This window comes from Gossypium hirsutum, chromosome A11 (assembly GCF_007990345.1).
Source record: "Gossypium hirsutum isolate 1008001.06 chromosome A11, Gossypium_hirsutum_v2.1, whole genome shotgun sequence".
In the NCBI taxonomy this organism is placed as follows: domain Eukaryota; kingdom Viridiplantae; phylum Streptophyta; class Magnoliopsida; order Malvales; family Malvaceae; genus Gossypium; species Gossypium hirsutum.
In genome coordinates, this window is record NC_053434.1 from 9400663 (window position 1) to 9470844 (window position 70182).

A 70182-nucleotide genomic window follows, 5' to 3' on the forward strand; every position below is an offset into this window, starting at 1 on the left:
CCTTAAAGCATAAAACTTATGAATCACTTTACAATTCAATCCTTATTTCATTTCTAACTTGAATTTCTATCAATTTAGCCCTTAATTCATCATTTTACTCAACATGAACAATATTTAGAAATCTAATAACTTTCAAAATATTAACTTAATTTCATCAAAACTTTGTTCTAAAGCTTTTAAAACATCAAAATTAAGTAAAAAGGGCTAAATTGACATACCTATTAAAGTTTAAAGCTTCAAAACCTTGATTTTCCCTTTTCTCCCTTTCTCCCTTTCTTTCCTTTCTTTCTCCCCTGTTCTTCTCTGTTTCGTTTGCTTTGTTTTTCTTTTTCATTTCTTTTATTTCATTTATTTCTTTATTTCATTTCTTTATTTTATTATTAAACTATTATAATATTTATTATTTATACATGTGTATATTTATTAATACACATGTATTAATTTATCACCTTACACTTGTCATAACTTTTATTTATTTAATTAATTAATATAAAATAATATTAATATAATATACTTTATTTATTATTATTTTACTTATATAATAAGTAAATACACATGTATAATACATGTGTACCATTTATATTTGTACACATTTAACTTATTTTAGCCATACATTTGTCACCCCTTTTTGGCTTATTTCCTATTTAGTCCCTTCACTTTTCTTTATTCTATAATTAAACTTTCACACTTAATTCAATTTAATCATTTCCACTAATTACTCTTAATTAAGCTAAATCTACTTAATTAAAGTCTAATTAACCACTCAATTGACTTCGTAAATATTTTTAATAAATATTTACGAATCTATTTTTTAGAAATAGAGACCCGAAAATTTACTTTCCCGATAACCGTAAAATTTGGGTCATTACATCACAGATGTGTTCTCTCCAGTTGTTAAGCATAGTTCGATTCGAGCTTTGCTTGGTATTGTGGCCATGCATTATTTGGAGCTTGAGCAGTTAGATGTAAAAACTGCATTTTTGCATGGAGAACTTGAGGAGGATATTTACATGTAACAACTAGAGGGTTTTATAGTCTCAGAAAAAGAGGACTATGTTTGCTTGCTGAGAAAGTCTCTTTACGATTTGAAACAGTCACCAAGACAGTGGTACAAGAGGTTTGATTCCTTTATGACTTCTCATGATTTCAAAAGAAGTAGTTTAGACAGTTGTGTTTACTTTAAGAAAAACAATGATGGTTTTTTTGTGTATCTACTTCTTTATGTTGATGACATGTTTATAGCAGCAAAAGATAAAGGAGAGATAAGAAAGGTCAAAGCCCAACTAAGTGAAGAATTTGAGATGAAAGATTTAGGACCAGTAAAGAAGATACTTGGTATGGAGATTCTCAGAGATAGAAAAGCCAGTAAATTGTACCTAAGTCAGAAGGGGTACATTGAGAAAGTTCTTTGCAGGTTCAATATGCAGAGTGCTAAGCCTGTTAGTACTCCTTTAGCAGCCCATTTCAGACTTTCATCGGCTTTGTCTCCACAATCAGATGATGAGATTGAGTACATGTCACATGTTCCATACTCTAGTGTAGTGGGATCTCTCATGTATGCTATGATTTGTTCACGTCCAGATTTATCATATGCAGTCAGTGTAGTTAGCAAATATATGGCAAATCCCGGTAAAGAACATCGGAAAACAGTTCAGTGGATTTTAAGATACTTACGAGACACTAATGATGTTTGCTTACTGTTTGGAAGAACTAAAAAATGAGTCATAGGGTATGTTGATGCTGATTTTGCTGGAGACCTTGATAGAAGAAAATCTCTCATAAGTTACGTCTTTACAATCGGAGGTTGTGCAATTAGTTGGAAAGCCACTTTGCAAACTACAGTCGCTTTGTCTACCACTGAAGCTGAGTACATGGCGATTACTGAGGCTTGTAAAGAAGTTATTTGGTTGAAGAGATTATTTAGTGAACTCAATAAAGACCTTCAAATCAGTACAGTATTTTGTGACAGTCAGAGTGCCATCTTGCTTACAAAAGATCAAATGTTTCATGAGAGAACAAAACATATTGATGTTCGGTATCATTTTGTTCGTGATATTATTGCTTGTGGTGATATTGTTGTGAGCAAAATTAGTACTCATGAAAATCCTACAGATATGATGACTAAGTCACTTCCTATAACCAAGTTTGAGCATTGCTTGGACTTGGTTGGTGTTCATTGTTGAAGTTAAACCTTAAGGGGTTTTATGGAAGAGGTGGAGAACTTGTTTACTGAAAGTTCGCGATGAAGAACTTGTTCATTGAAAATTTGTATCAAGGTGGAGATTGTTAGAATTAAGTGACCCAAATTCTTATTTAAATAAAATACGATGGAAAATAAAATAAAAGTAAAATCCATATAAAACTAGACTTCTTTTATTTTATTTTAGAATAAGGTTTTTTAAACCTTATTAAACTCTATCTATTTTATATTGATTAGGATAAGGTGTTTCAATCCTACTAGAATATGGCTTTACAAGCCTATAAATAGACATAGTCTATTCCTCTTGTATTGATTCAAATTTTTCGACATAGTGAATTTTCTTCTCCTCTGCCCGTGGTTTTTTCTCGAAAGGGTTTCCACGTAAAATTTGTGTGTTCTTTATTTTATTTTTTTACAAAGCCAATTGTCAAACTGTCATAATGTTCTATTGATGTTGAGGCTAAAGCCTTTGTTGTGTTAGTGGAGCTTGTCATTCATCATCTATGATAAGCATTTGCTATTTTTTTTCTTTGAATTATATGATTCCATTCATTTAATGAATTAATAAATTTATCTTTTAAAAAAAAACTAAATATTATTATTGTCCTTAGTTATTCACTTTCTAAATTAACAATGATTATATTATTTAGATACTTTTGAAAATATCAATAGTGGTTAAATGTTGATTGGATTGAATTTGTTTAAAATTTAATTCATAAAATTAAAAAGCTTGACCTATTATCTAAATTAATTTTATAAAGATGTAGACGAATGTGAATTTAAAATATCCTATTTCACATTTAAAAAAAATAAAAATATGATTTCAAAGTGAATTATAATCTTAGATAGTTTTAATAAAAATAATATATATTTTAAAAATTAAAAACAATTTTTAAAATGTCATAATAGAACTTGTTGGCAAATATTATTTTATTTCTTAAAATAACACAGCACTAATATTTATTAGTCAAAAGCATTAGCAATAATTTAATAATTTATTAGTCAAAAGCATTAGCAATAATTTAATAATTTATTAGTCAAAAGCATTATGCTGACGTGGCGAGTGGTAAGATTTGCAGTGGAGCTGGTCCTTCCTCTCCCCTCCGGTGACGGAGATCTTCACTCAGTGTGAGAGACACTAATCTCACGAGCTGTGACAATCAGTTAGCTAAACACCGAATCAAATATCATCAATGAGGGTAGGTACCCAATGCGAATATAGCGTGTGCCAGGCATGGATGACTGGAGCGTGAGATAGATTTTATTTTTCCTGGGGACCAAGCTCATTTAGAGGGAGCGGTAGGCCACGTGTCATTAAGGAGAAGATGCGGCGAGTTGTTCCAAATCTCTGTAGACACCGGAATCTCTAATTTTGTTACCATCATTATTCTCTACATTTATAATTATTATTAATTATTTCACAATTTAATTATTATTAGTATTAATAACTTTAGTTTTTTTTTAAATTAAAAAAGGAAAATAAACTTCTTCTAATAAAGTAGTTTTAATCAGGATACTCCTATAAAACAGCGATTCTTGCCATTTTGACTCTTCCTTGCAACTGAAACTCTCCTGTTTATCTCTGGTCTTTCGCTCTTTACTCTCCAACAAGCTTTTAATTTGCTTTGAAAATATCGTTTCTTTTACATATTCCTCTCTATTTTTAAAAAACCCATCTTTGATGATACAGTTTTGGAGATGAATCCAGCGAGTCCCTTCCCAGTGAAATACACAGAACACAGAACTGTTACTAACAAGCTAGTGAAGCCATCCAGCAAGTGGTTTCCAATGGAGTCCAAAGCCAAAGCCCCTAAAGTTGTCAGGGTTTGTATCACCGATGGAGACGCCACCGATTCTTCAAGCGACGAATGTGATCGGGTGAGATACCAGAGAGTGAAAAGGCATGTGAACGAAATCAGGATCCAAGATTGTTCCACTGCCAATTTCTCCAAGCCACCCAACAAGCAAAACAGGCAAGTAAGTAATAAAAGCAACCATGTGAATATCCGATCAAAGAAGCAGCAACAACAACAGCAACAATGTTTGTCCAACGGTGTGAAGTATCGCGGGGTTCGACAAAGGCCGTGGGGGAGATGGGCGGCTGAGATCAGAGACCCCACAAGTCGAACCAGGGTCTGGCTTGGGACTTATGACACGGCGGAAGAAGCGGCCTTGGTGTACGACCGAGCCGCGATTCGAATCAAAGGCCCGGATGCTCTCACAAATTTTTCGAAACCTCCTGTGAGGCCTCCGCCGGAGATTGAACTCGAAATGATTTCCGGGTATGATTCGGGTCAAGAATCTCAGTCTCTCTGTTCACCTACATCTGTTCTCAGGTACCAGTCCAATGAAGAAGCTGAACTTCAAACCGAATCCAACGATGACTCTTTAGACGACATGGAAAGAGGGTGGAGACCTGTTGAAGAACTGACAGGCGAACCAAGTAAGTTATCAGATGAGTATTTATTAACGGATCCGGGAGCTTTATGTGATTACTTCAATTCTGATAACCCTGTCCCTGAGCCAATATTTTTCGATGAAATGAGGTTACCAGAAGACAGCAATTTGGAACTTGATATCTCTGTAAAATTAGACGTTGATTTTGGGTCTTCCACATGGGATGTAGATAACTACTATTAATATCAGTTTAATATCACTTCCCTGGAGTTGCTGCTTGTTCCCACTTCCCATTTGCTGGTAAATACTTTACCCTTCGTAATTTACTTCAATGTCATGGTAAATTTCCGAGTGGAATTTTGGTCACATATTTTCCAGTTTTCTTTCAGTACTTTTTTACTAGAGTGTGTTAACAAATGCCAAGTTAATATGTAAATTCTTGCTTCTTTTCCGTGTATGGCTTTTCCTTTCTTTTGAATTGAATTGGTTCGGTGTGCGTTTCATTTGGCGTGGTCATTGTGTGTGCTTGAAAGTGTGCTTAGCGGTTATGGCTTTTGTTCAAAAGAGAGAGAGAGAGAGAGAAAAAAAAAGATTATGATCTGAATTTTTTTACTTTAGATCTTTTTCTTGTCTGAGTATTTGATGGGAGTCGGTGGGATATTTTTTTTTTGTCATTTTAATCTTTGATGTGGGCATTGTAAAAGGCTGCCAAGTTAAGGGTAAAGTAGCCCCTTCCCATGTTCGACGGTTCGCCACCTTAGCCACTTGTTAGCCATAAATTCTTTTCTGGGTTTTAATTAGAAACATAGAGCCATTCTTTTTAAGCAAGGACTTTCAACCTCATGTCACATGTTCCCTTGTTTGGTTTTCCTTGGGTCAATGTTTTAAAAGCCTAGCAATCAAATAAGGAAAAAATATAATGAAGATGTTGGGAATGTTACAACTTGATACTCTAAAACAGTGCTTGTACTTCAAGTTCTCGTGCTCTCTACTTAAATGTCACGGTTAAAATTATTATGCTACTATAAATGATCTTTTATGAAATTATTGAAGAGTGCAAGCGACACGTTTTGTTCCATATTAAGAGGCATTTTGACTGTTATTGTACCATTTTACTCCCTTGTACAAATGACCTCAATCGGTGACTTCGACATATCTTGAGAAGCGTTATAGGAAAAATCTTAAGCTAATTTTTTCAGGCGGCGTGCTTGAATCTTCGGCAGCCTGAAGGTATCTTTTTTCCAAAACACCCAGTCAAAAGCCTTACTAAGAAAGGTGGTTCGTGATTTATAATATCACAGGCTTTTGGGATATAGCAGCATAAGACGTTCTTGAATCTTGATCTGCAGTTCTTTTCCTTCTGGTTTAAATTAAATGCATTGTGACAGGACAAACCACTTTTTCTAAAACTAGGCAATTTTCTGCGGGGAAATAACAAAAGCATTTGAAAATTGGTCAAACTCCTGAGGCACTCACGCAACGTTCCATTATATGTAATACCAAATTAAGACATATTTTGGCATTTGTAGGCTTCATATTTGTCAGGTATGCTGAATTAGGAGAACTATTCCAATCCAACTCCGTTTATTGTGATGCACATGTTTTGATTATGATCATGACTGGAAAAGGGGTTGTGAACTGAAAACCCAAAAACCACACTGCAAAATGAGGAGGAAACTTATGACATGACACTTTTAATATAAGACACACAGTAAAAGCAAAACATAATTATGAATTCCCACATCACTTCCACATGCAAAGGTTGGGTTTTATCCAGTGATTCGTCACTATTTTGGAATTGTTTCAAAAATCAAAATATAGCCAATACCTTCTATTGCCGCGGAATTAGAGCACATTAGCGGTTAACGTTTAAGCATTCTTTATTATGTAAAGTTGAAGTACTAATTATCATGTTTTGGATTGCAAAGCCAAACGAGCCAAGGAAGCCGAATCCATATATTAAATTGCAAATAAAAAGGAAGCAGAAACAAAAACAAAAAACCCCAAAAGAAAAAGGGTTTGGTCATTGGTCTTATAGGCTACAACAAGTTGTAGCTTTTTGTCGGCTTCAGCTGACCTACCTCTGATATTGTCTGTCTATGTTTCATGCGACGACCCGTAGCATAGCACACGCAGTCGTCAGAATTCAATACGGCAATAACTAACAATAAAGAGATCAGTGAGAATACTGTACTAGGGTGGAGCCAATGCAGGTAACATATAGCTGCATGCAATGATTCAAAGCCAAGGCAAAGCTATAGTTTGGATCCAACTTCTTGGTCATCCCTGTTAAATATGCTCTGGCTTATCCTCAATCTTTAATATATAAATATGTATAATTGGTCTTTTATTTACAACTTAAATTGGGTTCGGTGCAGTAAATTCAGACTTGCTGTTTAAATACATGGTCTTCATGCAACGTACGACGACGCAGTTTTGAGAGGCACTGTCTTTGCATTCAAAAGAAAACAAACAGCTCTCGAAAAAGTAAAAAAAAAGGAAAAAGGTGGGATGGGAACGTAAAATGTAAAAAATAATATTAAAGTGACAAAAATAAAAGAAAAGAAGAAATTGTAGTATATCGAAATTAAAACTTGGAGGAAGAGAGAGACTGAACTGAATGCCTTTTTTGACTCGGCTGATCACGTGAAAGGCACGTGGTGTCAGCCATTTCAGTCTCAAGCTTACTGGGCTTAAGCCCACCTGAACATTTACTGTAATTTAAGGGTACAGTGTTGTTTAGAAAAACAGGATGGCCCACAAAATCTCTGTTGCATCACATGAGGAGGAAGGAAAAAAAGAATGCAGTGAGATATACGGAAATCTAGTCTGATATTATACCCCGTAAAAAGTGGACGTCGGGTTAAATCTCATCCACTCATCACGTTGAAAGTTGAATCCAAACAAGTAGGACCCATTTCATCTACTGTTTTCATTTTTTCAATATCAAATTAGGGCCTTTTAAGCGGAAAGGAACTATCATTGGGTCCTGGAATTATTTTCCCATAAGATTAATTATTAGGAAATTTGATTGGGAAAATTTAAGGTTAAGGGAACTCGAGTGTATTGTAAGCTCTTGATCTTGAGCCCATGTTATGGTTGTGTATTGTGGCCAATGGACCCACATTGCATTCAATTTTCCCCGTCTTCCAAGTACTACTCTTACCTCATTATTTTCCTCTTTAAATGATAGTTGCTTTCCGCTAATTTTGATGGCTGACCAATGAAATCACATATTTTGGTCCAATGTTAAAAAAAGTAAATGAGAAGAAAGAGTCAAGTGTAAATTGGATATGGGATTTCAAAATCTAAGCTGTAACAGGTTTTTAGATTTGTTGATTGTGGATGATGTGCTTTAGGGCCAGTTGAATAGTGAAACTGATGATTATCATATAAAGGCGGCTCCTCCACAGTGATTGCATGTCCTTTTACGTCTACAAAGAGCCAAATTACTTGATGATTTATTTTTGTTAATTTTTAAGCTTGAAAAATCAATTGATTTGCAACAAGTTTTTGGATGGGATTCAAACATTTCCTGGTTGATATGTCTTTATAGAGTTCAAAGATGTATCTCTTAGTTCTGAAATACACTTTAAATCACTTGATTTCGAGTTTAAGAGCTCAAGTTATGATCTTTTTAATGAAGACTGAACGAGTAGAATTTCTGGACGGGATTGTTATGAAAATTACGTTTCAAGGTTTTAATTCGAGTTTAAATCATATTGGGTTTGATGTTTAGGTTTAATTTTTACTATATATTAGCCAAATATTGTATTTGTTAGGTTTTATTATTTTATTATTTATTTATTTCAAATTTTAGATTTTTTAAATATTTTAAATTATTTAGGAATTTTATGTTTCTCAGTTAAAAAGAAAGTTTAGTTTAAGATTACTTATTATTTAAATTAATTAGAGTTTGTATACTTGAGAATTTTATTTGGATAACTGATACACAATAGGTTAATTTCTTTAAAAAACATTTATTTTTTATAACCTTTAGAAATAATTTTCTTCTCATTTTTCTTCAAGGAGTTATGAGAAATCATTCTTCATCCTCCATATCTATCGGGATATTTGATCCATCTTCCACATTTAGTTTTTTTTTTTCTGTTTATTTATTGATTATTTTGAATATTTACTATTTGTTCTTACCGTTCTTATTTTTGTTTTTGTTGTTTTTAAAATTTATTAGATGTTTGTTTTTAAGTCAAATCTAAATCTTTGTTTGTTTTTAGATTAAATCCAAATCTTTCTTTTTTAAATTAAAAAATTTGAACACGATATTGGTGCTCAATATCTTATCTTGTCCAAATCAACAATAGAGTTTCATGGTTTTCCTATTTTGTGGGAGACGAGACGACCCAGTGAAAATGGTTTCCTTCTAACCATGTCTGAGGATTAGTAGTAGCCCACCCATTAGACCCTGGCCCATGATCATCATGTCTCTACTTCAAGAACCACCAAAGGGGCTGGCCCTGACTTTTTGAACCCCACAAATTAAGCTGCTACAACTGATGTGTATGACGGGACCTTGTGATGGATGGTTAACAATTAACATCTTGTATAATGAGTGATAATGGCATGCTATTTCGTGCAATGGAATGCTATTATTGCTCATATACATGGTCCATTGGGGGATTCTGGATCCATGAGAGGGTTGATTTGATGAGATTGAGCAGCATAATGATGCTAATATATGAAATGAAAAGAAGGGCATATATACATGATTGCATGTGATTGCGATGAGAGTGGGGGACTGTGGCGGTACAAACAGCTAAGCTTCTTACTGGTTCCAAACAAAACTTTCCCTTTAAACAATAAACGATGCCCAATAGAAAAAGCAAAATAAAATAATTAGCAATCAAAAATGATTTTGTCCAAACACCTGATGGCAAAAACCATTATAAAGTAGAGCCTCACTAAAGCCCTACCCTTCCATTCTTTAATATTCCTTATTGTTCCTCAAGCTTTCCACCACAGCCAAGGGATAAAAAACGCTGGAGCCTAAAAATGTTAAAATAATTGATAGTAACTTGTTAAAAAAAAGATAAAGCCATGCATGGAGTTTAAAAGTAGTAATACAGTAGTATTTTGATGTGTGGGCTATGTTTTCCATCGATGGAGTGGAATGAAAACGAACTGCAAACTCTCATGGAACGATAAAATCAAAAACAGTATCAGCTTCTGCATGAATTGTTGAGAACAATATGGTCGTCATAGCGGCATTTGAGGAGAGGGAGCCATCAGAAGAGTAATTGATGAGAGTTTGCTTTAGCATTTGTAGGTAAGTCAATGTCGCCACTTCTATTAGCTATTATTCAGTCCTGGAAAATCCTGGGAAACTGCAAGTTTTCCACAAATACAGTATCAGATATGCCATTTACCATAGGTTGAAATGCTGAATCGTCATTGTAGTAGTCACCTAATCCTTTAATCTCTTATATATATATTATTATAATATGGTTCTCAATCTTTGGTTGGTTTCTGTAATCCAAAGATGATAAATAAATCAGATTACATGTTTCAAAGGCTCTCATATTTTTGGCCTATGTTCTTAGTGGACTGAACTAATATTTATGCTAAGAATAACAAATGACTCCCAAGTTATTTATTCATTGTTTTCTTTTTAATGGATGATTAGAAATAGAAGATTAGAGGTATTATTGGTTTTGGCCTTAATTTGGTCTGCTTATGTCGTTTAATCCATGCAGACCAAACTGAGGGTTGTACTAAGCATGGCATTGAAATGAATGAGGAAGAAACTGTGAAGAAAATTGAAGGAGTTTCCAGGTTTCTCGTTTGATGCACTAGAATTTTTTATTCAACCACTTGAAATGGCATAATGCTGTTGGAAAATTATGCAGTAAAATTATTTATGATTTTATCATGCCAAGCAACCTGCTTAGTAATTCACCAAGAAATTCAGTTACGTATTCAAAAGAAGCAGAAAAAGCAAACTCACAGATGCATTTGCATGCCATTTTTCGCTGGTGATGACTCTTATTAATTTTTTATCATACATACGTACATACATATTCAACTCATGCATCATGGAAGTACTTGTTTGATGGGACTACAAATCAAACTCGGCTGTATTTATACTGCAAACAGAAGTAGCTCAACCTCATTTCTCGATACATGCATAGAATCATAATCAATATTCAGCTAATTTATGTGACCATGAACTTTTCATTGTTTCAATATCATACTTTTTTTCAACTTTGGTTATATATTATGATTTTTTAATGTATGCTGTCCATTATATACATACGTGTTTTATTTACGCTAAATAAAAATCATCAATTGTAAGGAGATAACTCAAGTTCGAAAATTAAAAACAAAATTATTAAAAAGAATATTAAACTTTGAAAAAAATTAATCCCTATAAAATAAAAGTAAACATGAAGAATAACTCTATCAAAATAAAATAAAAATCATACAGTACACAGTAATTCAGACTTCTATGGGGCTTAATTTGATGATTAGCCCAATCTTAGAAATCTTTCGATAAAGAAAAATCTGACAGTTTAATAGGGCTAAAGTAGCAGCTCTATATTGGGCCAACGAGAGTTTTGGGTTTCCTGAAATTGGAAGAAAAAGGAAAAAGGAAAGTGGAAGGACCGATTGGCCTTTGCCTATGTAACGCTGAGTCGCTTGGCGCCCTTAATTCCACGCCACGAATCACATTGCTTCGCCTCCTCTACAGTTTTCCCTTCCGCATGCAAAAATCTGCCTCTTTCTGTTATTTTAATAATACTAATAAAAGAAGGAAAGCCCTGGAAGAAACTTTTGTAACTAAATAATCTAAAATCTTCCAATAATTTGTTCAACTTGAACTTCTCGGTTCTCACTCTCCATTTGACGTTTCTCTTTATTTCTTTCGATGAAAATTTGATTTGCTGCAAGAACGAGAGAGAGATGGTAAGCTCGAGGCAGGGGTTTCCTTCATGGATAAGTGCTGCCTCCGCCACCAGAGTTGATTTTGAAGGAAACGCTGATAACATGTTGAAAACTGCCCACGACGATTCTACAACCCAAAAGCCTAAAGCTGTAGCCGACGTCAATTTGAGCTTCGAAGAGAGGGCTTTCTCTGCCGCAGGTGCCGCTTTTATTTCCGCCATCATCGTTAATCCTCTCGATGTCGCCAAGGTATCTAATTTTCCTTTCTTCTAAATAATTAGCCTTTTTTTGTTTTTTCAACGTAAAAAAGAAACCCAATTCCTAGAATTAATCAAAATTCTCTCAGAAAATGTGTTCAAAATCGTAAAATGATTTGTTTTTCAATCCAGACAAGGTTGCAAGCACAGGCTGCTGGAGTTCCTTACAAGACCTGCTTTGAAACAAATACGGTACTTATCAATTTCATTAGTTTCCTTGTTTTCAGCATCTCAATTTACTCCCTTGGTGAATATTTTGGTGTTTTCCTCCGTTGCTCTTCCTTTTTAGATGTTCCCAGATATGAGAAGCTCTCAATCATGTTCGCGTTTGGTTGTTGGCTCTGAACCACTATGTCCCCTGAGTGTCATAGGTACACTGGAACACTTGATGTTTTCTACAAAGTCATTCGTCAGGTTGGTTGTTTTCTGCACTTGCTAATTACTATATTAGGCCTGTTCTTCTAGTGTTTGATGCTGTAATGGCACTTCTGTTTAATAAATAAGTTATTTTCTTTCTTTTCTTTTTTTGTTAAATAAATGGGATGTTGTATTTCTTCGGTATACACAGGTAAAAGAATCTCGGTTAAACACAGCTGATAGCTAACTTAGTGGTAGATGTTTTACACTTTTGTGAAAGCAATTTTTAATACATCTAAGCATAATCATCCAAACATTCATTCTATATGCATTAGAATCTCTTTATATATACACATTTGTATTATCACCTTCATATTTCGATGCACAGATTATTGCTTATTTTTGGAGGTTCACGGGAGTGAATTTTTGCAGGAAGGTTTTGCCAGACTGTGGAGAGGAACAAATGCAAGTTTAGCATTGGCTGTGCCTACTGTAAGTCTTTCATTTTAATGGCTTCCCTCCAGGCCTCCATTGCATGTTTTTATCCCTTGCATTAGTGCGAGGAAGCATTGTTATGTGCTTATATTTTTTTGGCTCCTCGTGGACTCTGTTCTTTTCTTGTCATTCAGGTTGGCATTTACATGCCCTGCTATGACATTTTCCGCGATTCAATGGAGGAATTCACGACTAATAATGCTCCAACCTTGACCCCATATGTCCCATTGGTAGCAGGCGTATTTGCACGTTCTTTAGCCTGCATATCTTGTTATCCTATTGAACTGGCCAGGACCCGCATGCAGGTATAAAATCATCTGTGCTTCATCTAATGTAACCAAGAATTACTATAATAATCCTCAATTTGCTATTCTGCAGAAATGAATGAAGTTCAACTTTATGAATATTTAATTTATTACCAGGCATTTAAAGAAACTAAAAGCGGTATCAAGCCTGCAGGCGTATGGAAGACATTAGTTGGAGTAATCAACCCAGTGACAAGCACAAATTGCATTCAAAACTGTAAGTTAACTATTGGAGTGAGTTACTCTCTGCCTGAAAAAGTATTAACTTTGGCATTGAATGAGAAATTTTATTGCAAATGAGAAAGTTTGATTAAACAAAGCAAGATGGTCATTATTGCTGACATATTCTTCATAACAGTACAAAACTACCGCATCCTATGGACTGGCCTTAGTTCACAACTTGCTCGTGATGTTCCGTTCTCTGCAATCTGTTGGGCAACACTTGAGCCGGTGAGATAAGGCTAAGTGTCCCCCCCTCCGCCCCCCCAAAAAATGTTTAATGCTACCTTATGCATTCAACATAATTCTTGTTTCTTTCGACCTTTTCAGATCAGGAGAAAACTGCTTGTGTCAGTGGGTGATGAAGCTGGCGCAGGTAGCATCCTTGGGGCAAACTTTGCTGCTGGTTTTGTGGCAGGAAGCATTGCAGCAGCTGTTACCTGTCCCCTAGATGTTGCAAAGACCCGACGGCAGATAGAGGTCTTTAGTTTCTTCATATGAATTTCATTTCGGTTTAGATAGGATGAAAGCAGGCACCTACGCACACAGTCACACACACAAACACAGTAAAGTGATCTAACTGATTACCTAAGGATTACATTCAGAGCATCACTTGCTCTACACATATGTGACCATAAGAGAGCAACTATTTCTGAGGAAAAGATTTAACTAGTTTTTTATTCAGATATATGCTATTGATTGGTGCATTTCGTTCTGAAACTTTCTTTCATGATTTTCAGAAAGATCCTGTCAAGTCATTAAAGATGACTACAAGACAAACTCTACGTGAAATTTGGAGGTACGCAATATTCCTTTTCCTTGAGATAATATTGCATCTTTGTTCTAGTTGCAGTCAAGTGCGTAGTAGCAGATCTTCTAGTAAATGACTAAATGAATGCATCTCTTATGTCCTAACTAGAACAACATAGTTTTAAACACTCCAATGGGGTAACACAAAAGACAAGGAGCAGCAATAGAAGGTGAATGCTGACTTTTATTTTATAGAAGTGTGTGTGCTTGAGGCCAATTTTAGGAAATACAATTGCTCTGTCTTGTAGTCAAGCTGCCTAATATATTAGGTTAGCTCATTCAAGGTTATATGCATATTCACTTTAATTAACTTATCGTACCAAGCTGTTATTTGGAGCAGGGATGGAGGGATGAAGGGGCTGCTTGCTGGACTTGGTCCTCGTGTTGGTCGCACTGGTCCGTCCGTGGGGATTGTTGTTTCATTTTATGAAGTTGTCAAGTTCGCTTTACATTACAGACACGAAGATCATGAGTGAAAGACTTGGATTTGTGCCACAACTATGGTTGATTTAATGATTCAAGTATAGTCACCCATAAAAAATTCCATCATGTCGCTTCAAACCACTTTGGCAAAGCTTTTCAGTGGATACCCATGCTCATGACTCAAATGATTCCAGGATCTGGAAATTCCAGGCTGTATCTTTCCTATTCTTTTTTTCTTTTTTCACATAATGCAAGCATAATGTTGCAAGTTGAAACAGAATTATGGAAACCTTTTTTTTTTTTTTTCTGTTAAGAATATATTTGGAATAAAGTTTGTTTTGATGGTTTAATTGTTTCAAGTACTTGAATAGATAGAAAGCGCAAAATGTGCTCAAAACCTGCCCTATTGTTTGAGATTGGAGAGAAACATTAGTCTTCATTTGCAGTTGTTGTTACTTTTTAGTTATCCTCCTTTGGAAAGAAGCAAGCTAAAAGATTAGCAGGGACAAAAGGAGGATTCCAAATGTTATTGAAAGCAAAAGAATCAAGTAGTAGAGGCAACACAGTAGGCTATCATTTCAGGAATCACATTAATCAATCAATCTCTCAAAACCAATGCAAACCATTAACCACTACATCCATCACCCAAAAAGAAAGGGAAAAAGAAAGGAACTTGATAGATTTATCCATATAGTACTCTGTTACCAAAATGAATAATATGATTTAAAAGAAGGTGTAGGAGGATGCGTCTAGAGGGTGGATAAGGTATGTAAGCACCAGTGCCACAAGCATCAGAACGTAAGCAATCCCTTGGTCAATTGAAGTTCCTGCCCAAAATCAAATGGATATAAGTAATTAATTATTTAATGCATTTGATTTTGTGGGAACAAGCCTACTGTATTGATTTTAACTGTGAGAAAAACAATGCCTTTAAGGAAAAATGAGAACCGTTTCAGAGTGAAAAGAAAAAAAGAACAAGAAAAAAGAGAGTAGATTTTGGCAATGCCTGAATAGTGTTATAAGGAAGGCAGTATTGAAAAGAGCTAAAGGTCCAAAAACAGCATGTTAAAGAAATGGATTAGTTACCATCACTTGTAGGAGAAGGAGCAGGTGCAGCAGACTGAGCTTCAACTTTGGGTGAGACAATAGCAAAAATAAGAGCAAAGATGGTCACAACTCTCATAAGAACCCTGAAAGAAATGACTGCCATGTTTTCAAAACTAATAAATTCCTACAGAAACCCTTTCTAAAATTATCAGCAGGGAGCAATATGAGAGAGAGCGCTGAAGAAAAACACAAAGTTGAAAACGTCGAGGACTAATGCAGAAGAGAGAAAACTTGGGTTTAAATAAAGAGGTTGAGATTGTATTATAGGGAGTTAAAAATGAGTTTGTATTTTAATTTTGTAATTTGTAAGCAGTAAAAATGGGGGGAAATGAGACTTGGGGGAATGTAGGTGTGGGTCAAGCCTTTTTTTCTGTATTGTTGTTGAGACAGACTGTTCATGGGTTGTTGCTTAGTTGTTGTTTTCTCTTTTCATACCAAACTCTTGTTTTCCTAGCGTTATTCTCGATATTGGATTAAACCGTTATTAGTTCCTTTACTATGTTGACAATTAAGTGTTGCTGCTATCATTTCAATTAATAATATTCTTTTATCCAAAACTAATTTGAATTTAAATTCAAACAAGAATATACTTTCCCCTTTTTAAATTAGATTGTGAAATGCAAATTCGGTGGTTATTTAGTAGATATATTTCATATGAATTTAACATCAACTTCTTATTTTCAGTTTAGATTTATAACTTAGGATGAGAGATACCTGCGCTTCACCCACAACTATAATTTGTTTTGGATTTGGATACTATGTGTAATTGCACCCATGTAATACATTTGAGTAATTATGGTAATTAATTAATCTCTTGAGTGTAATTCAAATATGTATAGCTAGTCATGATTATATTTGAATTTTTATTTTTATTTTTATTTTTAGATGTACTTGCATTCTGCCTTAAGAAAAATTCTTTGTAATTACAAATATATAATTACTATATTAATAATTACACTTTCTTACCATTACCCATATCCAAGCGCACCCCTTTAAAAATATATCAATTAATTTCATATAAGGAAAAGTTCAAGTACAATGGCCGAACCTTAATCAGTAATTTTTGTGTTCGTTTAATTCTAACTTCCAATATATTTTAAACTTAATATAATTCAACCCTAAACGAGGTTAGATGTCAATCGCCATTTGCAGATACAACTTGCAGCCTCTCTCATTCGGTCTTTGTTTTCTTGCGGGCCACTGTCGCCCGACCATCATTATCAACTTTGCCGTCAATTGGTCAAATAGACTGCAGACTGAGTGATTGTTGACTCAAATTCTTTGAATTGGCCTACGACTGCATTTGAGTTACCATTCAATTAACAGCCCTTTCAACATTTTTCTATTAAAGGTTTCTATATCATCAGTTAATTCCAGGAACTGAATGAGATAAGCGATGCCGATAATCTAAATTAACATAGTCTAGAGTTTCACATCAGCTCCCATCCAGCCCAAGCATCCAAATAATATAATTTAATGATTGATGCATGGTTTTTTTAACTTTGAAATGAAAAAGAAATTCAAATACTCTTTTAAGTTTTAACGAATATAAAAAACACGGAGCTGGATGTAGAACACAAAAACTAACCACCCTATGGCCTCGGATACCCTCCAGCTGCCAACGTTATTTGGCAGTAGCCATCGCTACAGAAGTTCTGCATGATATTATTATTTTACACATGTATAGTTGTATTTATCCTACTGGTTATTGCTTTGAGAAATTCAAATAAACAATTAAAAATTGCAGCATGGGTGAGAAAAAACCTCATTCAAATTATATACGGTACGGGATGGGACCAGACCATGATATAAGCATATATTCACACAAATGATATGACAGCACATGCTACGTCGATCCCGTGCACGATGATAACTTTTGTTTTGAATTAGAATGATATTCCCACTCAAACCATTTTAAATGGTTACCAATTCCAATCCTTTTAGCTCCACTCCAAAAACAGATCTGTTAGGATAAAACTTTAACTGCCACACAACACCTAACAAATACTACGCAAAAATATACATCCAACTCAAACCAGGCGCAGGTCTTTCTCAAGTAGTATCAGAAAAATCCTAAAATCAAACTCAAAACAATTGCCCAATTACAAGCCATGATGCTATTCTCCTAAAATCAACTTTTCTTCTGTTAAATACACAAAACCAGATACACAAGGATATTAAAAAGAAAAACTAAAATTGCATTCCACTCCCCACAATGGTCCTAATATTTATGCGGTATCCTGTAAGAAACAAATTCCAATTCAAACCAAGTGACCTTCATAATTTTAGTAAAAAAATTAACAAAATTGCACGGGACAGTGCACACACATAAGAGTAGTAACAGACGCATGAAGAAACTAATGCATATAAGGACATTAATGGCCTTACTAAAAGACAATGTATATGTCAGTTGCCAAGGGAAAATACCAAATTAATAAGAAAAAAAAAAGTGATATTTTCTTCAATTTTCATTTCAGAACCACATCAAAACCTAAGGCAACTTTAGTGTCTCAATAACTCCACCACACATATACCGTAGAGTTGAATAACTTAATAGTAGTAGTACTTTTGCAAAAAATGAAACAACGTACAGTTCCTTACCTGAGAAGAACTCGCAATTGAGCCTTATTCTCTTCACACAGCCAATTTCGGATCCAGTGTTCCTGAGGCATTTCCTTCTCCAGTTAAATTGTCAGGATCCTGCATATAACATTATTATCAATGAAAGCCAAGAGGTTCTCAAAATTGGAGAAGTTAGGGCCAGCTAGGCATATACCTCCATTCCCCATTTGATATAATCTGGTGACTCACAAGCCTTGTATTCGTCAACCAAACTTTCAATTATGTCCCTTGATTCATCAAACTCAGAAAGGTCATTGTCCTGTTAATGTTGAAAAAGATTAGGATAAAAATACCAATGTGATGTACACTTTTTAGGTACCCAATCGAAAAATATTATATGATTTGGAAGCAAATGACATGTAGCAGAATTAACAAACAAATCACACTAATGATTTCAGTCATGGATTCGAATCTCTTAACCGATCTAAAGAAGTAACATGCCCTTTGGACAGGTTTACAAATATGTGTGGTTGCATATAAATACATGTTACAACTTCCATCTATTCGCATAAAATTCATGCACGCAGATCTTTGCAATTCATATGAACACACACAAAAAGCATAGTGACATCAATCGTAAATTAGAAAGTGGGCAGAAAGCTGGCAACTCACAGCAAACATTGGGAACTTCCGATAATTGTCAAGAAATGCTTGCTTCTTTCTCAACTTCTCATACTGGCTCAAACATTTGCTGAAGAGGTGTCGGATACTGGTATGACTTGCTAGCATAAGACCACTCACCTGAAGAATGCAATATGCCCTTGTTTATTTTTTCTCCAGCAAAAGGGTCACTTTTAAGGAGAGCAAAATCATGCTCAAAGTTGTTACCCTTGTTTATTCAGACCAAATATTGTGAATTGTTCTATAATGCAGGCAAAATAAGAGATCTAAAGTCCAAAAGACAAGAACTAGAGTTGTACCCTATGGGCAGTCTGGACATATGGGGACTTTCTAGAAAGAGCAACCTACAAAAACGCAAAAAGAACAAAAAGAGATGATGAAAGTCCAGGTATCATAAGAAAAAATAATTACCCAAAGTGACGACAACTACTTCAACTATCAAGAGACCTGAATACTTGCAGGACCCCATTCAATAAAATTTACTAGCTTTCTTTCACGAATCCTCTGTAAACTTTCATGCACCTGATAAAACAGGGGAAATTATTCAGCAAACATTAAAAACTCAAACCAGTAAAAATAGACAATACAAAAACGATGCCATGAAATTATTTAAGTTGATTTTCAAACACACATAACCATTAACAACTAACAAGCAATTGATTTAAAGTTACTCTTCCATTCAATAAATACTAACAAAGTGTACATTAGTAATATAGTTGATCTCACCTAGTTGGATTAGGCTTTGTTAAACTTTCAAATGATTTCAAATTGCAACACGCCAAATACTTTCTTCTCTTTCAAGGGAGAAAATATATAGTTACTAGCCACAAGAAATCAAGGTTGGATTTCTCTGAAATGTACCCCTTTCTCATGGTTTAAACTAGAAGATTTTAAGTTGACGTGTGCCTAGGAGCATCATTGCAACCATCTTATCAATATCAATGCTCTAAATTTTCAAGAGGAGAGAAGCACTGGCTAAGACCACAAAACTCAACTATCTTCTGTGAAGAAAATTAACACAATAAATCTAAAGAAAAGAGATGTTTCTGAAAAGAGAAAGGAAAAAATAGAGGTAGAGAAAAAAAAGGACATGAGAATCTATCAAATGTCCAATATCATTTTAAAGAAAAGATAAAGCAAACCGTTGTAAACTTTTGGCAGAACAGTCAACAGAAGGAAGAATAAGATGTTCAATAACCTAGACAATATATATATTTGCCTACATTCACATGCAAAATCTTAGACCAATTACCACCCTTAAGATAGAAATAACTAAAACTGCTAAAGAATGCACATGTTATTCTACCGGCCAAAGTCAACAGAAAGGTAATCAACGACTTGCCCAAGAATAAAGAATGATGCATATAATTTTCCTATCCATAATATAAATGTGAGACTTTCGAGATACATTTCCTGTAAAAGCTATAGCATTTCCAAAAAAAAAAAAAAAGTTTACCATACCTGAGTAGGATCTACTTCCCCTTGAATGATATTCAGTATGGAGATATACTTTGCTTGGCTAGCTTCTTTTGTGCGCGCATAAGAGGAAACCATAATATTTTTTGTCTGCCAGGAAGCATAGGGTTAGAAAAATGCAACCCATTTTGAAATAAGTACAACCTACATATCTCACCTGGAGAAGTCTTCTCATAACATCAAGGACAGTAGTTTTGCGAATCACATTGGCCTGCCAGGAAGAGAAACACAGGCATCACACTACACCAAAAAGATCTTTACATGAATAACAAGACTAAAAACAATAATTTAGGACTGATGAGACATACTGAGATGATCAATTTAATAAAAATAAAATATATGGAATTTTAAACCTTCAGATCCATTTTTCACCCCAACCTCTTTTTTACCCCCAATCATGGAATGAGTAAGTGAATCGATTATAGACAAATTGTATAAAGGCTCTACTTAACTCTAAAAATCACACAAGGAGCAATTGATCGGGAACCACAATCAACTACAAAGTCCTAAATATAAAAAACGAGTATTTGAAGTACCTGGCGCTCCACTGTAAGTGGTGTGTAACCTGTCATAAGAAAATGACATCTTGGGGTTGGAATTAAAGAGGCAAGAAGACCAACCAAATCGTTGTTCATATACCCTGGATACCGCAATGTAGTTGTGCTTGCAGACATCACAGTGGAAACCAAAGAATTTGTTTGAGCAAATGTAGGATTACTTAGATGTAAACGTTCTACAGCAATTCTATTGAGTGCAGTATTGTCAAGAACAACAACACAATCAGCATTTAACGTTAGTCGTTTGAGTGTCAAAAGTGAGTTGTACGGCTGGACCACCACATCACTTGTCTCCATCTGGTTAGGAAATACACTATAAGTCTGAACCAGCTTCTTGCTGTAGCGGTCATTCAGAGCCTCCAACAGATAGGAACCCATACCTTCATTGTAGAAGAAAGCAATCAAGTTGTAACCAAAACAAAGTCTTCAAGAAAATTCAGTATCTTAGTGGAAGACACTACTACTGCTGGGGTCCGAATTTTTGCAGCCAAAAGAAACAAACACGTGTGGACATATAAACCAAAAGAGAAAAATAAGCCTAAAATAAATAATTACAAATATTACATAGGCCACAACAGAGAGTTAAAAACACAAATAAGAAGACAAGAGAAGAAACCTGAGCCTGTCCCTCCAGCAATCGAATGACAGAGAACAAAACCCTCAAGACTATCACTTCCATCAGCTTCTCTGTCAATCATGTCCATTATATCCTCTTCAACACCCTTTCCCTGTTTGAAAATCAAGTATTATTCATGATCAAGGAGCTGGATTTTGATAAAAGATTATTAATACATAACAAGTACAAGTCATGAAACTCATGTCAGATTTTTTCATAAAAAAGTTGCAATATGCTCAATGATTTCTATAGACAAGGAAAAATGATTCTAAGATTAAAAAAGAAAAACTGATAAACTAAACATTTCATGAAAGCATATATCTATTGATTCTATTCTGCCATCAATAAAAAATTACTGTTACTTGAAATTCTGATCATCTTTTTCCTAATCAACAAGATGATCTGAACATGTTAACTTAAAAATACTGTGCAGAAGGCCATAATTGTTTCTGACTGTTACTCGAAACATACTATAATGATGGAGAAGGGAGATAAAAGTGAGAAGAAACAAAAGTTGAAACATTACTCGAATAGGATCCGCCAAAACTTACTACCTGATGATATCCACTGGCCCAGTTGTTTCCAGCACCTCCACCATGATCAGAAACAAAGATGTTTTCGTGATTGTATAGATTTTTGTATTCACTATTTTGAATTCCATTAATTACTCTAGGTTCCAAATCTATGAGTAAAGCACGTGGTATATAGTGCTGATCGTCAGCTTGGTAGAAAAATACATCTTTCCTGTCACCTCCCTGCATCATCCGTGCCGAGAAAATCAAGACATAGAGATACCGATGTTTAAATCGCAAGAACTAACTCACTCCTTATTCTTTAATATCTCCCATAAAATCATCTCAATATCAACAAATTACGGGCTATGCTATGCCTAATGGGGACCTAATCTGACAGCTTAATTATCAAGTATTTTTTTTAAATCATCAAAGACATTTAATTATTAGTAAAACTGCAAATAAATAGAAAAAAATGAATTCCCATAATTAACTGGAAAGTGAAGCTTTAAAGTACAAAAACTAATAAAACGAAGAGAAAATCTCAAAAGAAAAAGAGAACCTGAGTAGCGAAATCTTCAAGAATGCCTTCTTTACTGATGCCGTGTTCGAGGCAGAGCTGTTTCCAAAACTCCATTCCGATCTGGTTCCCGCATTGTCCCACCTGCAGTGTTATGATTTCTCTCGGCATTTCTTCTTTCTTTTCTCCTTTCGCTTGAAACTAGGGTTTAGACTTGCCAGACTCTTTTTGAATGGGGAAAAGAAACAGAAATGATGAGAAGAGCTTTTCGGCTTTTTTATATGCCAGTGACACTGACCGGTACTAACAGTGTATAATTTATATTATGCGCCGGCTTGCTTTTGCCTGATAATAAATGCTAACGTGCGCTTTAGCTTAACCCGACCTTTCCATCCTAATCTAATCCTCCATCCCTCCCTCTCTCACGGGTTTGTTTATGAAATTGGGCTTCATTTAACGCGTTCCCATCCAAGGTCTACCCAGGTTACTCTTACTCTGTACTTTTTGCTTGCTTATTTGGGCTCAACACGCTCCCAAGACTAACCACTAACTAGTTCTTAGACGGACCTGAACAAATTCAGAACTGGAAGCCGATGTCAGAAAATATTCATTTCTGTATAAACAGGGAAACTATAGTCTATAGAATGTATTACTACAGTATTAACTAACTAAAATAGATAGCTCCAGTTACCATATTCTTAATCATTTAGCGTTGTCCTATTTATTGTTTGCATTTCATATAAATTTATTTCCTTTGATTATTTTTTATCGTTCTTCAAAATGTTTGTTTCAGGTCATTCCTTGATCACGTAAACAAAACCAGATCAAATTGGAACTATCGAAAGCATACCAAGAAAATAACAGTCTTGTAGCTTCAATAATTTATAATATTGAGGGATCAAGAGAAATACAAATCTAGCGAGCCCAGAGAAAAGCTCCCATGGCGAACTTTCTCTTGTGCTCAACATCTCCGGAAATGGGTAAGCTTCCACTCTAGCATGACCTCGTAGTCAGTTTTGTTGCACCTTGCTAGTGCAGTGACATCTAGAAGTGGCTGCACCAGTTCCTAGCTTGCTGACCATTTGGCCCACTGCACTGGCTGCTGGTTTGACACCCATTTCTGAAACACCTGAACCGTGTGGTTATTTGGTTGTGGCCTACTGGCCTTTTTATAGATGAACTAATGTAGGGGTATGTATTGGAGCAAGCATTGTCGAGGTGGTGATGCAATATTCCAAATTAGACGTAACTTAGAAAGCAAAACTTCTCAAAATCGAGATGGTTTCCTACCTTTTACCCATTTATAATTTCATACTAATAAATGGTAGTAACCATAATAATTTGATTTGCCATAGCAGGCCAGCATTTTGCCAGACCTGCCGGCTTCTAAATTAGGGTCAGCCATATCCTTGGTTTTGGCTTCTTCGGGGCATCAAAACCTTCAGGCATTGGCAACAATGCGGCATAATTGGATCTACGTATTTAGACTTTTCATTTAATTTCATCTAAACAAAAGTAATGACTGACTTAGAACATCAATAGCAGGCATTTGTCCCACCAATCCAACAGAATAACCTTTAAGCAATTCATTGTAGCGGTCTGTGGTCACTGCATTGTTAACAAAGCTGCAGCTAAAATCTTGCAAAGGAAAAACATCGGCCACTTATGATGGTTTGATTTGTACCATAGTTATCGATATCTATAATAGCAAAACAATATAAGCCAGACTCAGTCAAGAAACAGTTGCTTTGAGTACTGCTCGCTTTCATTAATCCATTGCAATAATGCATAGTTCTCTTTCCAACTATCTGTTAACGTCTCATCAAGAAACAGAAGACAACTCCATAAAACAAAGGGAATTAACCTTCATTTGTATGAATATGTAGGAAACAAGGTTTTTTCTCATAACTCAAATGAGAAAATGACCATTCCAAGTAATCAAACATGACCACGTTACCTTGTTAGTGGGACTCATTTTCATGTCCTATGTTCAGCTGTAAAAAATAAAAATTCTAACTAAATACCTAATTGATGAATTTCAATTGGTAGGCGGTGAAACTTTTAATAAATTTAATTTCCTTTAATAGGAGAATTGCAAAAGAATTACATACTTCAGAAAAGATGTTGATTCATGACTCTGCTTTATGGTCATCTGAAACAATGACAAGGCTCTCTGGATCTGATATAACTGTTGGAGGCAGGCCTACAAACATACTTGGAGGAGCAAAATACATATGTAGAGACATCATGCAAATAATGATTCCCAAGAAAAGCTGCAAAAATGCCAAGAAAAGCAAAATAAGCAATCCAATGTTCAACAATTGCTAAACAAAACTGGCGGCGTAACTGTCAGAGGAGCCCCAAAAAGTTTCTGTATTTTTCAAGAACTATATTCACATAAAATGACCAAAACAGACAGGATAACTCATAGATCACCTGACAAGTGGATAAAAAATTCCGGACCATATGTTTGTATATGTGCCTCTTTGTGTGAGAATTTCTTGTTAACCATGAAACTGAAACTAAAAGCCCAACGAAATATAAATTTAACACCATCATCCAGGTTTGGAACACAACTACGATAACACACTTAGAGACTTAGTGTGTGCTTGGTTAAGTGAAAATTCTGAAGGACGAAAAGAGAGAGTGGAAAAGTGGAAAGAAAATAAATTTTAAGTGCATTTGATAAGAAAGAAAAAGTGAAAAGAAAAAAAATAGGAAGGATAAACAATTCCTCATCATGCATAAAAACAAGTCATTCTGAATTGGAATGCTAAGATGGGAGAAATGAGAGAGATATAAGTTAAATGTGCATATTTACAAGACTATGTATCTTCTAAAATTTTTATTTTCCTTCGTCTTATGTTTTAACTCTACAAAGCAATGAATGGAAAGGAAATTACTTTTCTTTTCATTTTTCATACCCAGTTAAACCAATGGAAAGAAAAATATATTTTTTATACTTCTCTTTTTCTCCTCCTTTATCCATCTTTCCGATTTTCTTTTCAACATACCAAGCAAAACCTTAAGAGACTGAATTAGGGGATGGATATCTAGTTCAGACCACAGTTGATAACATATTCAGGACTATCAGTGTGTGTGAGAGCTTTTTTCATTAACCATGAAACTCAACCCTGAAAAGAAAATGAATTGAATAGCTATATCCAGGTAGACTTGCCATGGGCTGTGCAGAATTGGAGCAGATATTTTTTACTTCCCTTACCCAGGCCCAGTCCAAAAGTCCATATTAACTATTGTTAAATAGTAGAGTATTAAACACGGCTTTTATATATTAATATTATTTATACATTAATAACTAAATTTAAATAAAACATGTTTCTCATTATTAACTAGTAATTTGGGCTGGGACAGCTTGAATTGAAAAAAACCTATCCAAGTATAGCCTGACATTTAAGTTGGATATCTCGTTTAGACCACAGCAATGAAGCCTACCTGAAGTGTTGGCTTGAAACCGAAGAGGAACACAGCAAGAACCATTGTCAATAGCATGGCCATCGATGTGGAATATACCTGAATGAATAAGCATAAACAACTAGTTGTTAAAGAACTTGAAAACAAAAAAGAACAGACGAATTCTACCCAAAATTTTAGATTGTCACAAAGCAGTTAAGAAGTTTAGTAGCATGAAACAAATCAAGGGGAAATCTCCAGGTTCGAACATGAAAACATGAAAACATGAAAAAAATCTATGACAATATAACATTCACCGGCCTACGGATAGAAACCACACACAGAATCAAGAATAGCTACAAAGAAGATACCTTGACTATATTGTCAGCATATTTCATTAACCATGAAACCAAAAGCCCAGTAGAGCCTAGATTTAACACAACCATCCAAGTGGTGATGCTGTACCCATTAAACAGCCGTTGCCACCAAGGTCCTTTCTCAAATCCAGCTCTAAAATCATCAACTACAAGCCGTGCCATGTTGAAAATTGCACCAAACCTGGAAGAACATAAATGAGAATAAATCAACCAACAATCATGTTAATTACTTTGAATGGCTTGAACTTGACAATATAGTAATACACATTGGTTGGTTACATATAAGATTAGAGAAACAAAATATACTTTAAATGCATAGTAATATTCCTCAAATAATGAGGCAATGAACACTTTACAATAAAAAAGATAAAGAAAGGAACCTACGTGTACAACTGTACATTCTGCCAGTATAAGCTATCATTGTTTTGCTTCATCAAGAACTCCGTATACACGCCAGCCAATGCGGAAAGACAAGCAGATAAAATTCCTAACATGTATCCTTGAATTGGTGCTGAGAAGAGGGAATCACATGAAGCCTCTCCACAACCTTTGACCTTAATAAAGAGAAGACAGAAGGATGATTTGAATTGTGAAACCTATACTTATACTTCACTAAATTATAAATAGAAAAGAGATGCAGCAAAAGTAAAACAAATTCTAAAATTTTATAGCAGATAGCCTACTTCAAGAGCATAAGTAGCCTACTTCAAGAGCATAAGTGATAGGTCCTAATGAGATACAACAGTTTTCTATGCGGAGATGTTACACTCTTAACTAAGCTGTTGCTCCTTGCCACTCCTCCTAATCCTCACTCTCCTTTTATCTGTCCTATCTTAAATTTTCAGAATGTAATTAAATTATTAAAGCGTTTATTCCAATTATTACTTGCAGAGAAAATTATCAAGTAGTTCTTCCAACTGATTTTTTATTGGATCTCTCTAAACTTGTTTCATAAAAAGTAAAACCATTGCTTGATTTCTCATTTCTCACGTGAGAATCAAGTTTGACCAGCCAAAAATATATTAAATTTTTCCGACAGTCAAAACATATTGATCTGACCTCAAAGTGCATGTAACTTCAAGCATTCATAAACTTTTCTTGTACCACAAGTCAATGTAACATAAATAACAGTAGAGAACATAAATAGTTCAGTTAGACATCTCAAGTTCCTGGCTCGTGGTTGTTCCAACCGCAAATAGAATGATCGCCATCCACTGCAGATTAGATAGCTTCTTCTTAAGAAATAACCTAAATCATGCAACAAACTCATCTATTCATTCGTGAGAACAATATCGAGATAGTACACTTTTGAGGACATAAAAAGATAGTTCATATACAGAATACTGAGAGAATCACCTGAATAGAATTCCAGTAGTGACAATCTTCAAATTGCCCATAATCTGATACGTCGAAATATCGACATACATAAGAGTAGCAAACTGGACATTATTATATATTAAGTAAATGACAGACAGAATGGGGAACAATCGAACAGTTTTCCAATCCGTTGTCATTTTTGGAGGAGGCAATTTCTTACACTCTCTCCATAGAAAAACACTCGATACAATAAGCTGTAAACAAAATCAAATTACTCAAAAATAAACAATCAGTTTTCAGATATAAAATTAAGAAAGTACAATGGAAATTTGAAAAAGTACCTTAAAAACCTCTGCAAAGAAAGGAACGGTGGCGTAATCATATTTATATTTGCCATTGCTTTGCGATAGAGTTGTTAATATCCCCTGCCAAACATTAAAATGAATTTAGATCTAATAGTTATATTAAGTTATTAGCGTTAAGGATTTGAGGGAGGAGAGGAAGGAAATTCATGGGAGTGGGAAAAGCGGAATGAAGAAGGAGAATTAGAGTTTGAAGTAAAAGAGAAGAAAACAGTGACCTGAGAACTGGTGAGGACGGTGAAGAGAGCTGCTATGTACCACTTCATTTTTCATTTCTTACAATCCGCGTACTGGAGTAGAAGCATTGTCATCTACTGCAAGAGAGCAACTAGTACTGCGACAGTGAAAGAGCTACCACCATTGGAAGCACCGATCAGTTGATACAACATACACGTCGTCGTATTTACGCCGCCCCGTTTTCGCGTAGTTTCCTTTTTGTGAGTTAAACACTTGATTGAGGCTGAGCTCATATGTCATTTCTTGTGGGGCCATGGCCCCTTTTTTAATGGAAAAAAATTAATATAAATTAAATAAAATTTATTTAATAATCACATTATTTAAATTTTTGAATTCTTCGGTTAATCTTTGTACGACGCTTAAAATGTGTGTTTAGATTTTGTTATATTTAAATTTATCAAATTTAAATATAAGTATAAAATATAACTTACATGTTACATAGTGAATAGGGATTAATAAATAATATTTAAGCTATAAAAAATAATTAAACTCTTTACTCACAATTAAAGATGTTTATAAGATGTACTGAGTTTGGGCCTATCATAGTCTAAAAGATGGCCTTACTTTTCTTCCCAAGCTCAACTAATTTAATAAAGATAAAATCGGGTTTAGCCTCACCTACTCATATTTAATTTTTTAAAATTAGTTTTTATTTAAAATTAATTTTTTAAATATAATACACTAAATGTATTAAAATTACTAAAATAAAAGTTTTCTAACACATTAAAAAATATTTATATTAAAAATACTACCATAAATATAATAAAAATTTTATTATATTAAAAACACAAATAAGTATAATAAATATTTTATTGTATTAAATACCATTTTTAAAAATTTATATTTTGGTTGGATTATTTAGTTGAGTAGGTTTTCTTTTTTAGGTTTTAGATAAATGATTTAATTATTATTGGGTTAGTGATTTAATATAAATATATAATTTTTATTTAACATATATAATTAATATAATTTTTTATTATAATATAATATATTCGAACCAAATTAAGCTTGGGCTAAAAAAATCTTGCCCAATGCCCCACCCTTTGTAAGTCTTTAAGTCGAGTTTGGGAAAACTTTTAAACCTATTTTTTGGTAAAATCTAAAATTTTACTTTGGACCGACTCATGATAAGTCTAATTACAAAAGCTCAAAGACTTACAAAGAGTCAAAACTCAACTACAAGATAAGCATGTATTTAAAATACTATTAAACATGTATTTGATTCTTGAAGTTGTTGTTTTTAATTATTTTATTTAAAGATGATATAAAAGTATGAAAAAATAAAAGTGTGATAGTAATATTAATTATAATTTAAAAGAATGTATACTTTCGTAATTTTATAATTGGGTTAGTGTCTCGACTAAGGATGACATCAATTCAATAAAATGTTTAAATATAAGTATTATATTAAAAATTTCAAACCACATAAGTTGGATTTAAAAATCGATATATACTCTTTTCTTTTTCTTTTTCTTTTATTACAAGAGGAGTGCAAAATCCTAATAGCAATACAATTAACACAACTCAAACACAATTCATACCTGGGACAGTGAATACTCTAATCATCAAGCCAATGTATAGGACAAATTAAATATAAAAAAATAAAATGTGCCTATTTATAGGAATAATTTTTTTCAATTATAATTTATCAAATACTAATCCAAAATAATCATTTCATAAAACAACAATATATAATATAAACTTACATTTTAAATTAAAATGATTTACTCAAATATAAATATTAAAATATTTTTTAATAATTACCAAACTCGATTTAATGTGGAATGAATTCTTTTTATGTTACAATTTATACCAACACATAGTTTATTGGCATCTCGAAATTCTAAGGTTTTAATTTGAACTTTGCAATTAAGCCAATGATTGATGATTAGTGTGTAATTAGATAATAAACATTAAATTTAGATGTATTAAAAAAAGAAGAAGGAATAATTCAATCAAATGTAATAATTGAAGCTAAACGAGATTAAGTAACAAGGTAAAAAGATTGGCATATAATGTCAGGATCCGAGTGTAATCAATTTATTTTACCCCTAGGATTAAGCCTTCACAGCCCTGGAAATACGTAGTCAATCTACGGGAGCGGAAATTGGAGAAGTATGAAAAATACAGGAAAATAATGCATTAGAAATGGCCGAACAATGCGATCTAAAAGCCATGAACATCGAAACTCGCGGGAACACCATGCCATTGCCACCCAATCTGACAAGTGTCTGGTCACGTCAGTGCCTCGTCAAAAACAAACTTTGCCTTCAATCACACACACCAATCACCGCCATTACACACACAATTTCCCCGCCCAACACAATACTCCTTGTAATACTAAATTCCATTCACTTCTTTGACATCCCTTTTCATTATCATGTACACGGTTTCGATTCTTGAGTTCTGATTTTTCCTGTTTTTTGCTGAAATTCGATTCATAAATGGCGGAAACTATCGATTCTTAGTTTTGCTGCTATATTCCCGATTTTTGAAGAAAGCTTTGAATTCTTTTATATTGGGATCGGGGAGGAATTAAAAAAGCTTCTGTAAGTTCCTATCACCTTCATTGATCTCAGAGGAAGCAAGTTTGGCCTGTTTTTCTATGGTAAGCAATGTCATGTTTTTGTAATATTCACTTGTTTTTCATTTGATTCCTCTTCTTTTTAATTCGTATATACGATGAGCATTATTATTTACAAATGCCGTTTTGATAGAGCCTCCTTGTTCTAGCCTTAGACCAAAATGGAGCAATTTCGGCAGATAGGGGAGGCTTTAGGAAGTTTGAAGGCATTAATGGTTTTTCGTGACAACATCCAAATTAACCAGAGGCAATGCATTTTGTTACTAGATATTTTTTATTCTGCATACAAATCGATAGCAGATGAAATGAAAGATAACCTGAAATTCGAAGAGAGGAACTTGAAATGGAAAGTTCTTGAAATGCCATTGAGAGAGCTCCACAGGATTTTCAAAGAAGGGGAAGCCTACATCAAGGAAAGCTTGGAATCTAAAGACTGGTGGGTTAAAGCCATAACTCTCTATCAGAATACTGACTGCGTTGAGTTGCATATCAGTAACTTGCTTTCCTGCATTCCGGTTGTCATTGAAGCAATCGAATCTGCAGCCGAAGTGTCCGGTTGGGAACAAGATGAAATGCAAAAGAAAAAACGGGTATACTCCAATAAGTACCATAAAGAATGGATTGATCCTGAACTTTTCCAATGGAAATTTGCAAAGCAGTATCTTATTACTCAAGATTTTTGCAATAGGATCGACAATGTCTGGAAAGAAGATAGATGGATCCTTAAAAACAAAATCCAGGAAAAGGAAAACTCAAGATTGAGAAAGCAGGAGAGAAAACTTGCTGATTTGCTTTTGAGAAACTTAGATAGTTCAAAATCTTTAAAAGATAAGCTTTTACCGAGTTCAATTCTATTGGGGTGGAAGGACTATCAGGTTAGACGGCGGCTCGGTAATGGGAGTCAATACAAGGAGGTTTACTGGTTAGGTGAAAGCTTTATTCTGAGACACATAATTGGAGATGTAGAAGCAGTAGCTTCTGATATTTCTTCATTATTATCTCTTTCCCACCCAAACATACTGCATTTCCTTTGTGGATTCACTGATGAAGAAAAGAAGGAATGCCTTTTGCTCATGGAACTAGCACATAAAAGCCTCTGCGACTGCATAAAAGAAACTTGCGGCCCAAGAAAGCGAACGTCGTTTTGTCTTCCGGTCACTGTTGATCTAATGCTTCAGATTGCAAGGGGAATGGAATATCTACACTCAAATAAAATCTACCATGGTGGCTTAAATCCTTCCAGCATTTATGTTAAGCTGAGAGGAACATCTTCGGAAGGGTACATGCAGGCGAAAGTTTCGGGATTTGGCTTGTCTTCAATACCTCAGAGGGGAGCAGCGAACCAGAATGAAACACAGTCATTCATTTGGCATGCACCAGAGGTTCTAGAGGAGCAAGAACGGCCAGGAAGTAAAGTGAAATTAAAGTTCACTGGAAAAGCAGATGTGTATAGCTTTGGAATGATTTGCTTTCAGCTTCTAACTGGAAAAGTCCCATTCGAAGATGGCCATCTTCAAGGGGACAAAATGAGCCGAAACATAAGAGCAGGGGAGAGGCCATTGTTTCCTTTCAAGCCACCAAAATCTATAACAAGCTTGATCAAGAGATGTTGGCATGCGGATCCGGATCTAAGGCCTAACTTCCTATCCATCTGCAGAATTCTTCGGTATATAAAACGGTCACTTCTAATGAACCCTGATTATAACAGTCAGTCAGAGTTACCGGAGCCGCTTGTGGATTACTGTGACATTGATATGAGGCTTCAACGGATATTCCCCACATGGGAAACTCCCAATCCATTATCCACATCACAAATCCCTTTTCAGATGTTTGTTTATAGAGTATTGGAAAAGGACAAAACAGGAGTTCCTCTCAAAGACACTTCGGAATCGGGAAGCGACAGAAATTCGGCTAGTGGCGATGAAAATGTCACTACTGATGAGCTATACACATCAGCAACTGACAGGTCCATGCCTTCACCTGAACCACTGCCTAGGATAAATACTACAATGAAAAAATCTGCAGATATTAGAACAAAACATCCAGGTAATCAACCACATTCTCGAATTTTCTTTTCATTCATGCATTTCCTCTTGAAACAACAAGGCACAACACCAAATTATCGTTTCATGTCAAAATTTAAACATTGGAATTCATGCTGACAGCCTGTCTTCTTTTCCAGTGACACCTAAAGCAAGATCAACAAGACCTCCAATGAATCAGCGTGTCCGCAGTTTCAGAATGAGTTCAGAAAGCCAGCTGCTCCTAGTGAGCCCCAGACTACGGAGATCATCATCCGGCCATGTCTCAGACTCTGAGCTCTCCTAGCCTTTCTCAACATGTTGATTGCTTAGACACAGAAACCATGTTTGATCTAGTTTGCGGTGATGAAATGCTTTGCCAGATCAATAATTACAGGGGAAAAAAAAAAGGGGGTTCAACTGAAGATGAAACAGAGTGGAAAAGATAGTATTCAAACAGACAATCCTCGGAACAAGTGCTCAGAGCTCATCGAGTTTTCAAAGTTTTAAGGGCGGGAACATGTCAGCTTAAACTGGCAGCACCTTAAATCTGTAAATTTGGTAATTGTACTGAACAATCATAATCTTTGATTTATGAAAGACAGAGACATTTTTTGCTACAACTTTAGCGGAAACAATTCATTAATGCTCAACACATAGCATACAAATTCTTTAAGCCAGTTCAATAAGCAGTTCAATTTTGTTTTTTACCTTCTCCTTTGGATACCTTTAATTATATAATAATTGTACTCAATTCATCTATATGGGTATTCTTGTTTCCATACAATAAGAAGGAACCATGTAAGTAAGATGATCAAATCCTAATGACGCTATTAAATACATACAAACTGTATATAGGTGCTGTCTAAGGGCCTTTACAACAATACTAGTCAGCAAATAGAGACATATATAACAGTTAAAATCTCAAGGGATTTCCATTTTGTAATGGTGGGAAGGTCCCTCACGTCCATAGAGATATACAAACTACTTCTCAATCAGAAAGGCTAGTTTTCTATTTGTTCGCAATAGCGAGAAACTTTGGAATTAATCATAAAGGAACAAATATCTACAAATCACTAAGCAAAATGCTCCGGAAAATACCTTGCCAAAAACTGACAGCTGCATGCCTCCTAACTCTTTAAGAACTAAGAAGCATTGTTGAATGTTTCTTAAACACAAAAGTCTTCAGGGGGCACATACTTCTTCTGCTACTAAGTCTATCAGTAATGTTTTTGCTCATGAACTTTTGCAACCCAAGAAAATTTTTGGTGCCACCCCTCATCAAGGTTGCCATTAAAGTTAAATGCAACGCTGTTCACAAGGAGCAGTCGGTAAATCTGCAGGGCGCCAGCAACTTATAAGAGTATTGTCATCTTTAACTTCCAATTCCAAGTGGTTATGGTCATGCACTTGTAAAGATGCCATACTCCAACGGCCATAGCAGTTTTAGTAGGAAACCAGAGAGTAATATGACTGCGAGCATGGGCACACTCAATTGAAGGCAGACTCAAAGTTGGTGAACAAGTTTTTGCCCTCATTTTTACCCTTCAGCCTCTGCAATCGAACCAAATCATGGGTTTCTCAAAGTAAATGTAATCTATCTTTAGGACAACCAAGCTAATTACAGGTTATTGAGCAGAACTGATTTTGGGGAAAGGTTTTCATCACACTAGTTTCAGTAATTCTATACTTCCAGTTGAGTTGGCAGCAACAAGCATGTTTGACTTTTGTCTCCAACAGACACTTGAAACGAACTGTCCATTTTCATCACTGGTTTGATGCCCAGAGATAGGATCAATAGACCCGAACTTATAAGAAGTGATGGGCATTGGCAGAGATCTATAATAACAATAGACCTACAAAAGTGAAAAAAAAAAGAAGATTTGGATATCAGTTGTGTTGGCTCAGTTATATATGCATGCAAACCATGTGTAATGTCAAAGATCATAAACAAAAAGGACAGAGAAAATCCAGAATTGAGCCATGGATTTCAGCACCTGTTTTTTGTGATTAAACATATTTACCTCATTCGTTTCTGACCCACATGCTATATATCCATCCAAGACAGTTAAACCCACAAAGTTCTGATGAAGCAAAAAACAAATAGTTAACACAGAAATATTGCAGATGCTCAAAATTTGAAGGATGTAGAGAAAATATCTAACCTTCTCATTTTTATGGCCACTAAAGGTTAAGCAGCAAGTATTGGTGGTCGATCCATCCGAGCAAGTTTTCTTGAGATCCCACGACTTCAGGGTGTTGTCAGTGGATGCAGAGAGAAGGGTGTTGGAATCCAAGAATTTGACATAGCTAACAGCCTTTTCATGGGCAGCCAGTGTGCACAAGGGGACTCTAGAATGACGGAGATCGTAGCAATAGACTTTGTAATCAGCCGATCCAAATGCCAACAGATGCGGAGAGAAACCAGAGAACTGAACACAACAGACATTTGCAGGGCTCCACAAGGTTCCAAGCGAACTTTTCTGCTATCAAAATTTTCTTCATAAGCTTCACTGAAAACATACGAGCTGCAGTTCCAAAACTCTTACATGTGCATGCAAGCATGTAGGTGTTTGTCAAAACACCAAAACTTTCACATGCTACGTGATAAGTGAGGCAGGAAAGCATACCTTGTTAATGCTCCAAAGCTTCACAGAGCAGTCATCACTTCCACTAGCAAACTTTGTTGGGTCAGCTTGAGAAAAGTCGACAGACCATGCCCTCTTTTGGTGTTCATTGTATTGACAGAGTCCTTGACCAGTTCCCGCATCCCATGTCTGTACACATAAGACATCGTTTTATCAATTAAATACATGGCAACAACCTTCATTCAATAATAAAAATACCATATTCCAACACAAACCAGAAGGAAAATTGAATGCTTAGACAGAAGTTCAGTAGTTGCAATTACTCTTCGATGCAATAGAGCCAAACATAATCCAACGTTGAGGCAAACGGTATAGATGTCAATAAAATGCATAAAAAATAACTACAACATTGATCATGAAAAGAATTTACCAGTCTACTGGAACAGTACCAAACCGATGATGGATCATATACATCTAACAAATATATTGCTATATATAATGTTGTTGGGATAAAACCTGAATGCCTTATTTGACCAACATGCACATCAAGGTATCTTTCAAGTATTTACCTGGACAACACCATCATAATCAGTTGAAGCCAAATAATTCTTTACGTAGTTGTTCCAGCACACACAGCTAATCTTTGACTTGTTTGACATCTCAACAACGGGATAGTGGATATCAATAGAATCATTCATGAATGCATCGAACTCGAAAATCTTGATTCTCTTTGATACGCCAGCAGTAGCAATATAATCCTCATTACGGTCAAAACTAAGAGTGCATATCACATTTGCAGAGTTTAGAAGGTCTCTATTTCTTATTGTTCCACAGACTTCAAACTTGCTATAGCAAGCAAACTTGCACAAACCTTTGAAAAAGCTCCCAAGGGGATCAATAGATTTCTGATTCATTCTCAGCTTTCCATTCTCACTTTGTGACTCAGACAACTTGCCTCGTTTCTTCAGTAAGTCTTTGTCAGAGACTGCTGCAGCAGCAGTTTCAGAAGAGTGGATTTGGGATCTCATGGAGAAGTAGGCATGCTCGAGTTGCCAGATATTTTTTGACAACCATCCATCATTTACATCTGACTTCAAATTTGGTACACAATGAGCAACTGAAGTTCCAGGATTTTCAGAATGCATCCACTTTTTTCCTGCATCAGGAAATCCATTTTGTATTTGAGGGAAAACTGAGGATGTCCTTAATGCTTGCCTTCTCTTAGCTTCCTTAATATCTTCTTCTAAGAACCTAATCTCTTCCATCAATTTGGAGGCACGCTTCTGCTTTTGTTCTTCTAGTTTAGTTAGAAAATGTAGTAATATCTCTGATACAGCAATATCATTACCAGGAGATTCTGATAAATTATTCCCGCTAATCTTTTCTTGGGATCCACAAAATAAATCAGACCGCAAGATTTCCCTGTTTTTGTACAGAATTTAAATGTACTTAAAGGACTAAAACAAAAAGAATCTACATTAAATCTTAATGCATTGCAGTAGAGTACATAATCTACATACCAACAAAATGAAGTACAAGCACTTGGAATTGTAATGACGTCATTTTATTTAGGGAGTCAGGAAATGACAGTAAAGTAAAAAAACAATTACTAATGTGCAGGCTAGAAAAGGATAGACCCGAGTAGTGAATTTTACAACATATACTAACTTCTATCTGAATTGTTTTTCTTGCAATTCAAAATATAAAATGACAGCTTATAGTAAACAAAACTGCTATATAACTAGTAGTTATTGCAGCTGATGACCGGTAATAAAAGATTAATGGATACCTAGTTGTTGGACGAGAAAGAGGTCCAGGATGAAGAAGCCAAAGACAAAAGGCAGCTTCCTTGGGACTTTCTGAAAGGAAATTTGGTGGAAGAATCCGCTGGCTCAAGTCTGCCATCACTGCAGAATGCTGCTCCATTGATTCAAAACAACATAGCAACTGATAGAAACAGCCCGCATTAGTAGAAACGATAGCCTATCAACTCTACGGTGAAAAGTATAGCAACTGAGATATATTCGAACCAGATGCTTAATAACAAACCAGATGTGTTCAATGGAAAACCTTTTCAGATGCATTCTAGAGAAGTTATGGGTTGAAAGCATGCTCAAGGTACTGGGGAAATACACAACATCGGGTTGTAATAGACATAACTTTTAGATTATAAAGATTCAAGTATTGGACCCTATCTCAAAGGAAGCATCAGTACTAGGAAGCATTAATTTGTTCCAACTTACTCTATACTGTAAAAGTCAAGATTCATGTGATTAGCGGTTTTAAGGTTACTCTCTCAATGACACGTGCAAAGAGACAAATACACAAAAAGGGAACCAGATCCTGTGAGGAAGAATGTCTCGCCCTTTAGTGAGAGAGTACAATCTATATTGTCCCAAATTTTTGTGAATCACATTTTTCCTTTCCCCCTTTTCCCTAATAGGCACAAATTGTAGTAATATATTCAGTGCCCTTTTTATTGGTTCAGTTTCAATCATCAATTAATAGAACAATGGATAAGCCATTACAACATAATACCTACCCCTGAAGTGATGAAAAATCGAGATGTGCAAGGATTCAGGGATTGGAGTTTTTTCACATATTTTAATGTTACGGTCTTAAATGATTCATCCTAATATCTCAGATCAATAAAATGTATGGTTCAAAGACACAAAAACAAGACTTATACTCTTAGTATGGTTGACCTAATAGCTAATACAGGGTTAAAATGCATCATATTCTATGCAGAGAAAAGCAAAGAAGGAAACCGAAAGTATTAACAAATATGAAAGACTAATAAAGCTCCTCACCTCAAAAAGGAAAACCCCAAGGCTATATATATTTGACGAAAATGTAAGGCTTCTTCCATTGAGCTCCCCGGGGCAAGCATACCACCTCTCCTCCATTTGTATAGCTGCAGAAGTAGACTGCACAACAGATGGTGTAGCATAGTGGAAAGTTGGAGGCTGGTTGAGAAATGAGGTAGAATGTTGCTTAATAGATGTATGAAAGCCAATATTTTTTTGCATCTCGGTCTTGGATCCATGAGGAGAGGCGAATTCTGTTTTGTTTCCAGAAGGTTGCATGTTCTCATTGTGCTTTAGCTTCTTTGTACCTCGTCTGCAATTGGAAGCATTAATACCCTGTTCCAGGTCCCTTTTTCTCTTCAAATCATTACTTACTGCAGACTCTAGTCCTTGCTTGACAGACAGACCAGTATAGATTACCCTATTAGGTGGTAATAAACAGAAACAGGATGGTCGTAAGTCTTGCAAGACAACTCCTTGCAAATGTGCTGAATCCACCAGCTCCACAATCTGCCTGAATATAATCAGGCTTTCAACTTTATCCTCTTTTCGACTCCCTGGTTTTAGCCATTCCCTCAAACTAATCGCATTGGGGCAAGGGTCAGTAGTAGACCTATCAATCCCAAGTAAACAAGGTTGGTCATGTGGATCTCTTCTGATAATGTCCTTTCCTTTCATACCTTTCTTGACAAATAACTGAGAAAAGCTAGGCCTAGATGACATTTTCAACCGAGCAGCTGCAACTGACAATGAATTGCTCGAGATACCCAAGTGGTCATCAGTAGCCTTCAAATGCAAAGCCATTCCCCCTGTCGTCTGGTCAATATCCTTGCTCTTATGGTTCTCATAAGACATTCTTGCAAGTTGCTCTTTTGCTCTCAACAAGACATGGTTTGCGTTTTCATCATCTAAAACCTCGTGTTCCAGCCTTTGATTATGATACATTCGTTCCCACTGACCCTGCCTTAAGTTGTTCGAGTTCTTGGCTAAAGTTAAAGTTGAGCTCTTATAGTTTTCCACAGTCAATTCTTCGACTATTATACCAGTCTCAGTCTCGGTCTCATTCATAGAAGTCCCAGGATATTGAGGTGCAAAGCGACTCAAACCATTCATTGGCGATTCCATCAAAATATGACCTTCGGATTTCGAAGGAAAAATTAAGTCCTTTCTTTTGAATTCAGCAGTCTCTGGTAATTCATTTGCTGCCATTTCTTGCCCATCTCGTTCCATACTATCCAATTCCAAATAAAACCCAATTCAATCATTTTGTTTTTGTTTTTGTTTTTACTCTACACATTATTATAAGAACTACAAACAACACATATAATGAAAGATAAAGGGCTGCCAAAAGCTAGAAATTTATTGTATCTACACAAAAAGAAAAAACAATTGGATGTTGAATCATATATTAAAACAAAGTTATCTTCTATTCAATGCATCGTTTCAAATCTCAATACTGAAGCAAATAAATTCAATTTCAACTTCAACAAACAAACAAACAAAAAAGGAAATTCGGTGTCTAAAAAATTAAAATAAAAACCACCTTTATCACATGAAAATCTCTTCCCAAACTATCAAAGTCGAAATTGAAAAACCAGAAGAAATAACTTACACATCTAGGACCAAGGGCAATTTAGCTTTTTAGCAGAGAGCAGTTAACAGTTACTCTCAAATCCAACCAAGAAAAGAAAAGAAAAGAAGAAAGTAACTAAAGAAAAACTTGCCAGAAATGGAAACAAGAAATACCATTAAAAAATTATAATTTGGGGTATGTAAAAGAATAATTATATTAATAATATCTTCTCAGTTATTAGACATGCCAAAACTGAGTCGGAAACAGAACAACGTCTTTTCGGTGTCCCCTAGATATTCTTTATTTTTTTTCCTTTTTAAGTTTTTTTTTTAATTTTGAAGTTAATCAAAATTAAAATGATTCAATTTTGTTTGGTCCACGAATTTTCAAGATTTATTATTTTAATTATTCTTTTTAGAAAGAAAGAAAAAAAGGTGAAACTTATTGGATCGATTCTCTTTTTCTATGGGAAAAATTAAAGACAACTGGGTTGCTTCAACAACTTTGCTCAGCTCAGAGCCGTCTCAAATGTAAGGATGAAACAGCAGCCACGATATTTTTCCCTGCAAAAATCTGTTAGTCAAAATAAAAGATAATAAATAATAAAGGGTTTGGAATGTCTTATAAATGTAAATGCCACTGGTTTTGTTAACTATTAGCAAACCTGCCATCAAAGGCTCCCCCATTGTCGGCGCAGTTAAAGCCTCTCACAGTGTAGATATGGGGTCCAACAGTGACGAGAGAAGACGGAACACGTGGCGAACATGCAGGCGTTTAACACACATCCGAACAAAGGCCGATTGAGACACGGCCAGTTTGTGGATAGCCTCACAAGGCGTTGGATACTTTAAGCTGCAAAACCGTTATAGGGGTGCTTCTGTAATTCTGTTTTAATCCAATGGCGGTTGTTTATTTGCGAATTGCGCGATGCACTGTCGGGCAACACAGAAACGAGTTGTTCTTAACGAACCACGTAGATTGTAGGCCCTCCTCTGGCGGCTGGCACGTGTAGCAATACAACTTGACTATACCATTGGGCCTAAAGTTTTATGGACAACCATGGGCCAATCATCTTCTTTTTGGAAAAAGTCCCGCCAATCATATTTTGTTAGTTTATGTTTTCTTATGGGTTGGTTAGGAATAGAATTTTTATGGGTCGAGCTATCCGTCGCATGAAGGTCCGTCAAAAATTTAAAAGAGTTTGGATAAAAATATTAGGCTTTAAAATTTAAATTTTGGTAAAAAAATTAGATTTGTTTAAAATCTATTTTTAAGTTTATAATATTTTATATTATGTTATTTTTATATATTATGTAGTTTAGAACACACTAAAAAATAAATTTATACAAAATATATAATACTACTCTAATATAAACATTAAAAATAATTTTAAGATGATTATATAAAAATTTTCAATAAATAAAAAATGTATAAAATTATTAGATAATAATATAATATAAAAAATTTTTAAAAATTTTAAAAATAAAATGAGGGCCTAAAATGAGTTTGAGTTAGTCTTTTGCAAATATGGGCAAATTTAAGCAAAATTTTAAGCACATATTGTAACGGCCCAAATTTCAGTGGTGTCGAAATAGTGATGTGAGTTCACTAAATCCGACATGTGAGTATAGTAATTTAGAAATTTATAAGTAAAGGTTAGGTGTGATTTTAGATTATTTTTTTTAATTAGTGAATCTTGTGTTTAAAAAGAAGATTGTTAGATAATTGGGTCAAGAACGAGGTATCGAGACCTCGAATTCATAAACTGAGCCATAAATATTTTTATAAGTATTTATGGAGTGTTAATAAGTTAATATTAAAGTTTCGTTAAGAAATTTTAACATTTCGGTTATTAATTGAAGAAAAAAGACTGAATTGAATAAAGTACAAAACTGTAAAATATGATTAAATAGCTTAAAAGATTATCAAGGAAGGAGTTAAAAGGCAAATAGACCCAAATTAGATGGATTGACAGCATGATTGTGCAGGAAAAAAAATCAAGTGTGAACAAGGGCAAAATTGGAAATAAGGTAAAATTTTAATTGTAAAATATGATATATTTGGAAAATCTAGAGTTTTCTTCATTTTTCTTCATCTTCTCCAGTAAAAACATCATTGAAGGGTTCTTTTAAGCTGGTCTCTCATATTTTTATTACATGTAAGCTCAATTCTTGATTATTTATTGTAATTTTTGTGTTTTGAGACTTTTACAACTAGGTTTTAATTCATTAGTTTTTTTATTTCATGGGTAATTTCGATAGTTGCCATGAATATGTGTTGAATGTTTATGATGATTTATCATGGAATTGGGGTTTTAATTTTATTATATGATGATTTTATGAAGAGATTTTTATAGAAATTGATTTTTAAGATCTAATTGTGAAAGTTGTTGGAATTAGGGTTTTTTGTTGAAATTTTGACTTTTAAAGTCTTGATAAAGTGTTATTTGAGAGGAATTAGCTCAATTGATGAATAAATTGAGCAGAGACTAAATTGTAAAAACTGAAAAGTTTAGGGTAATAGTTTAATTTCGAAAATTAAAGGGCATAAATTGTGAAATAAAATAGAATTGAAATAGATGCTATTGGAGAAATAATTTTATAATTATAGATCAAGAAAACGAAGTGAATCGTGAAAGGAGAAATTGCAAGAATAGTCCTTGAAATTCTACGACTTTTGCAAATTAGCCCAGGTAAGTTCATATGGCAAAGTTCATGTTTTATTATGAAAATCTTATGATTGCTAAGGTATCTTATTATAGATGAATACTATTAAATTGTGTTAATTACTAAATAATGTTTAACTAAAAGTACAAATTAGTTGGAACAATGGATTTGAGTGCTTTCATTTTATGACCATGATGATTTGATGGAAAATATGTGATATGTGTTTCTGTATAAGACCATAGCTGAGCTATGTCATCGGTGCAATGTGATATGTGTTTTCGTATAAGACCATAGCTGGGCTATGGCATCGGTGTGATGTGATAATGTGATTCTGTATAAGACCATATCTGGGATATGGCATCGGTATGATATGTGATCCGTGTAAGACCATAGCAGGGTTATGGCTTCGGTGTGTGATAAGTGACTATATGCAAGTCCATGGTTTACTATGGCAATGTGTTAATAAAGTACTCAATTCCATTAGTGTTCCCTAATTTGACTATGGAAGTAAATTAGAAATGGGCTTAAGGAAGTTAAAATTTGTGAATAGCAACATGGAAATTATTCATATGAGCTTATTAATGATTTTGTGATTTACAGGAAGATTTAGTTAAATTATAAGATATATGATTGTGCACAATGTTCAGTAAGATTTATTCTTCTATGCCTATAAGCTTACTAAGCTTTTATAAGCCTACTTGTGTATGTTATTTGTTTTGTACATTGACTTATATATATACGGAGGATCGGATCTACATCAAGGATCACACTATCCAGATTTACTCCGGTAGATTTTGTTAAACAACTTTTTGATTTATATGGCATGTATAAGGGTTGATTTGATAATGTAATTGTATGAATGATTAAGTATGCATAGTAAGTTGAATGTGATGTTTTGTGTTGGAAAATGAAATATACATGCTATGGCTTGAAATAATTGATTAGTTGGACTCTATTAGTGTATAATCGTGTTTAAGTGCAAGAAATGGATGAAAGGGTAAGAAAAGTGGCCTAAAACAGCTTATTTTCGTCCATATGGCTAGACACACGGGCGTGTGTCTAGGCCGTGTGTGACACACGGTAAACCCATGGTAGTGTGATATGACCATGTGTCCCCTGCATCCTTAAATGTGAAGTCAGGATAGTACACGGGTAAAAGACACGGCCGTGTATCTTGGTCGTTTGAAGGACACGGGTTTCCAGCATGGTCGTGTGTTATAAGCGTGTGAAAATGGCTTAAAAATGATGAAAAATCAGTTTACCACACGGCCTAGCCACATGGGCGTGTGCCCAGGCTGTGTGCCCCTTTGATACTTAAAAAATTGCAAGTCAGAATTCCACATGGGTTGGCCACACGGCCATGGGAGCCCCATGGGCTGGCCACATGGCCATGTCCTAGGCCACATGGGCGTGTGCCCTTATCTTTAAGATAAAATTTCCAAAGTTGTCGGTTTAGTCCCAAACCACTTCCAAAGCATGTATTGAGCCCCGTAGGCCCATATTAGGGACTTTACCATAAAATTTGAAAAGTTTTAATTTAGAATGCAATTTTTTGACTTGGTTTTATACGAATGCTAATGTATAAGTCCAGTAATGTCTCGTAACCCTTTTCCGATAACGAATACGGGTTTGGGGTGTTACACATATTTTAGGCCGAGTCGGGCTTAGGCAAACATAAATTATGTTAATATCATGCTTAGGCCTGGTCCCAACTCGACTCGATCCATGAACACCTCTAGTTAGGAATTTGAAAATAATTAGTTTTCATGATTTTTAAAAGGATAATTCTTGAAAATATATATGAATTTTGATTTTAGTGTAATTTGATAAATTAACTTTAAATTGGTACAATTACGTACATAAATTTTTTATGGTGATTCAAATATACCCGTGAAACTTTAATTTTGATTCAATTGAACACATTTAAATAAATAAACACATAATATTATTTTTATATTAAATAAATATAACTATTTGTATATATAATGTATAAACTTAAAATGATGTTATATCAATAAATGTATTAGTAATTTGTGAAAATTAAATTAAATTAAAATTTCATATATAAAAAATATACATAATTATTATTTTTATATAATATTACACATTAAAATAAAATTCACATATAATTTTAAAATTTAACCATTTTAAAATCAATATAAAAAAAACATTTTGAATTAAAAAAATAGTTGGAATCCCCATTCATATTACCAAGATTAATTGTGATACTTCCTCAATTAGGTGTGGTGGTGAATATTGTGGACAGCCTTGTGGCCAATAATCGAAGAATGTGGAATACGACATTCTCCTCCGAGTGACCAAGTTGTAAGTGTTGTATTCTAACAGTATTAAGAGCTTAAATAATATTGAAGTATCGTGTGGTGGTTTTTTACATTATCTTTAATCATATAATTAAGGGTTTAATCTCCACTCATAAAAATGGAATATATTTTATGGTTAATTGTTTATCTCTTTTGAAAAATAGTAGTAATAAGAAGTATAATAAGATTTTGAGATATTACTGGATATTATTTATATGATTATAATATTTTAATATAGTCTTTGTTAGTGGTAATATTGTGATTAGTTTTTTTTATCAAGAAATAGACGTGAAGGCTGGGGTAGTTCATTCAAAAGGGGTGGAGAGCCAGAACGTGGAGATAATGGTGATGAAGGAAAAGATTGGTCAAGTAGGAAGGAAAAAGGGATACTAAGGAAAGCCCAGATTGAAGGAGTAAGTAGATATCTTGAGTGGCAGAGAGTCTCCTTGCTAAGGGGTAGGAGAGCTGAGTTGACTTTTCATGTCACGTGACACTTTTTGATAAGTTAGTTTGTCATTGATTTATTGTTAAGTTGGTAATACAAAGTGAAATGATTAAATATAGATGACAAGTAATAGGTGCCTTGTTGGAGTAGTTAGATTATTAGAAATAGCTTATTTACATATTCTTGATAACTTGATAGAACAATTCTCATGACGAATAAAGAGAGCACTAATAAACAAGATTAAAGAACAAGAATAATAATTTAAGAGAATCATATGTTGAAAGTATCCCAAATGAAAATATCTCTGGTCCATAATTTTAATAGTAGGTAGCTTGCAACCAAAACTCTATTAATATATGCAAAACATGATATGAACCTCGTTAATTTTACACAATTTTTTAACCATAAGATGAAACTAAATTAATGGCTAAAATGAAAACAAACCTTTTTAATCTTTCCCAATTTTCTTTAATAATAAAACACTAAAAATTTCCCTTTTTTCAGCACATCTAACCTTCTTTGAAATCCAACTATTTTAAGTTTATAACATCATTCATAAAGATCTGATGAATTGCATAAGAATATTCTCCTCATTTTTCATTCATGCTCCCAACTAGTTTGGCAAGTGGATTGTTGCCTCTTGCTCATATCTCTTTACATGTTGGATAATACATATTGAGAATTTCACTGTCATCTAGTATTGGATAGTATATCCTGCAACTTTCCTATTATATATAGTATTGTAAATCTCCTCCCAAAATAATAGACCGATAAGAGAATTTTAAAACTTTGTGCTCTGTTTTGGCAAAGCTTCAGCTATATTAAAAAGAAGTAAAAATAAGAAATAAACATTATTTCATAGTATTTGGCAATATTTAACAATTCTTTACAGCACGTTTGGTTCGCTGTATTGGATTAGAGGTGTATTGGATTAGAGGTGTAATGGAATAGAGGTGTAATGGAAAAACTGTGTAATAGCAAATCAACTGTTTGGTTGAATGTAATGGAATAGAGGCGTAATAGTAATCCTGTGTTTGGTTGAGTGTAATAGAGGTGTAATAGCATAATGAAAAAACCAAAATGACTAGAATACCCTTAGCAGAAATTTGTTTTGGTAAATGATTATTGTTATTGTTATTTAAATTTTAATAAGATTATTATTATCAATAATAAATAATTTAATCATATTTAAACATAATTATTATTAAATATATTTTAATTAAAATATATAATTTAATAAAATTCTTAAAAATTAAAGACTTTTTGACACTTGCGAAGGGTTGCAAATCTGGTTTTTACTGCTGCTTGTTCTCTTAAGATGATTAATGCCATGTAGCCTGCATAATAATCAGCTTACTGTTGAATCGAAAAACCAAAGCTTTTACCAGTTTGATTCCCAATTTTTTTAGCCCAAGGAAAACTAGCTTATGTTTGCAAGAGAGATCTCAACGGCCGAAACACAGGTCAAGCAAAACACCAAACTCATATTTCATGCCATAGTATAATCAAAAGATATTGGGAAAACCAAATACAAAGCCTCAGACGCCATAAGAATTAATAAAGAACAAAACCAGATTTAGTTCATCACAACATGAAATGTCAAACACTTGCATGGAGTTTTTTTTTCTTTACACGAAAGTAGTATCATCACCCTGTTCGTATTCTATCCAACAGATCAACACTTTTGCGAGCTCTTTCCAACTGATGGTCAACGTTTTTCCGGGACTTCTCATGGCAATCCACACTCCTTCGAGACTTTTCCAATTGATCGAAAGAGATTCTTAGCTTTTCTAGCTTATCCAAATTATTAGACTGGTTTTTCAACTTCTCAGGCCTGTCAGTGCTCTTCCTTGGTTTCTCCCTTCGATCAGTACTCTTACTTTAAACCTCAAATGCATCAGTACTTTTCCGAGACTGCTCAAATTGGTCTGTGCTTCTCCTAGAATTGTACCTTTGAGAAGGAGATTTCTCAACAGTTGATATGAACTTCTTGAGATGTCTTATATACTCAGGGTACTGCTCTAAATCACAGTGGTTCCCTCCTTTAAGCCATAGAGGTTCATACTTCTCTTTGCATAGTTCCCAGAGTTGCTTTCCATGGGAGCAATCAACAACTTCATCCGAAGTTCCCTGCACATTGATATAAACAGACTGGTCTCAAAAGCCATAACTGGTGGCCTATGAAATCATTTTCACCTTCTATGAGGTAATTTGCAAACAATATTCTATGTGGTAGTCATTTACTAGTTCAATAAATGAAGACAAATACAAAGGAAACATTGACAGTCAAATCTTATAAACTATACTGACACAGGTATGAGAATATGTCTCTCTCTCTATATATGGAAAAGCAATATAGCACACGTACTCGTATTGGATTTACTCTGGAGTTTGAGTAAAATAGATCAAATATTTTTATGCACTATGAAAGTATAAGGAAGCCAACAAATTGAAAATTTTGATCATAATCCGGAATCATGCATTAAATTGAATATAAGGATGAGGATAACTAACCTTAAATACAACCTACAGAAGATTTACTTGACTAAGCAAAAGGAGCCAAGAAAACTAAATTTCAGCGCACTGTCTAATGGAATTATCCATATATGGCAGAGATGCAGAAAATTTTCAACAATGTCAACTTAAGGCAAGGTTTCCAAACCAAAATTCAGGCATAGTAATCTGGGTTAGCCATCAATGGGGTCCATACAGACCATTCTTTTCACTTCAAGATACTGCTCAACAATCCTCCCTAGATATGGATAATCTGTCCTAACAGTAGCCAATTTATTTATCCTCATAAAAGTAAATTAATAGAGATTGATATTTTTAATTCTTTCTAGGTAGCAAAACAAGGGTGTGGAATCTTCATCGTTTCCTATAGTTATTTGTTGACTATCTAAAGAATAAACTAATAACAAAATGATGGTAAATCATAAAGAAAACAATGGTTCAATCATGATCCTCTTACTTCTTAATTTACACCTCAGTAGAGAAGATGAAAGGGTGTTTAAGTTGCAAGAACTCTTAATTCTATGGACTCCAATTAATTTACTTTGTCCGGAATGCCAATCCTCCAAAACTTGCAATTATTTACCCATTGCCAAGACAGCTATCTTTTTGTTTGTACTTGAGACACTGCATGGGCCAAAGTTCAATGCAGATCTATATTTTGTCAGACTTGACTGAAAGAATTGGACCTTCAAGAGAAACACCGTAGCACTAAACATGACAAAATCAATGATCAGATATGACTTTATGTGAATCAAAACTGTAGAAAGGTCTACAAAATTCATTGATAGCCCCCCGCACTCCCCCCCCCCGCCACAATATTTTCATTCAGACTGCAGGCCAAAAGCTCTAATCATCAATTCATCATCCAATGAAAGTGGATCCAGGGAACTTTGGGTAAGAACAGATAAGTTATTACAACAAACATATCAAAGGAAAATGTAGGGGAAAAAATTAAAATTCAAGATATCATATGAAGAAAATGTTGAGTGTTGCTTTAGTATGTCATCTTTCAATAATGGGGGTATCCTTTCAAGTTTAAACCTAAAAAAGTTCAAAAGTAATTTTGGACTTTGAAGAAATAAAAGAAAAATGAGAATTCTTTAAGTTCCATTATAATTATGAAGAATTCAATGTAAAAAAGATAAGAACAATATAAGTAACATAATGGCTCAAACATAAAGAGATATGTTTGCATGTGGTAGGCTTATGAAATTTATAATATATGAAGTCTTATAGACTGTCAGGATTACAGATACTTACATGAATGATAAGAACCGGACAATTGACAAGTGGAATTTTATCAATATTCTGCAAACAAACAGCCCAAAAAAGAACACATTATTTTTGCAATATTCACATAAATAAATCCTTATTAGCAGAATAATCTGGAGAAGCAAACTTATACAGCTTTCTGTTACCTTATAAATGTCAAACCAATATGTACGCTTTACAGGATACATTACTCTTAAACCAGAAAGTATGGGACTGTGCAAAACAACAGCTCTTAACCGAGGCAGTCGAGCTGCTAGATCCAAAGTGGGGCCACTACCAACAGATTAACCATAGAGGATGATATCTTCCTGTTTTGTACCATAGCTCTCTTCAAGACATTTATATGCAGCTTCAATATCTGCATATGTGCTCTGCTCACTTGGCTGTAAAAAGATAAAAGTAAGAAAGAGCTTTATATAATCCTATCACCTTAGAGATAATAACCATATCTTTTACAGAGAGATAACTTTAATTTTCCTTTCCTTTCAAAACAATATGTTTATTTTATATACCTTTCCAGAAGATTGTCCGTATCCAGAATAGTCATAGCTGCAGAATATCACAGAAAATCTATTAGAAACCTATACACCATTAGTTTATTTAAGGAGTAGCTAAACTGAAGTTTCTTCAACGGATAAGAAACATGCACAAAAAGGTCATTCCAAGACATCAATCATAATTCCTAGAGGTATGAACAAACAAATCCATCATTTTTCCCTTTGGCATGGTGATAGCTTCTTGCACCAGACGGTAAAATATTCACTTAAGGCTAAATGAAAATGATGAAAACTTAATTGCTAGCCAATGAAGACCAATTTACCAGGTTAAACTAGCAATTCTTGGTTATCCAGATTCTTTACTTTTTTACAAAAGTAAATGTACTCAACACATATTCAGATATGGTATTGGCATACAGTCCTTGAAAAAAACATAGAAAAATTTAAGCATAATCGTTGTAACATAGTGGCAATGTAATGGTAATTAACTATAAAGTATCAAGATGAACAAGACTAACAGCAAGATCTAATCCGTCTGATTTCATCTAAGCTAACATAAAAGCAATGCAAACCCATAAACTGATTTCCATGTTTAATATCTAGCAACATCATCTCCCAGAAGAAGATCGTTCAGCTCCTTTCCAAATTAAATCACACTGTTAAAGGAACCAAATAGCCAATAAAGTTTGCATACCACCAAACATATCTAAATTTTCCATCTAATATCACCCACTCAAAGCTCCTTTCACATAGAAATCTCCATTTCTAGTCGATTCAATGAATTCAAGAACTAAATGGGAGTTTTGGTGTGCGGCGCAGATAGGGTTGGGAGGAAATGGGGAAGAGAAATTAGTCACCGAGACGAGAAGAAATGATGAGGACAGATAATCAACGGAAGCAGTGGGAAATGGGAGGAGAAATTTCGAGGACAGCAGAGGAGAGGGTCGGGTAGGGAGGGAGGGTAAAACAGAGAGATGGGGAGGGAAGCCGGACGCAATAGCTATTACAGCAAATTGGGAAGGGATTAGAAAACACGGCAATTTGGGGATTAGGGGCGTAATGTAATACGCGCGTAATACCTATTACAGCGAACCAAACGCCAGAATAGGGGCGTAATGTATTACAAGCGTAATCGGGGTGTAATGGATTGGGTAATACACTGAACCAAACGCTCTCTTAATGTTTATCTCTTGATTAAAAAAAATAAAAAAAAAATCAAATTTGGTAAACTTAAATTAGCACTTTTCTCATTGGAATATAAATCACAAACAAGAATATTTTTATTTGATGAAGATAACTTTTTAAAAAAATTGTATCCATGTTGGAATTGCTAATATCTAAATTTTATACCCATGATTTATTTTAAGAAAGTAAATTTGTAAAAACATGAAAATTAGAAAACAATTTTATTTGGTACATTGTTAATAGAGTTTTTAGACTTTACAAATAAGGTCAAAGGTTGACACGTGTCTTACTAAAAGTATTGTAAAATACTAAAAAACAAATATTTTAAAAAATACACATAACAATATTTTAAAATTATTTGTGAAATTATATAGTTACATATTCATTTTCAAAATATATATTATTTTATCTATATAATTACATATTTATTACTAATTTTGCCATTAACTCCAATTTGATTCTTGTGGCTTTTAGGTTTGGTGAACAAAAAGGAGGTACGGGTTTGGCAGGTCACATGAATACTTCTTAACTCGTACTCAAATATTTCCTCTAAAAAAGAAAAATCAATGATTTTCTTTATCCCATTAAACATTCTTTTTTAAGAAGACGTCTCTGTTTTCTAAGTACATAGCACGATAAGAGTAATCATTTAGTATAGTGTTAGTAGAATGTTCAATCATTCAGAATGTTTTCTTAAATACAGAACACGATATTGTTTATGTTTTCAGAATTAATATTTAAAAAAAAAAGAAGTTATTTAGTATATTCTTTTTTCAGAAATGATTTAATATACTATTAGTACAATGTTTTATTAAATGATAATTAGTCTCTTAGGATGTATAATAAAAATTAATCAAAAAATTATAGATAGTTATTTAACATGTTGACGTGACCTTTTAACAGCCTACAAAAACAAACCCTGTTTTGTTTTATTTTATTTTTTGGTTAGTATTTTACATGCGACTGAAATTTTTTCTATACTACAGAGTTAGAAAGCAGAAAAAAACTAGATTTTTTTTTTACTGCATTCTAGAAAGTATGCGACTTTTTCAACTCGACTTGTATAAAATGACTCCAATGAATAGTGTACTAAATATAAATATATATATGTTCTGAAGTAGCAAATATATTATCAATTTGACATTGTCCAAATATTATCAACCAAGTTAAACCTAAAGACACTCAAAACCAAACCCATTACATTATCATATCTAATTGTCAATATCTAATCATCCATAAAAAGAAAATATTGGGGTGTGAGATTCCATTTTAACACCTTTTGTTACCATAGCACTATAACCACCAGTGCAAGACAAATTTTAAGGGAATGAAATAAGAGACAATGACACCATTTCTAAAAGCGGGGAAAGATTATAGATATAGACTAGACTAGAAGAAGCACATACATCATCCCAAACATCAAATGCAAACAAGTTGAATTGGAGCGACAGATGAACAACCAGATGCATGCTGATCCATAACGTAGTAGGAAATCTATCAACTAACGTGACCCTTTCTTTAACTAGTAAAGCTGAATTTCATTTCATGCTAAAGCTTAATCAAACAACTTATTGAGATCAAAATGTTCTACTACACCACAGAAACAACACAATCAATACTGCAGAGAAGGCTTAGAAATTGCTTCTCGACTTTTATGCAGAAGTACACAAATCATGTTATTTGGACCGTTCCTTCATCTTTATTGACACAGAACATGAATGAGTTTAAAGCTACAGCGTTACCTAGGATAACATGGGAAGGAAGGACAGGCTTGTGTGAGTTTCTAAGCCCGTTTCCCAGACAAAAAGGTTAAGAAGATCATCCCTACTTTACCTTTCTCTCTATCCCCTTGCCTACAAAAATACCACACACCTCATAAACATTAAGTTGAGTTGGCACCATTTCAGTCTGATATTCTAATCTCAACTCCTAAAATGTCCTTCACCACCTCGTATGACACAAATGCAATAGCTATTGATGGTACAACCTGAAAAAAAAGAAAAAACAAAATATTAAACGACCATTTTAAGACAAGATATCATTGTATATTCAATTCTACAATACTCTTTATAAGGTATGTTCATTGCAATACATAAAACAACTTGTAGTCAAGTAGTGCAGGTGTACAACCGAGAAAGGATAGAGATGTAACTGATTATAAGATTCAAAAGCCACTCACAGGAAGACAGACGTATTAGTATCAGTTATGCAAAAAGTTCAATGAGGCAAACTTTTAAGCGAATAAGCAAAATAACAATTCCATGCATTCAGCTAACACAGATTTAATACTCTTACTTTAAAGTAGAAGTCAATCTTGCCTACATTCATGCCCAAATCTAAACTAAGGATCCTTATTTCTCTGATAGCTCAAGAAAACAAAAGATTAGAGATGAAAATATTCCCCATGCAACCTTATCTAAAAGCCATCTCTTTGTCCAGAGTCTAAACCTAAACTAAAATTTCATTTTAGAGAGTACCAACTAAATGGAAAAATTGCATTCCTGCATTTATTAACAATTCAATGTCAATGAATCAAAAGACACTGACCTTCACGGAATTAGGGACCAGACCCTTGTACAATGCTCCAAAGCCTTCATGCCTAACAGTTTTCCTGAAAGCATCAATCATGCCAGTATATTCAAGAGAGGCCTTGTTCCTCCCATCACCAGATACAACTGACGCTGCATCTTTCCATCCTACCATTTGCATTCTTCTGCGAATCACATCAAGAGGGTAAGCAACAGTTTGGCCTACAGTTCCAGCAGCAGCACCACAAGCAAGCCTGGTCGTCACACTCAACTCAGAGTCTTCAACCAATCCAAATGGTCTACTTTTGATTAACCAATCTTTTAGAGATTCATACACAGAAAAGTTCAGACCCACGTATGGTATCTGCAAATGTAAAATGAGTTCAAATCAACATACAGAATACAAAGCATAGTATTCTCTTTGTCAGGTTAGATTATAAATTCACCAACAATAAGCTAGCAACCACTTTTGAACATTGAAAATGGGATGCAAGCACTATGCAAAATTCATAGGAACACATTAGCACAGAGTAAAGATCAAGTAAGTAAAATTATAAATGGAAAAAACAACCGCAGAAAGGTCCATAATAAATTTCCCAGCAAATATAAAGGGGGAGAAGCTGATTTTTTTACGAGTTGTGGATCTTAAAATTATTGACCCTTAGAAAGAAATCATCCCTCTCCATTTCTTTCTCTTCTAAGCCCTTATCTTTGGCCAAGGCATGCACTATCACCACATCCACAACATTCAAAACTATTTCACAATGAAACTCCAAAGAAAAGAAACTAAATGACTCACAACTCCAATGACTGAAGGAAGCCAACCCTTATACAATGCTCGTGGACCTTCTTCCCGCAACACAGTGGATAGAGCATGGAACATTCCTCTATACTGATAAGGAGAACTCTCTGTCTGCAATATACACAACTAAATGATTAAATGCTCATGTAGCCAACCTATGAAGAACAATTCGTGACATCAAATAAGGAAAATGTTGCAGTTTAAAATGAAATCAATATTTGCTGTGGAGAATCATATAACAGAGATTATTATTAAAATGAAATAAATAGTAAAGCTATGTCAAAGATTATTATTAAAAAATAGCATATTCCAAAGCTCCATCTTGATAACAGAGAGATGAATTAAACCAGGAAGTAAATGATCATACATCTGCCAAGTAAACGATATTTAAGAGACAATACCTGTACAGTGATCCTGCCTCGTACCATGTCCATAGGGTAAGTTGCAGACATGGCAATTATTCCAGCACATGCTCCAGCTCCAAGGCGTAAAAGAGGAGTGAGTTGAGCATCTTCTGCAGAATTAATAGCAATAACAGAAAAGAATAATATGAGCTATTTTAAGGACATCTTAACATAAGTTTCATGACAGGCATGATAATATCTGAGCTAGAGCATTCCCATGTCTGCAGGCATCAATTGATGAACCTAAAAGATAACTGAATTCCATATGTTATCAGTGTAAAGCAAACAGCAAAATGACGATGGCAATATTGATCATACCATTGCCAGTTTGCTGTTGATACAGATATAGGATTCCCCTGTCACAAACAATAACAAGGAACAATCAGTCAGAGAAATAGACACGTTTTCTTTAGTTCACAACTTGAAAATGTGAGGTAGGAGCAGTGCAAAGGAAAGAAAACTTTGCACCCTCGAGGAACCTAAAGCATAGTATTAGCAGATATGCTTTTTTCCCAAAGGTCATGCATGCACTGATCATTAACATTGCTGGGAATAAGTAACATTGTTCTTAAAAACAATAACCTATTAACAGACTGATTCGAAATAGAATCAAATTAGTCGACCAACAACAACAACAAATAAAGTTAAATTGAACAGTTTTCAGGAGCCCTACTTTGAAGCTTGCTCGTAGCTGAAGAACTTGACCGCCGAGTTTGGAACAATGCGCGCACAATTAGTACCATTGCCTTTGAATAATCCGCGAAAACCTTCTGTTCTCCAAATGTACTTCAAGCCTTGAATTGTTCCATTGTATTTAATACTATGTGGATTTTGAACCTGCATTTTTTTTTCAAAAAAAAAAGAAGTTAATCAATTAAGAATTCAAAATTTTAGTTTCATTGATCCAAATAAAATGAAAATAAATTTTTTTTTAAAAAAACCTGAAGTAAGATTTTTAAACGTTCCAAAGGAGCAACAGCAGTTCGTGACCTGCATGTAAAAAGACAAATTAAACAAGCGATCCATTTCCATTCCCCATTTTCACTTTCCTCCAAAAGTTGTGAAATCAGTGTTTTGGGAGACATTTTCCACCGACACAAACCAAAAGTCCAAAGAGTCAAAGAAATAGAGAGAGCTCACACTCCACCGGCGACGCCGCCAGCAGCGAGAGACTTGCAGATGCTAAGAATAGCATAGCTAGGGGCCTTAACACCCTCTCTCGCGAGCTTTGCTTCCTCGGCCAGATTCACGATCGTGGACACAGCCGATTCGCTAGTCTTCACATCCTCTGAAGCCATGGAAAAACAAAAACAGGGAAAGAAAACTTTGAAAGTCCGTCTCTCGCCACAAAAGCCCAACGAAGTATGTCGGAAAGTCGAGAAGGATTATCCGGCGGTCAAGAAAATCAGATCTGTGAAGCGATTTACAGTAAAAAGAGGCTCCGCATTCCACAGTTGCCCTTGTGTCCTAGTGTTTGTGTTGGTTAGTTTGTGAGAGAGGTGTGGTGGTGACGGCTGGAGAAAGTGAGACCTCAACTATTAGAGAGCGTGTGGTAATGTTGCATTAACAGCGCGTGGGTTTGGTGAAGTTTTATTATGCGGAAGGAGAAAGGCATTTGGTGTGTCACGTGGAGGCATCTCATACATAGTGCTTTTTGTTCGGTGAGATTCGTGCAAGACTAATGGGGTGCGTTTGCGTTAATTAGAAACGGGTTAACTGTGTTAAAGCCACATTATTATGATGGGTCGCAACGCTTGGATTTACTGTATATAAAAATAGTGGCGATGATGAGGTTAAATATTATAATGTGAACTAAAAAAAATTAAATATAAGATAAATGTCCCTCTAAAATGAGCTGAGTGTTTTAAAATGTATGTCCACTAAGTTGTTGGTTTTGGTTATTGGTAATTTAGGAGTCTCAAAATGGTTTATTGTTTTACTATATTTCAGCGTCATTCCGTGAAAATATTCAAAATAAAAATTATTTTTTAATATATTAGATCTATTAGTTGAATTGATATTTAGTCGTCAATTTAAATTGAGACATTTTAAGTTCAAATAATTTTAGATTCGGATCATTTAAGTTTTGAGGTTGAATTTTCCGGTTGAATCATTTTTTGTTACAATCATTTCGTATTTAATTATTCTTTTGAGTTTAATTTAATATTATGTTGAACCAGACCATTTTAAATTTTAAATTATTTGTATATTTTAGGTTTCACTACTAAACTCAATAAAATTTAATTTATTAATTTTAAAATAAAATTAGATTAAATTAAATAAATTATCTAAATTTATTATAAGATAATAACTATGAAAAAGATGAAATAAAATGTATTTTATAAATTTAAATTAATTAACTCATAATATATAAAATCAAAAAATAAACTTACTTTGCATTTATTTTTAAATTGTCATTATAAATATTTTATTTCTAATAATATTTAATTTAAAATACTATTGGGTACTGCTTGGTGCTTGAAGCTGGTTTGCGTCTTGCATGGAATCTCGTATTAACGAAGGTTATTTTGGATGTTGACAACCTTACCAAAAGGCGATGACGGGGAACTGCACCATAATGCAGTAGTGGTGCGCGAACTACAGCAAATGCTTAGCCAACATTGGAAGGTTTTAGTGCAGCATTTCTACAGAGAAGGGAATGCGATTGCAGACTTCATGGCGTCATTGGCACGAGGAAGAGGATTAGGAGAGCAGTTGCACCAAATGCCACCAAGTTACTGTTTAGCATCTATGATTTCATCTTGGATTTTTTTTTTCTTACAAAAAAAAACTTAAATTGCATTAATTTTAAATTTGCTTTGTTATGTGGTCACTGTTTTTGGATATATATTATGAAACAAACATAAATATATTAAGTGTCAATATTATACCACAACACATGAAACTTATGATACGACTATATGTTTATTTGATGTGATTGAATTCAATGAAGTATTAATTAAAAACCTTTGAATAAATATTATTTTTTTATTAAAATGATACGACTTTTAAAATGTTCTTTTATTAATCGTAAACAAAGGGTATATAATAATCTTAGATTATAAAATGTGGATAATATATATATACATATATATATCAGAATAGACTATGGTTAAAATGATTGAGTTGAAACTTATATTTTTTAAATTTAAAGCTTCGTTTGTTTTACTGAAAATGACTTTTGAAAAATAATTACTGAAAAATAATTTATTTTTCTAGAAAAACTAATATTTTCTGGTGTTTGGAAGAATCTTTAGTAGATTTCTTAAAAATATTTTATAAAAGTTGTTTTGAATTAAACAAATATATATTTGAGATTTTCTTATTTTTTTCATTGTTTAATTGAATTTATTTTTATCTATAATTTTATATTTTATAATATTTTTACATATATTAAAAATATTATGTTAAATTCAGGTTCATTATAACGTTATTTTTTAATTATATGACTACTAAGTAAGTATTTTTTATTTAAAAATGTAACATCAACAAAATTGACAAAAAAAATTAACAATGTCAACAATTGGACTTGATTTCCAAATTTGAAATGTAAAGAAACTAAATTCTTGAAAATAAAAGTACAAAAACTAAATTACAAATCTTGAAGTGTACATAGACTTATGACATATTTTAACCTTTATACAACAAAATATTTATTATTAAAATGTTAATATTGAATATTTTTTGAATAATATTATTTAAAATTATTATTTTTAAAATTTATTATTAAAATAGAATTAAAATATTAAATAATTTATTAAAATAATAAATTATATTTATTATATTAATAATTTATTATATGACAAAATATAAATAATTAAATATGCACGTTTAATAATATTGAAAATATAATATTTTAAATATTTTTAAAAACAAAAAAAATTATTATCAATATAATAACATTAAGCTTGATTTAAGTTAATTTTTATATAAAAATAAAATTATCTATAGATGAACTCTTTTCCAGAAAATGACTTATACTTTTCCAAATAGTAAGCCATTTTACAGGAAAAACGACTTATTTTATCTTGACCTGTAAGTTATTTTTTGTTGACCAAACTATTTTCTATGAAACAAACACAGAAAAATACAGAAAATATTTTCCGTAAAACTTTTTACATGTAAACAAATGGACCCTAAATGTTATTAGGTAATATTTATTTAAAAAATTATATATATATATTTCCAAATGCTTTGATGTAGGATAAGGGTAGCGTTCACCAATATAAAGGCATTTATGGAATAGACAAGGAATTGAGTCACACATGTGGATGCTAACACACCAAATGAACCATCATTTTCGTCTCCATCTTCAACATCATTCCATCCACTTGCCCACCTTCATTTTCATTATTGGATTCCCATAACACATCAACCATTTCGTGTCACCACTCAATCCAAATACCCTCTAATTCCATCCCAAACCCATGACTGTTGGTGTTATTATTATGAACAACTTTCATAGGCTTTTTCGAATCAAACGAAAAGCAGATTAAGGTTGTCAGGTCAGCCCAAAACAAACAACAACATTGGGCCTTGTGACTAACTTCAAATTTTCAAACAACAACCTTAAAGCTTAAAAGGGTTTTTTCATTTTTATTTCTTGAATCCATGAAAAACCATTTCTCAAAGCCCAAAAAAGAAAGTCGGCAATACACGTCCACTTGCATGTAATTTTTAGTTTAGGATGTGTTTATAATTTATTGAAAATAATTTAATATTTTAATTGTGTTTGATAAATATTTTTATTTTTTATGTTTCCAACCATAAGTAGATAGGCAGGTAAAAAATATTAAATCGATTTTATTTTATTAAAATATTAAAATAAATTATATATTTAAAAAAATGATATATTCAAATCATCATATTAAAATTTCAAATTTTCAAATACACCCTTAATTAGTTTGCCTTCACTGCACCGCTTAAGAAACCAAACCCTAACCTTAACATATTTCTTAACATTGGAGTCAAGTTTGGTTGTATTGGAAAGTCCCCCAGCACAGGAGAAGCTTGGAATTTGTTAATTCAATTCAAGACATAAAAACCTACACTCCAGGGAGGAGTAACGTAGATGTTCAGTTTCTCTAACCTTTATTTGCAATCCACATTTTTACCCCAAATAAATTTCTTAATAGGCAATTTAGTCCACTAGGCACTAACCCTTATATTAATAAGGAAAAGCAAAAGCAAAACATATCAATCAAGACAAATGAGATTTAATAATTTCTATGTACAATCAATTAAATCTTTAGAGTTCGTTAGCGTTGGAGCTAGCCTTTAATTTATTAGGGTTTGGGTTTAGGTAAAACAAGGGTTTAGAGATCTATCTAAAAATACTATATATTTGGGCCTAAAGCTCCGTCCCAATAAAAAATGGATGTAAGTTTTTCCTCTAGGTCACTTTTAGGTTTTGTATTCCTCTTGAAGTTGTCTTGTACTTTGGGCAACCCTTCCATTTTAATTTCTCTAATCAAGAGTAGCTTTTAATTTTGCTAAAATTACTCTCAGCATTCGCCCAATGTTTTAAGAAATCTTAATTTCTCTTGGCCCATGAAATTTTATGTTGAAAAAATATTTAATATTTTTTACATTTTAATAATATTAATATTACTTATAATTAAAATTTATTAACTATAATATTTCAAGATTAATTTTTAAATCGATTCCTAACCTTTTCTTTATACAAGTGAAATTACAATGGGAAGAGAGAAAATGTTTACAAACACAGTGATCGAATCTTGAATATCAGTCCAATCAACTTGATGTTGAGAAGAAAGTAGATAGTTAGCTGGGTAGTTAGACTCAGTTAGTATAGTTAGTTTGTTAGTCAGTTAGCAGGTAATCTATAAAACTAATGAGTTTGTACTGAATGTACTATTAGTTTTTTCCATCTACCAATAAATTCTTGATCAGTTTCTCAACAGGGTATCAGAGCTCCGGAGATCGTTGTCTTTTCGGTTGTTCATGATTTTCGTCTTTCCAGTAATTCATGGTTGTTAGGTATTGCTTCCGGTCATTCGAATTTGCTCAGTATTGTTGGTTGGTCTTGTTTTTGTTTTTGGGTTCTATAGGTTGATAGACAAGCCCGTTTTCTATTGGTTTCTATTGGCCCAAATACGTTTGTGGGGCAAGTCTAGCTGTTAATCTAAGGCTATTTTCATTTGTGGTGTTTTCTTCCTGTTCTTGCTCGTCGACATTTTTTTTGTTTTCAACATCCGGGTTTTTTTGAATCATGGTGAATCCCTCTGAATCAGTTATTGATTTTAATCATCCCCTTTACCTGCATCCATCTGATACTCCAAGGTGCCTTGTTGGTGTTTCACCAGTTGCTTGGAGTTGAGAATTATAATGAGATGGGCTATCAATGAGAGCAGTGTAATGCCATTGTCTTGTCTTAGATTTTGAATACAGTCAGCAGAGAGCTCTCGGCAGAGATTGTTTTTACATCTAGCATAGTAGAGGTGTGGAACGATCTTGATGAACTGTTCCACAAAGTTGATGGTTCTAGAATTTATTTTTTGCATCGTGAAATCACCTCGCATCTTCAAGGTGCTGCTCCCATCTCTGTGTATTTTACTAAGTTGCGATAGTTCTGGGATGAATACAATGCTCTTGTGCCCTTTTCTTCATATGGATGTGTTCAGTCAAGGCAAAATGTTGAGCATGTTTTACAGCAACGTTTATTCCAATTTCTAATGGGATTGAATGAAACATATAATGCAGTGCATTGTCAAATCTTCTTAATGAATCCATTACCATCTGTCAATCAAGCGTACTCTATACTCGTGCAAGAGAAATCACAGAGGCAACATAGTTCTAGTGTTGTTGGGTCTGATCCAATCTCTTTTCACTCAGCACACATGGTACGAAAGAAACATTTTACTAGAACCTATGATCATTGCAAGATTAAAGGGCATAAAAAAGAAAGTTGTTATAGGATAATTAGTTACCCTACAAATTTTAAGTTCACTAAGAAGAAGGCAAACAATGTTTTTGGATCCGTAGTGAACAATATTTCTGTTAATGATCCTGTAAGTGGCAATGAAATGACTAGTGATGTTGATGTGTCTAGTCCACAAGCACCTGTGTTTAGTCAAGCACAGTATCAGTAAATCTTGAGTTTATTGAATAAGGAGCCTACAGTTGAAGCTGTTGCAAGCCTAGCAGATATGGTTAATGTAGGTCAAAATTGGATTATGGATACTGGAGCTACTGACCACATACTCTCTGATTTCCAATTCTTAGAATCTCCTATTGTATGTGCATCACATTCACCTTTTGTTCGTCTCCCAAATGGCTCTTTTGTTTGAATTACTCATGTTGGCACCTGTACAGTTCAACCTGATCTTTAGCTTACCAAAGTTCCCTATGTTCCAAATTTCCATTATAACCTTCTTTCCATTTCTAAACTTACTAATGATCTCAATTGTGTTGTTTCGTTGTATCCTCATCTTTGCCTCATATAGGATCTATCAAGTGAAAAGATGAGGGGATTGGTAGGGAGCGAGGCGGTTTTTACATCCTAGAACCTTCTCGATAGACTAGTGTGGCTATGACTCCGTCTGTTGCATCTGTTACATCCGTTGAACCATCATTTCTTTGGCATACTAGACTTGGCCATGCTTCTGTTTCAAGATTGAATAAGGTGCTTAATCTTCATTGCACAATTTCGAATAGTGATAGCATACAACAATGTCCTGCATGTCCTCTTGCTAAACAAACTATACTTCCATTTTCCATAAGTACATCTCGTGTCGATACTATTTTTTCTCTTATTCATATAGATTTGTGGGGGCCCTATCGAGTTTTTACTCATAATGGCCATAGGTATTTTTTAACCATTGTTGATGATTACTCAAGAATGACATGAATGTATTTGTTACGATATAAAAGTGATGCTCTTGCATATCTCAAACAGTTCTTTACATTGGTTAAGAATCAATTTTCCACTATCATCAAATCCGTTCGTAGTGATAACAGGTATGAATTTTTTAAGACTGAGTGTAACAAATTTTTTACTATGTTAGGCGTTGTACATCAAAGCTCGTGTATTCACGGTATAATGAAGTTGCTGAGTGTAAACATAGACATTTGCTTGATGTTGTTAGGCAGGGGCGAAGCCAGAAAAATTTTTTAGGAGGGGCCGGATGAAATTTTAATTTTTTATAGTTTATATCTTTATAATTTATAAAGGATTAAATTGAATTTTTATAATTTTAGGGGGGCCAAAGTAAAATTTTACCTTTATTAATTTAAAATTTTTAAAAAAATTTAAGGGCCTAAAATGTAATTTTACATTTTAGGGGGGGTCAGGGCCCATGCTAGCCCCTGGTTACGCCCCTGTTGTTAGGTCTCCCAAATTTCAATCTCATATGCCTAGTAAATTTTGGGGTAAGAGTGTATTAACTGTATGTTTTTTTGATAAATTAACTACCTACTCCTCTCTTGCATTAGAAGAGTCCTTTTGAACTTTTATATCGTAAACCTCCAGATCTTTCTCGTTTAAAAGTATTTGGTTGTCTTTGCTATGCTACCACACCCAATTATCATGATAAATTTTCTCCTAAAGCTATTCCTTCTGTGTTTATGGGATATTCTACTGTTCAGAAAGGTTACTTGTTATTCAATCTTGAAACAAATTTTTTTTTGTTAATTGCGATGTTGTATTTCATGATATCGTGTTTCCTTTTTCCTTTCTTACAAAACATTTTTTTACTTTTTCCTACAGTTGATAGCTCTACTTTTCTTAATTTGGAGCCTTTGTCTTCCATTCCTATCCTTTATCTATCACCTATTTTGCTAGCAACTTCTTCTTCTCAAACCTACCTTATCAACTAATACTGCTTTACCTACTCAGTCTTGCATCATTCCTAAGCCAATTTTTTTCCCGTCAAACCCCTTACGACGCACCACACGGTCTGCTAAGACACCTACCTGGATGAGAGATTATGTCTATTCCAACCAATCTTTCGCTTCCCTTGCTATAGGTTCATATTCTATTTCTCATGTTTATTCCTCGTTGCATTTACCTGTTCACACTCAGTTGTTTGCAGCCCATATTTCTTCCTTGACTGAACCCCAGACATATGCTGGGGCCATATTGGATCCAAGATGGGTTAATGCTATACAATAAGAAATTCGAGCTCTAGAAGAAAATGGTACTTGAGAGGTCATTTCTTTACCTGTTGGTGTTGTTCCTATTGGGTGGAAATGGGTCTATAAGATCAAGTGTAACTCTGATGGCTCTATTGAACGGTTTAAAGCTAGAGTGGTAGGGAAAGGGTACAATCAGCAGGTTGGTATTGATTTTCAAGAGACTTTTTCCCCTATGGTTAAGCATGTTAAGCATGTTATTGTTCAGACTGTTGTTAGTATGGCTACCATACATGACTGGCCCCTTTTCCGAATGGATGTTTACAATGCCTTTCTGCAATGAGATTTGTGTGAAGAGGCTTATATGGACATTCTAGACGGTTTTCGCACATAGAAGGAGCATAAGGTGTGTTGTCTACTCAAATCATTGTACAGTTTGAAACAAGCTTCTCGACAATGGAATTTAAAGCTTATTGAGGCATTGTTGTAATGAGACTACACACAAAGCAAATATGACTATTCCTTGTTTTCCAAAAGACAATAGGGTAACATAGTCATTCTACTTTGTCTATGTTGATGATCTACTAATCACAGGAAATGACATTGGTATGATAAATGAGCTTAAAAAGGTCTTGCACTAAAATTTTAAAATGAAAGACTTGGGTGCATTGTAACGCCCCCACGCCCGAGACCGTCGCCGGAGTCGAGCACGAGGCATTACTAAACTTATTTGAGCACTTAAACAAATTCGGACAAGCTGTCCAACTGCGTCACAGTTACTTAAAAATTCATATCTCGAGTTCCAAAACTCGAAATCCAATTCCGTAAATTTTTCCTTAAACTAGACTCATATATCTATCTACTAATTTTTTTCTAGAATTTTTGGTCGGGCCAATTAATACAGTTTATTAGTTAAATTCTCCCCTGTTTCAGGGTTTGACTGCTCTGACCTCTGTGTATTACAAATCATATATCTCCCTGTACAGAGTTTCAATAACTATGCCGTTTGTTTCTCCTGAAACTAGACTCAATAATGATTCTAAGAATATAAAATACACCACCTAATTATTTTGGTACAATTTATGGCGAATTTCTAAAGTCAGAACAGGGGATCCAGAAATCACTCTGGCCCTATTTCACAAAAATTCAAATATCTCATAAAATATAATTCATATACCTGTTTTGTTCAATCCATATGAAAATAGACTCATTAAGATTAAATTTCATAACTTATTCATCATTTAATTCCATTTCTACCATTTTTAGTGATTTTTCAAATTTACATCACTGCTGCTGTCAGATTCTGTTTTATGGCAGATTTCACTTTACTAAGGATTTTCATGGACTAAATAGCATTTTAAACATACATAACATCAAATATGACTTAGATTGGCCATTCCAATGGCTAATCATTTACAAACCCTTTTCTTTCCAAAACATAGCTATATCATAAGATCATTTACACAAAGTGAGTATTTTGCCATACATGCCACATTCAAAACACACAAGCCATTTTACCAATTTAGGTCTTCGGATAGTGTGAACGAGTCTTCGACCTATCCCAATTCTCAAGCCGGCTTGTTAAAACTACAATGAACGAAAAGGAGGGAGTAAGCATAAATGCTTAGTAAGTTCATATGCAAATAACAAGTAACATAACCATACAATTATACCAAACAACCTTAGCATGGTATCACCAAAACATATATCACATTTTTAAACATCATTCATCATCTTACCACCTTATCGTTGTTGTATCTATTTTCAACCCGAGGGTTAAGTACATACTTGTCCAAAGTGTCCATTTCACAACACTTACCAAAACGTCACTTGCATCTTAAGTATTCTTCCATTTCACTAGAAATTTTACCCGTTGAACACATCGGAATATAATTCGGATACATGGATAATTTGCACATAAGTGCCACATTTGTAGCCAAGTTACCCTGTAACCCGCCCATAAGTGAACTCGGACTCAACTCAACGAGCTCGGGCGTTCGCATCCATAAGTGAACTCGGACTCAACTCAACGAGTTCGGATGCCTAGTTACATCTCACGAACTCGGACTCAACTCAACGAGTTCGGACATTCGACATCCATAAGTGAACTCGGACTCAACTCAACGAGTTCGGATGCTCAACCATCCTAGTGACATGTCACTTATATCCTAATCTATTCCTAAGGTTCAAACGGGATTTTCCTCGAACACGTCTCCTTGCCATCTTCCGTAAAATACCGAAACCAATACTCGGTAGCACTTTATATTTAACAAATAATACACTTAATTTGCATTTTATTCGAAAATAACCACAAAGCATATATTTCATGATAAGAATCAGCATATCCTATATTTAACATCAATAACTTAAAAATAACAATTATGCTACATTATTTACACATGAACTTACCTCGGTACAAAATTTTTAACAATCGAGCCTATTCCTCGTAAACTTTGTTTTTCCCCCGATCACGACTTGAATCTCGTTTCTCTTGATCTATAATACCAAATTAATCTTATTTAATACATACATTCATTAAAACAGTCCTTAATACGAACTTTGGAAAAATTATCATTTTACCCCTAAACTTTTGCATAATTACACTTTTGCCCCTAGGCTCGGGAATTAAACTTCATCCCTTATTATTATGTTTTATGACATGCTGATCATTTTTCCCTTCTATGGCAACATCAAATTCTCACTCTAACATGTATTTATAACTACTAAATATTTTTTTACCGATTAAGCCTTTTTACTCGTTTTCACTCAAAACCGAGTAGCACAAGTTGTCAAACAAAATTTAAAACCTCATATTCTATCATAAAACACCAAAATACACAAATTTCACCTATGGGTATTTTTCCAAATATGAACCATAGGTTGAATTATTGTTAACATAAGCTAAATCGAGCTACCGTGATTTCAAAAACATAAAAATCATTAAAAACGGGGCTTGAAATCACTTACTATGAAGTTCGAAAGTTGAAGAAACCCCAGCTATGGAGGAGAGCAAAAATCGGCAGAACAATATGGAGAAGATGATCATTTTGGGTTATTTTTCTTATTTTTATTTCATTTAATATCGAAATGACCAAAATGCCCTTACTACTAAACTTTCCAAAAATTCCTTCCATGTCCTAATTTTGTCCATGAACTTAAAATTGGTCAAATTACCATTTAAGACCTCCTAATTAATATTTCAAAGCAATTTCATACTAAAAACTTCTAGAATGCAAGTTTTGCAACTTATTCGATTTAGTCCCTAATATCAACTTAAGCACTTTATGCATAGAATTTCATCACGAAATTTTCACACAATCATGCAACCATATCATAAACCTCAAAATAATTTTAAAATAATTATTTTTATCTTGGATTTGTGGTCACGAAACCACTATTCCGATTAGGCCTTAATTCGGGATATTACATAGATTGAAATATTTTCTTGGAATAAAGGTTATGAGATCAAGTGAAGGAATTGTTTTGAATAAAAGGAAATATGCATTGGAGTTGATAGATGGTGTTGGGTTCGGAGAAGTAAAACCAACGAATGCGCCTCTTGAACAAAATCAGAAACTTACTTCGATTAAGTATGATGAATCTGTACAAATGAGGGCTTCTGGCGATGAATTGATTATTGATGTTGCAGTATATCAACGAATTCTGGAAAGGTTGCTATATTTGACCAATACATGACCAAACATACTTAAGCCAGTTCATGCACAAACCAAAAAAATCTCATTTGGATGCTGCTTTTCGAGTGGTTCGATATATAAAAAAAATCCTGGTCAAGGTATCCTATCGATTGCATCTAGTAAACCACAACTTATTGCATTTTGTGATTCTGGTTGGGCTTCATGTCTCATGTCCAGACTATCCATTACTGGTTTTTGTGTTAAGCTTGGAGATTCTCTCGTTTCATGGAAATAAAAAAAAACTACCGTTTCTCGATCATCAGCAGAGGCTGAATATAGAAGCATGGTAGCAGTAGTAGTAGAGGTTATTTCTTTGGATGGCTTGTTGAAAGAGGTCTGTCTTAGTCAGCTTGACAAGTCTTTACTTTTTTTAGATAGCCGGGCAACACTACAGATTGCAACAAACCCTGCTTTTCATGAACGCACTAAACATATAGAAATTGATTGTCATTTTGTATGAGATAAAATTGGAGAATGTTTGATTCAAATGCAGCATATTGGGACAACTAAAAAGCTTGCAGATTTGATGACTAAAGCTATTGGAATCAAGCAGCATGAATATTTGGTGTCCAAGTTGGGGGTTAAAGATTTGTATCACCCCTCAACTTGAGGGGGTGTGTTGAAAAGAAAGTAGACAATTAGCTGGGTAGTTAGACTCAGTTAGTATAGTTAGTTTGTTAGTCAGTTAGCAGGTAATCTATAAAACTAATGAGTTTGTAATTATAGATAAACTGATAGTTTCTTACTGAATGTACTATTAGTTTTTTCCATCCATCAATAAATTCTTGATCAGTTTTTCAACACTTGAAACCCACATAAATTTATTATTGAGCCAATGACATAATTGATAATCGATTTATAAGTTAATACTTGCATTAATCATTTTAAATACGTAGTTTATTATAATACTTTTAAGAGGGGATTAATAATAATTTTAGAAATAAAATATTTATTGAATGGAGTATGATACTAAATTGTAAATCAACTTGCTAACCAAATCATTTAAATTATTAAAGTAATTAATAAAATATATTGTCAACTTTGTTTCTCTTTGACTGTGATGTATGCATCATGCAAATTATCGGTATATGTGTGAAAATGATGTATCTAGAATTTAATTGTATGCTTAAAAAAACATATAATAAGTAATGAAGCATAAGATTTAAAATTAATAATAGCACATATGCAATTTGTATGCAATTAAGATAAAAAAATTAGATTAGATAGTGAGTTAAAGAAAATTAAAATAGGGTAAATATATCAAATTAAGAATATCAAAGGTGAGGCCGGAAGCATTTTTTTGGAAAATAGGAAATGGAAAATCGACTTTGTTTTGGTGGGACATTTGGTGTGGGTATTGACCATTGAAATATGTTTTCCCAAGGCTTTTCTGTCTTGCTAAAAATAAAGTAAGTACTGTTGAAGAGTCGTTAAGCAATTCAGGGACAGGATCTGTTAAATGGAAAGGATGGTTTTCTAGACCATTATTGGATAGAGAGAAGGAGATGTGCAAAATTTTGGCCGACAGATTGATTGGCACAGTATTGATTTCGGATAAAGAGGATAGATTGTGTTGGTCGAATGATAAATTGGGGGTGTTCTCGGTTAAAAAGTGTTCAGAGCTATTAATTCTGGAAGATGAATCAGATATTAATTTTGATTGTGGTAAAGTTTGGAATATTAAGGTCCCTCCTAGAGTTCGTAGCTTTTTGTGGATGTTGGCTATCGACAGAATCCCGACTAAGGATTTTCTGGCTAAAAGAGGAGTGAACCTTTAACACCTTTCGATTGTTTGCCCTTGGTGCAAAAGAGTTCTGGAATGCGCACCTCATCTATTTTTCAAATGCAGATTTATTGAAAGATTTTGGGCAAATATTTTTAGTTGGTAGGATACTAAATGGAAGAGGGTCGATGGTGTTGTGGACTTCTTTGCTTTATGTTACAATGCGAAAATAGAAGTTAGTAAGAAAAGTTTATGGCTGATTTCTTGTGCTGTAGCTTATTGGACAATATGGATAGCAAGAAATGGGCTGGTTTTTGAAGGTAGGAGAGTAAAAATGGAAATTTTAGTTTTTCAAACTAAGATGAGGGCATTGTTGTGGATTAGATCAGCTCATAATGAACTTATGATACAAGAGAAGTTTTGGTGGTTTGCTCCAAAGATGTCAAGTGGTGTCCCACAAACTCAACTCAACTGTTTCCTTTTGGAGACCCCCTCCATATGGATGGTTCAAATTCAATGTTTGTGGTGTAGCTAAACAAGATAAAGCCGGCTGTAGAGGAATTTTGAGAGATTTGGAGGGGATGGCAAGAGGGATATTCTCTGGTGCTGCAGGTACAAATGTTACTGAGGAAGCTGAGATTGAAGCGGTGAAAATTGCTCTCGAAGTGTTTGAATCGACAAGCTGGAAGTGTTTTAATTCACTGGTAATTGAAGTAGGCTCTGCGGTGGTGATTTCTTGGTGTATCAACAAGGGGTTGAGACCTTGGTCGCTTCAGGCAATTTTTTCAGAAATTGAATCAACTAAGCGCAAGGCTGGATCCATTGTCTTCTCTTTGGTGGATAGGAATGGAAACGACCTGGCGTTCTCATTGGCTTTGGCTGGGGTAAATATGACTTAATTGTTTAAAGCTTGGTAGTGATTTTTGCTTTGTTTGGTACTTTAATGCTGCTGGAACTATGCTTTAATTTTTGCTGTATTTTTATTTGGATACTACTCTGCTTTGTTACTATTAACAGAGCAGTGTGAATATTGTGAAAAAAAAGAATATCAAATACACTTCAAAGGTTTATCTTGATATTGTCATTTTTCTTGAGTTAATATCAAGTTGATTTATGATACCAACTCAGTTAAGGACAACAAGTCAACTTAATCACGCACTTAAATAATAGTATACACACAAACAATGTGGATGAAATAATTTGTACAATAACATTGACTTGTATAAAAATGTTAAGGCTAAAGGGCCTTAAAAGCCTTACTTTCTTTTTCCACTCACTTGAGCCTTTGAACAATTAATTAAGCCATTTATCTATTAAAGTTAATTGCCAGTTACATATCTATGTTAAATTTGAAAATTTAAATAAT

The 70182-nt window shown here is 34.0% G+C and overlaps 8 protein-coding genes, 1 long non-coding RNA gene and 1 pseudogene across 16 annotated transcripts; 4 read left to right on the forward strand and 6 right to left on the reverse strand.

Annotated features, from left to right (window-relative positions):
* The first annotated feature begins 3748 nt into the window (after nucleotides 1–3748).
* On the forward strand, nucleotides 3749–5048 carry LOC107909777 (ethylene-responsive transcription factor CRF5). The gene has a single exon (XM_016837427.2). The coding sequence runs from the start codon at nucleotides 3899–3901 to the stop codon at nucleotides 4838–4840; it is 942 nt and encodes a 313-aa protein (XP_016692916.1). The 5' UTR covers nucleotides 3749–3898; the 3' UTR covers nucleotides 4841–5048.
* Nucleotides 5049–11258: 6210 nt separating this feature from the next.
* On the forward strand, nucleotides 11259–14713 carry LOC107909778 (mitochondrial carrier protein MTM1). The gene is given in 11 exon segments (XM_016837428.2): nucleotides 11259–11746; nucleotides 11887–11946; nucleotides 12044–12109; nucleotides 12112–12168; nucleotides 12544–12603; nucleotides 12741–12911; nucleotides 13029–13128; nucleotides 13270–13361; nucleotides 13461–13610; nucleotides 13871–13929; nucleotides 14281–14713. Coding segments are annotated over 11 exon segments (1182 nt in total). The 5' UTR covers nucleotides 11259–11515; the 3' UTR covers nucleotides 14417–14713.
* Nucleotides 14714–14915: 202 nt separating this feature from the next.
* On the reverse strand, nucleotides 14916–15929 carry LOC107909779 (arabinogalactan protein 20). Its single transcript, XM_016837429.2, has 2 exons — nucleotides 15450–15929; nucleotides 14916–15190 (listed from the first exon to the last, which is right to left on the reverse strand). Exons 1-2 carry the CDS (start codon nucleotides 15571–15573, stop codon nucleotides 15087–15089), a joined length of 228 nt encoding a protein of 75 aa, XP_016692918.1. The 5' UTR covers nucleotides 15574–15929; the 3' UTR covers nucleotides 14916–15086.
* A 1546-nt stretch (nucleotides 15930–17475) lies between these two features.
* On the reverse strand, nucleotides 17476–23412 carry LOC107909780 (tubulin gamma-1 chain). 2 transcript variants are annotated; one of them, XM_016837430.2, is made up of 12 exons: nucleotides 22437–23412; nucleotides 21917–22117; nucleotides 21363–21474; nucleotides 20726–21126; nucleotides 20347–20400; nucleotides 20175–20279; nucleotides 19161–19235; nucleotides 19013–19057; nucleotides 18705–18833; nucleotides 18247–18351; nucleotides 18072–18170; nucleotides 17476–17710 (listed from the first exon to the last, which is right to left on the reverse strand). In XM_016837430.2, the coding sequence occupies exons 1-11, from the start codon at nucleotides 22563–22565 to the stop codon at nucleotides 18105–18107; spliced, it is 1422 nt and encodes a 473-aa protein (XP_016692919.1). In that variant the 5' UTR covers nucleotides 22566–23412; the 3' UTR covers nucleotides 17476–17710; nucleotides 18072–18104. The 2 variants fall into 2 exon arrangements, with proteins under 2 accessions (XP_016692919.1, XP_016692920.1); XM_016837431.2 differs by lacking the exon at nucleotides 21917–22117 and having other exon boundaries at nucleotides 22437–23130.
* Nucleotides 23413–24126: 714 nt separating this feature from the next.
* On the reverse strand, nucleotides 24127–28304 carry LOC107909781 (CMP-sialic acid transporter 1). The gene is made up of 8 exons (XM_016837432.2): nucleotides 28080–28304; nucleotides 27841–27924; nucleotides 27539–27753; nucleotides 27354–27430; nucleotides 26567–26738; nucleotides 26177–26363; nucleotides 25848–25925; nucleotides 24127–24667 (listed from the first exon to the last, which is right to left on the reverse strand). The coding sequence occupies exons 1-8, from the start codon at nucleotides 28125–28127 to the stop codon at nucleotides 24524–24526; spliced, it is 1005 nt and encodes a 334-aa protein (XP_016692921.1). The 5' UTR covers nucleotides 28128–28304; the 3' UTR covers nucleotides 24127–24523.
* A 1836-nt stretch (nucleotides 28305–30140) lies between these two features.
* Nucleotides 30141–33323, forward strand: LOC107909783 (cytokinesis protein sepH). Of its 3 annotated transcripts, none has more exons than XM_016837436.2 (3): nucleotides 30141–30706; nucleotides 30816–32728; nucleotides 32865–33323. In XM_016837436.2, the coding sequence occupies exons 2-3, from the start codon at nucleotides 30844–30846 to the stop codon at nucleotides 33008–33010; spliced, it is 2031 nt and encodes a 676-aa protein (XP_016692925.1). In that variant the 5' UTR covers nucleotides 30141–30706; nucleotides 30816–30843; the 3' UTR covers nucleotides 33011–33323. The 3 variants fall into 3 exon arrangements, with proteins under 3 accessions (XP_016692925.1, XP_016692926.1, XP_040936915.1); XM_016837437.2 differs by having other exon boundaries at nucleotides 30832–32728; XM_041080981.1 differs by having other exon boundaries at nucleotides 30142–30706; nucleotides 30950–32728.
* Nucleotides 33324–33514: 191 nt separating this feature from the next.
* LOC107909782 (protein SUPPRESSOR OF PHYA-105 1) lies at nucleotides 33515–40547 on the reverse strand. 5 transcript variants are annotated; one of them, XM_016837435.2, is made up of 9 exons: nucleotides 40336–40547; nucleotides 39711–40234; nucleotides 38102–39329; nucleotides 37081–37238; nucleotides 35861–36713; nucleotides 35334–35480; nucleotides 34869–35186; nucleotides 34728–34787; nucleotides 33515–34559 (listed from the first exon to the last, which is right to left on the reverse strand). In XM_016837435.2, the coding sequence occupies exons 3-9, from the start codon at nucleotides 39326–39328 to the stop codon at nucleotides 34368–34370; spliced, it is 2955 nt and encodes a 984-aa protein (XP_016692924.2). In that variant the 5' UTR covers nucleotide 39329; nucleotides 39711–40234; nucleotides 40336–40547; the 3' UTR covers nucleotides 33515–34367. The 5 variants fall into 5 exon arrangements, with proteins under 5 accessions (XP_016692924.2, XP_016692922.2, XP_040936914.1 ...); XM_016837433.2 differs by having other exon boundaries at nucleotides 34869–35189; XM_041080980.1 differs by having other exon boundaries at nucleotides 39642–40234.
* A 1208-nt stretch (nucleotides 40548–41755) lies between these two features.
* On the forward strand, nucleotides 41756–45221 carry LOC121209731 (uncharacterized). Its single transcript, XR_005904816.1, has 3 exons — nucleotides 41756–41829; nucleotides 44579–44662; nucleotides 44945–45221. It is a non-coding gene; the product is annotated as an uncharacterized lncRNA (long non-coding RNA).
* A 1346-nt stretch (nucleotides 45222–46567) lies between these two features.
* LOC107907891 (alpha/beta hydrolase domain-containing protein 17A-like) lies at nucleotides 46568–49615 on the reverse strand (annotated as a pseudogene).
* A 2473-nt stretch (nucleotides 49616–52088) lies between these two features.
* LOC107909784 (mitochondrial adenine nucleotide transporter ADNT1) lies at nucleotides 52089–55865 on the reverse strand. The gene is made up of 8 exons (XM_016837438.2): nucleotides 55446–55865; nucleotides 55247–55295; nucleotides 54979–55142; nucleotides 54624–54661; nucleotides 54303–54415; nucleotides 53899–54012; nucleotides 53119–53463; nucleotides 52089–52558 (listed from the first exon to the last, which is right to left on the reverse strand). The coding sequence occupies exons 1-8, from the start codon at nucleotides 55601–55603 to the stop codon at nucleotides 52475–52477; spliced, it is 1065 nt and encodes a 354-aa protein (XP_016692927.2). The 5' UTR covers nucleotides 55604–55865; the 3' UTR covers nucleotides 52089–52474.
* Between the last annotated feature and the right edge of the window lie 14317 nt (nucleotides 55866–70182).

Bases quoted from the DNA above. Each gene is read 5' to 3' on its own strand.
- LOC107909784 (XM_016837438.2), bottom strand. From the start codon at position 55,603: ATGGCTTCAGAGGATGTGAAGACTAGCGAATCGGCTGTGTCCACGATC. The intron at 54,662-54,978 runs GTAGGGCTCCTG...TGTTTGTGACAG, and splicing joins AGCTACGAGCAAGCTTCAAA to GGGAATCCTATATCTGTATC. The intron at 54,013-54,302 runs GTATTGTCTCTT...TGTATATTGCAG, and splicing joins GAGGCAGGATCACTGTACAG to ACAGAGAGTTCTCCTTATCA.
- LOC107909779 (XM_016837429.2), bottom strand. From the start codon at position 15,573: ATGGCAGTCATTTCTTTCAGGGTTCTTATGAGAGTTGTGACCATCTTT. The intron at 15,191-15,449 runs GTAACTAATCCA...GATTTTGGGCAG, and splicing joins TCCTTCTCCTACAAGTGATG to GAACTTCAATTGACCAAGGG.
- LOC107909777 (XM_016837427.2), top strand. From the start codon at position 3,899: ATGAATCCAGCGAGTCCCTTCCCAGTGAAATACACAGAACACAGAACT.
- LOC107909783 (XM_016837436.2), top strand. From the start codon at position 30,844: ATGGAGCAATTTCGGCAGATAGGGGAGGCTTTAGGAAGTTTGAAGGCA. The intron at 32,729-32,864 runs GTAATCAACCAC...CTTCTTTTCCAG, and splicing joins TATTAGAACAAAACATCCAG to TGACACCTAAAGCAAGATCA.
- LOC107909780 (XM_016837430.2), bottom strand. From the start codon at position 22,565: ATGCCGAGAGAAATCATAACACTGCAGGTGGGACAATGCGGGAACCAG. The intron at 19,058-19,160 runs GTCTCTTGATAG...GCGTTTTTGTAG, and splicing joins GGGGTCCTGCAAGTATTCAG to GTTGCTCTTTCTAGAAAGTC. The intron at 18,834-19,012 runs GTACAACTCTAG...TGCATTCTTCAG, and splicing joins ATGTCCAGACTGCCCATAGG to GTGAGTGGTCTTATGCTAGC.
- LOC107909781 (XM_016837432.2), bottom strand. From the start codon at position 28,127: ATGAAGTGGTACATAGCAGCTCTCTTCACCGTCCTCACCAGTTCTCAG. The intron at 27,754-27,840 runs GTACTTTTTCAA...TTTTGTTTACAG, and splicing joins TCTTTGCAGAGGTTTTTAAG to CTTATTGTATCGAGTGTTTT. The intron at 24,668-25,847 runs GTAGGCTTCATT...GCATTTTTGCAG, and splicing joins GTTTCAAGCCAACACTTCAG to CTTTTCTTGGGAATCATTAT.
- LOC107909782 (XM_016837433.2), bottom strand. From the start codon at position 39,328: ATGGAACGAGATGGGCAAGAAATGGCAGCAAATGAATTACCAGAGACT. The intron at 36,714-37,080 runs GTATCCATTAAT...GTACAAAAACAG, and splicing joins CTTTCTCGTCCAACAACTAG to GGAAATCTTGCGGTCTGATT. The intron at 35,190-35,333 runs GTATGCTTTCCT...AAATTTTGATAG, and splicing joins AGCTTTGGAGCATTAACAAG to CAGAAAAGTTCGCTTGGAAC.